This window comes from Papio anubis, chromosome 17, assembly GCF_008728515.1.
Source record: "Papio anubis isolate 15944 chromosome 17, Panubis1.0, whole genome shotgun sequence".
Lineage (NCBI taxonomy): Eukaryota > Metazoa > Chordata > Mammalia > Primates > Cercopithecidae > Papio > Papio anubis.
The window spans coordinates 14,703,225-14,775,313 of record NC_044992.1 but is presented as its reverse complement, the minus strand read 5'-3'; the positions used below and the strand labels follow the sequence as shown (position 1 = coordinate 14,775,313).

At 43.7% G+C, this 72,089-nt stretch overlaps 1 protein-coding gene and 1 pseudogene across 2 annotated transcripts; both read left to right on the top strand.

Moving 5' to 3' along the window:
• The first annotated feature begins 24,896 nt into the window (after positions 1-24,896).
• On the top strand, positions 24,897-60,415 carry PMP22 (peripheral myelin protein 22). 2 transcript variants are annotated; one of them, XM_021928746.2, is made up of 5 exons: positions 24,897-25,095; positions 29,505-29,616; positions 31,109-31,208; positions 50,233-50,373; positions 59,106-60,415. In XM_021928746.2, the coding sequence occupies exons 2-5, from the start codon at positions 29,539-29,541 to the stop codon at positions 59,267-59,269; spliced, it is 483 nt and encodes a 160-aa protein (XP_021784438.1). In that variant the 5' UTR covers positions 24,897-25,095; positions 29,505-29,538; the 3' UTR covers positions 59,270-60,415. The 2 variants fall into 2 exon arrangements, with proteins under 2 accessions (XP_021784438.1, XP_021784437.1); XM_021928745.2 differs by lacking the exon at positions 24,897-25,095 and adding an exon at positions 27,668-27,828.
• On the top strand, positions 51,954-52,051 carry LOC116271161 (annotated as a pseudogene).
• Positions 60,416-72,089: the final 11,674 nt, after the last annotated feature.

Genomic DNA, 72,089 nt, shown 5'->3' with positions numbered 1-72,089 from the left:
CAGTTTAAAACTGGAAAAGCAATATTTTGTGTTTGTTTTAGGATTTTAAAAACCTCAATGGGCATATTAAAAAAGGCCACTGTTGGAAAATGATGCAAAATCTTCATATCTCTGTTTAACGATGTTTCTAAACAGATAAATCGTTGCCGAGTGGAAGCAGATTCTTTAGTCTAGGGAAATCCAATTTAAAAATTTAACTCTGCAATTGAGGTTATTTGTAGGAAATACATTTGCCTGTCCTTGTTCTAGAATATGTAGCTTTATAGTCTATATTTGAACGAGACTGGAGTCATCTCTCTTATTTATATTTATGATGTTATTTTGAGCCACAATCTTCACAGTTTTATTCTTTAACAGACCAGTTTTGAGTCAGTGACTCTTTTTTGTAAACTGATAATTTAACTCAACAGAATAATTACAAACAAATAAAGAAACATTTTTTAAAAAAGAAATTATTTGCAAAGAAAATAAAACTGTGCTAAATGAATTAAGGTAGACTTTATTGTAGAGAATGGATATATTTGACAAAAGTTGATTTTAAAATACATCAATTGTTTTCTACAATGTTCCACAGAAAATGTTTTCCCATGGGGTGAGTGGGTCAGGAAGGCAATATACCAGGAAATTAAATTTAGAATATCCCTGAGTAAAGTATTTAGAGGGGAAGTAGCTTATGTGTCCCAGAGATCCTGTATTATGAAGAAATATAAGCAAAACTCCACATCCCTAGAGTTACATAATGCATAGGACCTTACCTCTTTGAATCTCAGAAAATGAGGTACAATCTGAAAAGGTGAAAACTTGGAATCTCCAGAGAACCAGATTTTTTTTTCTCTGTGCAATCAGACAATGTCGCTCTCAATACCCCTAGCTACATTTTTCCGCTTTGTGCAAGAGCTACCTCAATCATTTAATGGACCTTCCTTCCCTTTTAACTTTCAACCTATTTCCATGGAACCAATAGAGGTTTGGAGGTCATTCTCTCTTTCTCCTGCTGGAATACATACAAAACTCTCATTAAGCAACGGAGAAACACTTTCACTTTATCACTTAGGATTGCGATAACTGGCCTGCCGCAGGAAGCCACTGTAAACACCAGAAAAGGTCGGTGGCACATGAGCACTGGTTCTGACTCCATGGCCTTGTTTGCCTGTAGAACCAATGAATGTCAAGTTTTGATGAGTTGCATGGTGCCTTCTCCTGCTTGAGGAAGGATCCTGGAGGAAGAAAGAGAGAGAAAGGCTGCATACGTTCGCTTCACCATTCCTCTAGATGGGAGAGAGAGCAAAATCTACTCTTCTTTGGGCCAAAATATGAAAAGATACAGGAAAAGATTTCTTCTAGTAGACACTAGTGTTAGTGACTCAGAAGACAGTGGCAGCAATGAACAGCTTGGATGTAGTGCTGGGCTTACATCCAAGGGCAGCAACTCCACAGTCAACGAAAACTGGATAAGTTGGATGACATGGAAATTAGCAATTCTTGTGCATTAGGGGGCATAACAGACTGAAAAGCAAGCCATGGAATGGGAGAAAATATCTGCAAGTCATATATCTGATCACAGGTTAATATCAAGAATCTATAGAGAACCCCTACAACTCACCAACAACAAAAAAACCAGAAACAACCCAATTAAAAAGTGGTCAAGGGGCTGGGCACAGTGACGCATGCCTGTAATCCTAGCACTTTGGGAGGCCGAGGTGGGCGGATCACAAGGTCAGGAGATCGAGACCATCCTGGTTAACATGGTGAAACCACGTCTCTACTAAAAAAAAAAAGTACAAAAAATTAGCTGGGTGTGGTGGCAAGCACCTGTAGTCCCAGCTACTTGGGAGGCTGAGGCAGGAGAATGGTGTGAACCCAGGAGGCAGAGCTTGCAGTGAGCCGAAATTGCGTCACTGCACTCCATCCAGTCTGGGTGACAGAGCGACACTCTGTCTCAAAAAAAAAAACAAAAAAAAACAAAAAAAAAACCACACACAGAAAATAACAAGTGTTGGTGAGGATACGGAGAAACTGGAACCCTTGTGCACTGTTGGTGGGAAAGTAAAATGGGGAAGCTGCTATAAAAATCAGTACCACAATTCCCCCCCCAAAATTAAAAATAGAATTGTCTTAAGACCTAGTAATTTTACTTCTAGGTACGTGTCCAAAAGAACTGAAAGCAGGGACTTGAAGAGACATCTATATACCTATGTTCCTAGCAGCATTATTCAGGATAGCCAAAATGTGGAAGCAGTCCATATGTCCATTGATGCATGAATGGATAAGCCAAGTGTGATCTGTTCATACAATGGAGTATTATTCAGCCTTAAAAAGAAAGGCAATTTTGACACATGCTGCAACAGGGATGAACCCTGAGGACATTACGCTAAGTGAATAAAACTAGTCTCAAAAAGACAAATACAGTTCCACTTATATGAGGTACCTAGGGTAGTCAAATTTACAGAGACAGAAAGTAGAAAGGTGGTTGCCAATGGCTGGAGGGAAGGGGAATGAGGAGTTATGGCTCTATGGCTACAGAGTGTCAGTTGTGTAAGATGAAAACTGTTTTGCAGGTGGATGATGGTGGTGGTTGCACATAAATGTGAATGTACTCAATACCACTGAAATGCACACTTAGAAATGGCTAAGACGATAAACCTTATGTCATGTGTATCTTACCACAGTGAAAACATTGAAGTAAGTAAGTAAATAAATAAATCAAAAGAAGGGGGCCCCAGCTCCATCCAATTAAGCTTGGGTGCTGAAAGTCCAGGTAAGGTACTAGGCATTTTATAGTAACATGAAGAGGAAACAGGGCTGCCCTTGTGCTCCAGGGATCATGGAGGGATTTCATGAGAGACCACACAGGATAAGTGCCATTCAAGAAAGGTGAAGTAAATGATGTCAGGAGGAAGGGAGAGACAGAGAGAGAAATCGTGAACAAATGCATATGTGAGCCCAAGGGGGCAAGTGCATGCTCTTAGTTTTTGAAGGACAGGAAACTTAATTGGGAGGTGAAATTTAAAGGAGGCACAAATGCAGTATGTGAGTTGTGACAGACAGAAAGGGTAAAGGGAAAAGTCGGAATAAAGGTATAGAAAGGGAAGCTTTGGGGGTTGGGATTTTAAAATATAAATTTCGGAAGGACAGAGTTCAGCCCGTAATACCCCTCCCTGCCCCATGCAGAACAGTGTGGTGGGGCCTTGGTAATTAATTAAGCATCCCCAAGGGAAGGCAACTTTGGGAGAAGAAACTTGAGACTTCAAGTCTGGCTTTCCCTCCCCCAGGGGATTCTCCTTCCAGAGCAGCCTTGCAGTCTCTGGTGTGTTTCCCAGTTGCCTGGATCTAAAGGATCAGGGAGGAAAGTTGTGGAGGACATGGCTGGGAAAGAATTCTGGGGCATATGATGGAGTAATTCAAACTTCAATGACCAGTCCATGAGGAGGCATTAAAGGATGGAGCTGTGCTTTGGGAAGATATTTTGAGCTATTCTGTGTGGGGTCTATGGAAAAAGGGAGGGCTCAGGGGGGCAGGAGAGTTAGTGATGGGTGGGATATGGTTTGGCAGAAACTGAGTTTGGCTAAGAGACAGACTGCAGAGAAATAGAATTCTTATGAATAAAGAGGAAACCAGAAACTCCAAGCTGCCCTGGAAGGATGATCTGTTTTTTGGGGAGGGGAAGCCGGACTTGAAGCTACAATTTTCTTTGAAATTTTCCTTCCTTCGGAGCTCCCCTATTAATTGCTAAGGTCCCACCACACTTTCTGTGTAGCGGAGTGTTGAGTTGAATTGTGTCCCACAAAATTCGTATGTTGAAGTCTTAACCCTCGTTACCTCAGAATGTGACTGTATTTGGAGATAGGACTTTTAAAGAGGCAATTAAGGGAAAATGAGGTCACAGGGGTGGGACCTAATCCAGTATGATGATTGTGCTTATAAGACCAGGAGCCAGGGCAGACACATGCAGAGGGAAGGCCATGTGAAGACACAGGGAGTAGACGACCCTCTGCAGGCCAGGGAGAGAGGCCCAGAGGAAACCAGCCCTGCTGACACCTTGATCTTGAACTCCAGCCTCCGGAATTGTGAGATAACAAATTTCTGTTGTTTGTGCCACCCAACCTGTGGCACTTTGTTATGCTAGCCCTGGCAAACTCATACAGGGTGTATAAAAAATGACCCTTCTTTTGATGTCTTATAGTATGGTTGTGGGAAGACATTTAAAATAGGCTTTTGGGTCAGGCTCAGTGGCTCGTGCCTAATATCTCAGCACTTTGGGAGGCGAAGATGGCTTGAGCCTAGGAGTTTGGGACCAACTTGGGCAACATAGTAAGATTCTGTTTCTACCAAAAATTTAAAAATTAGCCTGAAGTGTTGGTACGCACCTGTAGTCCTGGCTATTTGGGAGACTGAGGCAGAAGGATCATTTGAGCCCAAGATTTTGAGGCTGCAGTGAGCTATGATCATGCCACTGCACTTCAGCCTGGGTGACAGAGACCCTGTCTTTAAAAAATAAAATAAAATAAAATAAATTAAAATAGGCGTTTGTAAAAGTTGAGAGACAGCAACAGGGAACCAAACTCACAAACTAAGATAATACTAACAACCCATCTCAGGCATAAAAGGGTCTGTCCAGGGATGGAAGGCTTTGGGTCCTCCTACTCCTCTATGCCTACAAGGGGGAAGCCCTACAGTATGGCCATGGGTATTTTGTCATGCAGTCTTATGCTCACGTGTGCTGAGACCAGAGCTGGCATGCAGAACCACAAGTGGCCTGTGCCTGGAATTTGTGACTGAGGAAGGAGCCATAAAACCCAGACGTTACAACCACAGAATTCTCCAGAAACCCATCTGGACATCCAGGGACTTCAAATAGCCACAGTGTCCCCATGTGCATGCTGGGAGGGCTACGCCATGCAGAAGTGTTTGTAAAGCATTTGGGTGAGAACTGTGTGTTTCTGTGCTCCAGCCCCTGTGCTCCGGCCCCTGAGTGCAGCCAAACAGGCAGGTGCCATTCCATCATCTGCACGCAGAGTGTAGTGATGGCGAGAAACATTATAGGAATGCTCTCTGGCAAAGACTAATCCTCCAAGATGCCCCAGGAAAATAGTGTTGGATGCAGGAATTGCCAGGTCTGGATAAATATAGTTCAGTCCCTCAGATGTTTTGAACATGACTAAATGTTCGGCTGCACGGCCCTTCATCCGAGGCCTTCAAGTAATTCACGCTAAATCCTGATCCTGTCCCAGGCAGCAGCCAGTGAAGAGTTATCAGATCCATTGCTCTAGTAACCAAACACCTTGGAGGGTTTATCCTTCAGAGATAAAAGCGAACCAGCGAGAAAGTTAAAGTTTCACACTGAGCTGCTGGAATCGCACTGTGCTTACACAGGAGGGTCCAATTCCAGTCTTCTTTGCTAATAAAGTTGCTTTATACTGGGATCCTCATTTCCCTGATGTTTAAAACAGAAAAAAAGTCATGCCTCAGCATCTGCAGGGATTGATTCTAGGACTCCCCGTGGATGCCAAAATCCAAAGATGCTCAAGTCCCTTATATAAAAGGGTACACTATTCACACACAACCTGTACACATCCTCCAGTACACTTTAAATCACCTTTAGATGACTTGTAATACCCAGTGAAATATAAATGCTATGTAAATAGTTGTTATACTGTATTTTTCTTTGTATTACTTATTGTTGTATTTATTTTTATTTTTTTCCTGAATATTTTAATCTCTAGTTGGTTGAATCTGTGGATGCGGAACCCATTGATATGGAGGACTAAGTGTGATAATAAAAATGTGCCTTGGTATGCATGGCCTCTAAGTATTTTATCAGTTTGAAAAGCAAAAAGGGATTGACTTTGCACAGTAAAGCTCTGGAAGTCCCTGCACACGGTAAGCATTCAGGAAGCCTCAGGGGTGATGGTGGTAAAATGATAATGTCCCGATAGCTCTTCCAAGAGGCGTTGATCCCTGTGCTAAGGATTCTTGAGACATTCTGTGATATCATCGGGCCACACTCTTTCTTTTTTTCTAGTCTTGAAGTCTAAGTGGCAGAATGACACTAGATGAGCCATTAGGTTAGAAATTTAAAACATTTGAAGCAACACGAACAAGCGAGTTGTCAAACAGCTGAAAGTGATGTTTTAACAGCCAAAATGTGACAAATATAAACACAGGGTCATCAAAGTGCAGGCATTCTGGTAATACACAGAGGTTTGGAGATTTGTACGTTTTTCTTCTTATGCTTTTATTCATTCATTCAGCAAATACTTATTTTATGCCAGAGACTGTATTTAGGCAGAGGAATAAAAAATGGTAAGACAAGTCCCAGCCTTCAACGGGCTCCATATATATAGCCTATAAGGAGGAGTCCAATAAAGAAACAAATGAAGAAATAAATTCAATAAAGCATAATTAGATCCATAACAACTAGATTTGGTACTCATGATGTCAGCAGTCCGTGAGCAGTCATGCAAGGATGTGACGTGCAGTAATGTTAATTCTGCTGAGGCACAGAATGAACTGAGGGGCTGAGAATAATAAGCAGAAACAACGCACCAAACGAAAAGAGACCAGCTCACTTCTCGTTGCCCATGTCTCAGAGATGCGTGGTTCTCCATGGTAGCCACCAGCACAGCTGCCTTCTTGTGATAAAATACTTTCTCAGTATTGTCTGGGAGAAGCAATCTTGATACAAAAGCCAGATGCTATTGATGATGGAAATGAGGAGAAATTAAATTCTTCTAAGGAAGCAATTGCTCTTATCCAGAAAACAGAAGCATTTTGAGAGAAAGGATAGTGCTGTATTGGACACCACCATGGAAACTCAGGAAGTGCTCAGAATATGGCCCTCATGAATAGCACAGGCTTTATTCCATGTGCCTTGTGCAATGGTAGGTGAAAGAAGTCAGGAGAAGATTCATAAAGGAGGCGGTCTTGGATCAGATTCTTGGAAGGTAAGTCAAGTGCTAACCCTCTGACTAAGGTCAAGGGTTAATAAAGCACCTGACCTGTTTGGAAAACACAGGTTGAAAAACCAAATGGACTTGTGTTTCTGGCCAAAATGGAATGATAAGGGACTGGACTGACTCTCTGACCAGAAACAGCAACAACAAAACAAACAAACAAACCAATATAAGACAAAATACACAGAACAACAGTTTTCAAGATACTGGACATTGGACAACAAAGAACAGTGATCTCTGAGAGACAAGAAATGAATGAGATGAATCCTATAATAGCCTCAGGTCACACCACTGAGTTTCCAGTTCATGACTCAAGGAGGAGGAATCAGGAAGATCCCAGTGAACTCCCTGAGTTGAGGTGAAAGAACTGAGTTTGGGCAGACTAAGGATGCTAGGGGTCATAGGACTAGAGTACCAAAGAGGAGAGAGAGAGCCCTTGAAAACTCAATAGAGTACTGATTGATCCATCTGTGCAAGAGAACAAAAACAACGTGAGACCCAGAGAAAGGACCAGTCAAAAGGATTAGAGGGAACAATACTTTGCGCTCACACAAGGGTGGTAGTAATGCTTGTTTCCACCATCCACACTGGAACAACTCCTAATTAAGTAGGCTAGTCAGAAAGGTCTTGATTCAGTAGTGGGCAATAATTAGCTCTAGACTTGCCTAACAAATCTCAAAAGCAAAATCAGAAAGGATCAAACTGTTTCCAAGTAATTTAACTGTGCCGTAAAACAAAGCTCGAAAATATTTTTAGGAAGACAAAAATATCCAGCACCCAACAAGGTGAAATTCACACTGTCTAGCATCTGATCAATATAACCAGGCGTGCAAAGAAATAGGAAAAATGACCCACAATGAGAAGAAAATCAATCAAGTGAAACAAACCCAGAGCTTACACAGATGTCAGAATTAGCAGACAAGCCCATTCAAATGGTTATTATAACTGAATTGAAGTTGAAAAAGTTTAGCAGAGACGTGGAATGTATGTAACCAGAAATCAAACCTCTAGCAATAAAAATGACAACATCTGAGATGAAAAATACATGGGATGAGATTAATGACAGATTAGACCTTGCAGAAGAAAAGATTAGTGAACTAGAAGACATAGCAATGAAAACTATCCCAAGTGAAACACACAGAAAATAAAATAATTTTTTAAAAATGAGGCCAGGTGCCATGGCTCCCAGCATTTTGGGAGGCCGAGGCAGGGGGATTACCTGAGAACAGGAGTTTGAGACCAGCCTGGTCAACATGGTGAAACCCTGTCTCCACTAAACATACAAAAATTAGCAGGGTGTGGTGGTGCATGCTTGTGATCCCAGCTACTCAGGAGGTTGAGAAGGGAGGATTGGTTGAGCCTGGGAGGCAGAGGTTACAGTGAGCTGAAATGATGCTACTGCACTCCAGCCTGGATGACAGAGTGAGAGTCCATCTCAAAAAAAAAAAAAAAAAAAGAAGAAAAAGAAAAGAGCATCAGTGCACCATGGAACAACCTTAAGTTGATTGTGTGTGTGTGTGTGTGTGTGTGTGTGTGTGTGTGTAAGTAGCCCTTAAAGGAGGAGAGAACAGAAAGGAATTGACAGAAAAAAACATTTGAAGAATGAATGCAGTGTTTTTCAAATTTGATGACAATGAACCACAGGTCCAAGAAACTCAATGAAACTGACGTACAAGAAATAGGAAAAAAATGACATCAGAGCACATCCTACTCAAATTGCTCAAAGTGATTAATAAAGAGAAAATCTTATAAACTGATTTTAAAAAACAAGTTCTTTAGAGGTAGAAAGAGATGATAACAGCAGGACCAGCTTCCTGTGCACACAACCTGTGCAGTTGCACAAGGTACACTTTGAACGGTCTCGAAGCTTGATTTAATGCCTTGCTGTTGCCATCTTGAAATTTTTAATAATTTTTGTACAAGGGGTCTGTATATTCACTTTACACTGGACCTCCCAAATAATGTAGCTGGTCTCAGAATAACACATGTTTGATCAGAAGCAATGTAAGCAAGAAGACAGTGAAGCAACATCTTTAAAAGCCGGAGAGAAAAATATATCTGTCAACCCATAATTGTATACAGAGGAAGAAATATTTTCAAAAACAAAGGCAAAATAAGGACTTATCAAATTGTTTTCTTTAAATTTGTGTGGTTTACTCCGTGTTAACTACACTTCAACAAAATTGTTTTGCAAAAAGGAAAAACAAACCAACAAAACCCATTTTAGTAATGGTTGATGCTCTCTGCCCCTCAGCCTTCCTCTGCATTTACCTGTCGGCTCAGGGGAGGGTTCCTATACCTGCTGACAGCTCTCCCACCTAAGCACATGCATCTCTGCTTTGGTGCGGGGGGTTGGGGGGGGCAGTGGGTTTCAAAGGAACCATGGGAGTTTTCTCAGCCTGTATGCAAGGATGCAAGTGACCGGGATTTAATGCTTCCAGGAGCAACTCTCAACCAATGACATATGGAAATCAGTGGATAATACCCAAAATGAAGCAAATGAGGCTCAGACAGTATAAAGGATCTTCCCTACGCCCATTAACGAGAAGACTGAAATTGGGTCCTCCTGCATCAAGACAATGCTATTCTTCTGGATCTACCCAACAAATGTTAAAAGCAAATCCAGAAAGAATCAAACTGTTTCCAAGGAATTTAACTGTACTGTAAAACTAAGATCAAGAATACTTACAGGAAGACGGAAATATTTAGCACCCAATAAGGTGAAATTCGTATTGTCTGGCATCCCATCAATATGATCAGAGAGATACTGGGAGGTGTGTTCTACCTGAGTCTTTAAAACGTTCCCAGCAATAGTAACCCTCTCATAAAAGAATCCCATGTTGGCTTCCGCCAACCCCCCTGCCATGTTATCTTACTTTCCTAATTCCCTACTTTTGATTACTGGAATCATCTCTCAGACAGAAAGCCTGCACCAAGTTCTTGCCTCCAGGTGAGTTTTTGGAGGAATCCAAAACCAATACACTTTCCTTCTTGACCAACTTCTCGCACAGTCTTGCACTCAGAATTCCTGTTGTCTCCTAATTTAGCAATTCCTTGGTTGCTAAGTTTACAGAAGATGCCTATCTTTAACAAATCCTATTGAATTGTATCTTTCTTTGGATTCTTGATTCCTCTTTAATAGTTAAGCAATTTACATTGTAGCTTAACTCCTCTAATTTGACATCTAGATCTGCAATGACCACTAAGTAGCCATCAGCCTCAAAGGGTTATGGTGCTTTTGAAATGTGGCTAGACCAAATTGAGATATGCTGTAGCATAAAAAATATATATTGGATTTTGAAGACTTAGTACAAAAAAGAACAAAATATTTCAATATTTTAATATTAATTATTTGTGGAAATTACTTTGGACATATTGGGTTAAATAAAATTTATTGTTTAAACTAATGTTTCTTGTCTTATTTTACTTTATATAATGTGACTTCTAGAAGTTTTTAAATTTACATACATAGTTCACATTATAGTTCTATTAGGCAGAGGATTTTTGCAATTGTCCAAGACTGTGAAGGACTCTCATCTTTTGATTGAAATTAATTGGTTACTGTAGGTGTCTTCTATCCTGAAGGTAAAAGGAATTTGAAATCTAATTTTTATACAAGAACCAGGGGAAAAAATTGACTTTTAGTGAGTCATTTTCAGATAGTTCCTTACAAGTAATTTCAAGTTTACAAAGCAGTAATTGTAAGAACTGTTTCATAAGTCAGTTATTTGCCCTTGAAATATCATTTCCCATAGAATTGGTTTTAAGTGACAGTTTTATTCCTAGCTAGCCACATAGGGAATTCAACCACATGGGGAATTTCAACCACATTCTTTGTTCAGTAGGTTTTGTGGCCTGGTTTGAAGACTCAGTCACCATTTTAGACATGGTGTTTTGGAGAAGATGTCGGATGAAAAGCAGATAGAAAACATCATATTTATTCAAAAGGTTCTTTTTCCCAGCTGCCAGTGTCTGTTGAGACAGAAATAGGTGCTGGTGACAGGTCTGGCCTCTGGAAAAAACTGGATGTCACCTCTGTCTAGGAAAAGGGCACCTTTTAGTCATTGGATGAAGGGCTTGTTTAAGGTCTTGGAGGGCTTTTTCGTCCCAGGAGAGGCCTGTCTAAAGCTCCTGGCTACTTCAGATCATATCAGTCCTGAAGAGGGAAGTGAGGTATTCTTATGAATCCAGAGACTCTTCAATTTCATACAGGTTCTTTTAACCCAGAGTAATGTAATGAGTGAAGAGGATTGTGTAAGATGATAAATGGAAAATAAATGCCAGTTTCGGAGAGGCAGTAGGGTCTGTGGGTAGCTGGTAGAATAGAACACATATCTTGCTATGGTAGAGACAATGCTCACCAGATTCTGTGTGCTCAGCCACATTTCCCTGTCTCCTTTGCAGTTGGCTTGGGTCCATTGGATTAGTTTTGGTCAACAGGTTCTGAAGAAAAATGACACTTCAGGGAATTAAGAGCACGTGTTCCTCCCTCTACCTTCTCTTTCTTCCCGCAGTGACCTTGGAGGCTACTTGTTGATAAGGTGAGTCACAAGAAGGAGGAATCCTGGATCCCTGAGTCACTGCTTGGATTATAGTGCTTACCAACCCTCACTGGACTTTGAGTGACTAAGAAATCATCTTTCCTTGGATTAAACCACTAAGATTTGGATTTTATTTGCTATTTTAGCAGAGTCCATTCTATCTTGACTAATATACTACCTAATAGTGAGCCATTACTCAGCTCCAAATGACTCCTGCCATACAGTCATGTACACATGGCATTGCCAAATAGCCCAGTTTTTCAAGAGAAGCCAGAAGCAGGGATTTTCATGTGACTCTAGGTTTAAAATGCTGAAAATGAATTCAGTTTTAAAACACTGTGACCCAATACTGTGTAGACCAAACATATCAGTGAGCTGAGTTCAGCCTATCAGCTGCCAGTTTCTAATCTGAGTTCCCTCTAGCCTACTTAAGTATTTTGCAAACTGTTAATGTTACAGTCTCTTTGTAATTTTAGACATATAAGCACCAATTATGTGAAACAGTGGTGTAGAAAGAAATGTCTCAGAAACTTCAGTGTAATGTGTTATGAGGCCATGACTGACAAGGGACAGTCCATAATCCAAAGTGAAACCACTTCTTCATCTTTTCTGTCTTCTCTCCCTGCTCTCCTATTTGTTTCTTTCCTTTTCCACCACCGTCAAGAAAATATGTGAGGTGGTGCCTTATGTCAGGTTTCCCAGAAGCAGACTCTGCAACAAGGATTGACAAGCAAGTGACTTATCATGCCAGGGCTCCCAGGGCAGACTGGCGAAGTGGGAGGGGAAACAGAGCAGGCAAGGAGAAGAAGCCATGCAAGGGTATCATCTCAGATAAAAACCACAGAGGGTAGCTTCAGCCTGAACCCATGAGGAGCATTGGAAGGTAGGTTCCAGCCCATAATTATCCCATCCCAAAGCTAGCAACCTGAGTTCATTTTCCTCAATCTGACAGTCCGGTTAATGGCTGAGGTGGGGTGGGGGGCAGGCAGGTGGGTTCCCATGCATTCCCAGCTCTCTCTGCCTGCAGGTTAAGTGGCTCAGAAGCCCAAAGAGGCTCCAGAGAAGAGCTGCAGGACTGGCTATTGGAAGCCGAGTGATGAGAGCAGCCCAGGGAGCAGATACACAGAAAAGATCAAATGGGATTTGACAGACTTTGGGTGGAGCTTCAACGCTGTCACTTTAGGTATAAAAAAAATTAAGGCAAAGGGAAAAAATAAGCCATGTCTGAAATTGCATCATTAGTGAGTACAGTTCTTTATATACACATGGTAACTGTGTGATTTTGTACATCTCACTGAATTTCTCTGAGCCTAAGATAATTTGAGATTACAGTGATCCTTCAATATCTGCAGGGCATTGGTTCCAGGAACCCCTGAGGATACCAAAACCTGAGGATGCTCAAGTCCTTGATATAAAAAGGTGTAGTATTTGCATATATCCCGTGCACATCCTTGTGTGTACTTTAAATCATCTCTAGATTACTTGTGATTGCCTAATGCGATGCAAATGTTACGTAAATAGTTGTTATACTGCATTTTAAACATTTGTCTTTTTAAATTTTGTTGCACTGTTAATTTTTATGTATTTATTTTAAAATATTTTCAATTTGCAGTCAGTTGAATCTGAAGAACCCTCAGATGTGGAGGGCTGACTGTATATGGCTACTCTGAAGGATGTAAGAAACAGTAAGATACACTTAGGGCTTGGCACATTTTGGTACTTACTGAATTTTCTCAGCATCTTCCTTCTACATGCTCCTGGTACCCCTTATCCAAGCACCAGCTGCCTTCTGCTCTCCCCAACCTCCTAGAACACACCTGGGTAGGAACCTGCACTGCCCCAAGCAATGCTTCCTTCCAGCTTTCCAGCTTTCTCCCTCCACATCTCATCTTTATCCCAAAACTTTGGATAAACTGAATCATGCCCGTTTAGCATTCCCAATCTAAAAATGACTCTCCAGTAATGACATTGAGAAGTGTTAAAAATCTAAGTATTTCAGGGCTGGGTGCAGTTCACGCCGGTAATTCCACCTCGGGTGGATCACCTGAGGTCAGGAGTTCGAGACCAGCCTAACCAACATGGTGAAACCCCATCTCCACTAAAAATACAAAAATTAGCAAGGAATGGTGGCACTTGCCTGTAATCCCAGCTACTTGGGAGGCTGAGGCAGAAGAATCACTTGAACCTGGAAGGTGGAGGTTGCAGTGAGTCGAGATCACGCTACTGAACTCCAGCTTGGTCAACAGAGTGAGACTCGGTCTAAAACAACAACAAAAAACAAACAAACAAACAAACAAGCAAAAAAACAAAAAAAAAACCCTTCAACTTGAACTGGAATTGTAAAATTGACCTAGCGACCTGAGGTTCTCTCCATCTCACTCACTTCCGGTCCTCTAGGTCCAGCTATGACAGAGGTCAGCAGTCAGCCTGGGGTCCGCCACCCCATCTCAGTCAAGGGCTCCCTCTGTGTGAAGAACAGGTTGGCACAGGCTCCCAGGCACACAATCTCTTTCATGTCAGGTGACAGGATTGTGATGTTTGCAGTTTTGTGGGACAAGAACACACACAACAAAACTTTGGCCAAGGGTTTATGTCTGTGACATGCTGAGCCACTTACCTTCTGCCCAGAACTATAAGGTTAAAATTTACTTTTATGATTTTGCAGCCACATATGGAGCATGTGGTATGAGTCAGAAATGGTGTTTTTGCCCAATTTAGAGACTAGTGCGGAGGACAGGCAAAGAAAAAGACAACTCAGGTCTAATATGTTGTGCTTTTTGTGGGGAAGTGTGGGGTGCTGTAGGAATACAAGAGACAGGTTAGCAACAGTCCTCTCAGGGAGTTTAAGGACTTTACAAAAAATAACAACCTGAGACCTGGAGGACAAATGAGAGTCAGGGAGATAAAGAGCAGATGGAGGTCACAAGAGAATTTCCAGGGTTAGAATGCCAGTGCCAGGATCTGAAGGTAGAGAAACCATGAGTATAGTAACCCACCCATCACGTAGAAGAGAAAATGTACTAGGACATAGTTCAATGCACCATCATGCTACCTTTTGGGTTACAGGAATAAAGGATCTTAATTGGTTAAGAAACAGGCCATAAACAGGTTTTTATTTTGTTCTACTTTGTTGTTTTTATTGCATGACTTCTCAGACCCTTTAAAGTCCTTTTATATGTTTATCAACAAATCCTCCAATGGGCCTTTTTCCTCCCTGACAAGTACTTAGTGTGCCCCATGGAGCCTAGAGAGGGCAGAGCCATACTGGTAAAAGGGCTCAGCTAGAGTAGAGGGAACAAAGTGGATGAGAACTCCAGCCAGCACTGGGAGGTCGTTCCTGTGGCTCCTTGAGCAGCCCTCACCAGCACTCCTTGCACCAGCTTCCAGGGACGAACTGGCACTTAATCAACCTTGCCATCAAGACTGTGGCTCATGGATGGCTGTAGAACAATGCTTCCTACCTCAACTACTTTTTCTAGTCAATGAGGTGCTGAATGATGAGAGTTATTATTATTACTTAGTGCCCTAAGTGTTCTGTTCTTTATAAAAATTTTCCTGTTGATATGGTTTGGCTCTGTGTCCCCACCCAAATCTCATTTTGTAGCTCCCATAATTCCCATGTGTTATGGAAGGAACCCAGTGGGAGATGACTGAATCATGGGAGTGGGTCTTTCCCATGCTGTTCTCATGATAGTGAATGGATCCTCATGAGATCTGATGGTTTTAAAGATGAGAGTTTCCCTGCACAAGCTCTCTCTCTTTGTCTGCTGCCATCCATGTAAGATGTGACTTGCTCCTCCTTGCCTTCTGCCATGATTGTGAGGCCTCCCCAGACATGTGGAACTGTAAGTCCAATAAACCTCTTATTTTTGCAAATTTTCCAGTCTCAGTATGTCTTTAACAGCAGCATGAAAACAGGCAAATACACCTGTTATCTGATTTTCCATAGGTCTTGCATTGGGCACTAAAGAAATGCCATATTGTTTCAGTGTTCAAAGAAAAATGTTAATGGTCAAGCTCATTTCACTTTTGGGAATTTGTGGTTCTAGGCCTGGGGTTGTATACTTAGAGGGCCCACCTCAGCAATTTCTACAGCAAAGCTACTGAAAGTGTTGTCCCCACATGGGACCAGTGCCAATTCACAAACTTTTAAAGGGCTGTGGTGAAGTGAGTACAGACAGTGAGAATGAAACTTTAGAACATTTGATAGAAATTTGATGTTGTCATGGCATCCAAGTGCATGATAGTGGGCATGTTCCATCTCCCATGGCCCACCTGTAGGTCATGTCACTGACTGTGATGAATTAGAAATAAAGAACAAACAAACATGGTGCTTCACCCTAGTTGGTTTGAGAAGTCCTGCTTGACACTATACCTCAGAGCACTCCACAAATCCATGGGACTCTCTACAGATCTGTAGCATTCTCCAGAGAACCACAGGACTCTCAGAAAATGCCTGAGAGTCTCCATAGAGTCAAGCGACTCCCATAGAACTCCAGGAATCTTCTCAACCTCCCTGGACTTAACCACTCTCTTCCTTTAGAGATGCAACTGAGCCAACTGTTAGAGTCCACTTTCAGGTTCCAGACAACCAGTGGAACAAGTGGAAGTCAATTTGCTACTGCGAGGGATAATCACCTCTGCCCCTGCTGGCATAGAGACCTATTTGTAAATATAATGCATTTGGTGTCTAACCCCAAGTCCAGGATTGTTAATGTATTGGTTAGCGTTTGCTGTGTAACAAGCCACCCAAAACTTAATGTGTCTTAATACAACAAATTACTCCTTTTCACAATATTGAGGGGTAGTTAGGCTTTATTTGGCATCCATTCTGGTCTAGGTCAGGCAGAGCTATTCTCTGCTGTGGTGGCTCATGTGTCTAGGAGCTTAGCTGGGATGGCACAGGTAGTTCAGATCTCTCTGTGTTGCCTCTCAATATCCAGTGGTTTGTCCGGGCTTGCTCAGATGATGGTGGAAGGGTCCCCAGCAGCAACAGAGCAAATCCCAATAAGAATGTTCTGTTAAAGCCTCTGCTTCACACTGTTAGTGTCCCATTTGCTAAAGAAGATCACATGGCCAGGTCCAGACTCAAAGAGTGGAGGAATCAGGCTTCACCTCTTGATGGAGGGAGCAGAAATGCCACACCACAAGGGGGCATGCATACAGGGATGGGGAGCATTTGGGGCTACTTCTGCATGCTAATGAAGACAGAAGAGGCTGAATGATGTTTGCTTTTAACCTGTAGCTGTTGCTCAATAAATATCTACTGAATGAATATTATTTTAAGAGGACTTCAGTTTTCCTTTCCTTCACATAGTTGAGGTCATGATGTCCAAAATACACTTCTCCCAGACTCTGATTCTGGCTGTGGGTGACTTCGGATGTCAAAAACACTTAGTCATCTTCTGTTTACTCTCTCATCATGGAAGAAACTGCAAAGGCCAGTGACCTTAGTAAAAGGGATTATATGACCTTTGTTTCCTTTGTACAAGAAACCGCTGACGTAGATGATGAACAGACACTTCAATGTGCGATTATTAAGAAGAGACCTGCCAGATTGGGTTCTATTGAGGTATTCGCACATAACATCGTGTGGAAAAGGTAAGGATTGCTGACACTGAAACTGTTGGGTGAAAAGGGGTCTCTCAGTCCTCTGAGTGGGAGCATACCACGTGGGCTGCCACTAGGCTTATGCACGGGCTGAGGCACCAGGTTATTTGATATAGCTCCAAAGCCGAGCAGTCCGTGCATTGAGCCTCCTAACAGGTCTTCGCTCTCAGCTTGCTGGGGTGAAGGTTTTTTCACAAGGCCTTCCAGTTGGGAGTGTATCCCTGGCAATCTACATGAACCACTTTCCCCTGGGTTCTTTGGAAGAAACTCTTCAATGGGTGATGTGAGGAAGCTGGGAAGGCCTTTGTAATGAGGCCACCAGAATGCTTCTATTTCTCTGGAGGATTTCCTGCCCCTCCCTTATGCACAGATCCTAGTGGCACTGCAGGGTTTCTGTGCCTAGCTGCAGGTTCCTCTGCATCCAACCTTTCCCGGTCCATATGTGGAGATTTGTTCCAGGGACTCTGGGGTCTGATCAGGAAAAAAGACAACAAGAGGCAATAAAATACAACAAACTTTATTGGTGTGCCTTGGACAGGGTCTCAGGATGGAGAAAATCCTTCACAGCTGCAGACCTTCCAGGGGCCACTATCCAGAAAGCTAAAGAGAAAAGGGAACTCCTGGGGCAGGGGGACATGGAGACAAGGCTTACTAGTCAAGGTGATATCAACGTCACTCAGCAGTGTGGTGAGGAGTATCTGGGTCAGAGACCTCTGAAGGGCCATAGCAGCTTGGGGTCTTAGAGCCACAAGGCTCTATGGTATCCATGGCAGCTGATGCGAGTGAGGTTTCATGGGGCATGCAAAGCAGGCAGGTTCCAAATGGCTAAAAAGGCTGCTTGTTTGAGCTAATTTAAAAATAACTAGATGTGTAAAAATTTGAATTTGAAGTCAGTGGGCTTTTGAGCTGATGGTTCTCAGCCGGCTGTGAAGAAATAAACCACCTAGGGGTCAATACCCAGAGACCATCGTGGGCTCATTTATAGAACACCTTACCTGGGTTCTGGGCAGTTCTTCCAAAGACTGTGACAAGGTCACTCCCTGAATTGAATCACTGTGTTCTTCCCCAAATGGGAAATAAACATATGACGAGGGAGAGCCTGAGCCCCACTGGGAACGATGTCTGTCCTGTGGAGAACCGCATGACCTCAGACCACATCCACCCAGTTCCTTACTCGGAATCACAGCAACACATTCCTTTAGGATTTCTTTTCAATGTTGGCTTCTGTGGATGTTTTCTGTTCCCTCTTCGCTGGCCTGGAGTCCTTAAGCCTTTACCTCCTGCCTTCAAATCTGCCTTTTCATATTCTGAAGTGACTGTCGTCAGCTCGCCTCCATGGTTGGAGACTAGAATCGTGGAGCCCAATGTTTCCAACAGTGAGGTCCGTGGAACCTAAATCTTGCAGGTAATCTGGGAATAAAAATTCCATGGTCCCATACATTTAGAAAATGCTTTGTAATCGAGTTCCCTCCTAGCGATTCACAAGACGCAGTTGCTGGTTAAATGATCCAAGATTAGACAGGAGTGAAGCAAGAGACTCCCCAGGGACTGTCCCCTGGGGAGGACAGGTAGAAACACTTTGTTGGGATGAGGAATTGAAAAATGACCTTGGGTCTCCCAATAATCAAGGAGCTCACAAAATCACAGAATTCAGATAGCCAAGTGATTGCAGTTTCATTACGGTTTCACATTGTGAGGCTGGAACATGAGAGAGAGAGAGAGAGAGAGAGAGAGAGAGGGAAAAAAAATGGAAGGTGATAGAGAGAGGTAAAGGGAGGGAGGGGTAGGGAAAGCCAGAGAGAGAGGGATTCTGAGAAAGAAGGCAATGCGGTAGGTGATAGACCATTGGCAACCATGAGAGTTTTCTCCCTCAGTCAAATTGACCATAAATGTCAGTGCAGTTTTACTCATCTGAACCACATGTCTGACCATGCTCTTGCTGTGGGTTGGAGGGATTCTCATATTTAAAGTCACATACCTAAACCAATCAACTGTTGGCTCATTCAGGCTCCCTCAAGATCAAGAAAGTTCAAAGCCACTTCTCTTTTTTCCTTTTATTTTTCTTAATCTCCCAATGCATTTAAATAGGTATAAGGTATAGTTATTAAACTCATGGTCTATATAAATGCCTACGTTTTACCATCAACATTGTAAGATGCACAGCTCATTCCAATACTGCTATACCACCTCTGTGCCTGGAGTGACCCCACTTGGGGTCAATGCAAAAGATGAAGCAAGACCTGGCTCATGGCCCTCCCAGTGCCTCCCAGTGCCTCCCTGGGGTTGACCCAGTGTGTGTTTCCTACACTGAAGTCACAGAGTCAGACTCCTTATGATGGAGGCACGAGGCTGAGATGTGCGATCGCTCGCCACAATGAATCCTGTTATGTGTTCAGTTCCATGCGATTATTTCTCCCATTTAATGTTAGAACTTGGAAACACAGTGTTGAACAAATTCGGTCGTATTGCATTCTTCTGTCTTTGTATTCTTTCAGTTTTACTTTCATTTTTGTCACAGTGGTACTCAAAGGCTGTACATTTGATGGAATTTAGTGGTCAAGAACCTACGGTCTTGGCTTCAAGTGGTCAAAGTTTATATATCGGCTCCACCATTTTCTCGCTGTGTGGGTGTCTTGGGGGTCATGGCAGTTCTCCCCTCATGGGATTGTTGTAGGTATTTAATGAGACGGTTAGCACAGTGCCTGGCACATAGCCAGTGCGCAACAAATTATAGGTGTGTTATTTTGTATCCATCACGAATGGCTCTTCATTTCATTAAACCTTCTTCTTGGACGTTATTTTTAATACTTACATAATATGTCATCTCATGACTGTACCAAAAGTTACTCAATCATTTCTCTAGTATTTGAGATTTAGGATGTTCACACTTTTCTTTGTTATAAAACATGCCACCTTTATTTGGCTATAAATACCATTGTAGCCACATTTTGGCACATCCATGACTTTTAAAAGAGACATTTCTATAATTTTAATTTCTCAGCCCAAAATTTAAAGTAAAACAATTACATGAGGCCCAGGCTTACCAGTGAAGTCTTCTGGATTAGATATTTCCTAGTCTAACAATGAAGAGTAAACATTCTTGAAGCTTTGCCCAGCTTTCCCTTGAACATCTCAAAAGGATTTGACCTTTGTCTGTGAACTTCCCTGGTTTAGCTGAGGTTTCACACTTGATAAGTGGTTCAGGAACTCGGAGATGAAGAAAACATCTGCCCTCCCGTTCATTTTAAGCACAACTGGTGTTCCCTAGGCTCAGAAGTGCACACAGAATGGTGCATTGTGGGGACTATGATGCATCATGGGGCTTGACCTCCCAGGGTCCCATCCAGGACTGTTTGCGGTCACCTTGTCCTTGCTGGAGATTAATGCCCCATTTCTTGGTGTGGTTTCAACTGCCTGAAGCAGGCGTTTCCTTGGGTTACAGTGGTCTTCCTGTGCACCTCTCTCAATAAGGACAATCTCTCACATCAAGCCAAGGCTTCTCTTCTAGACATTGCTATGCCTGGTCTGCAGTGACCTAGAAAATCCCTGCATTCCTCCCCATTCCGTCCATTCCCATGTGGCAAGATTGCTCAGCTTCCCCATCTGATTTGAACCTATGCCCTACTGGAGCAGAAGCATTTTCACTCAGGAGTAAGCAGTCTTAGAAGAGTTTTAGAGTTTGCAATCCCAAGTACACGTCCATTTCTGACTCTCGCTTACATTGCTCCCGAATCCTCTAGCTGCTAGCTCGTGAGATGTCAGAGAAAAGACTGCTTTCTCCCCGCTACTTGCATCTGTGGAATCTGGCTTTCCTAAGCAACAATGCATTTGTGAACAGAGAGTCCTTTGTACTTGATCTGGTCCCACTGCCACAACATAATAATTCTGTGACTTTTCTCTCCCACAGGTGAAGAAGCTAAAGATACAATTTACTCCAAGATACCTTTCTGCATTTTTAAAGATGTCATTTAGGGAACAGTCCTGTGCCAATGTGAGTTTTTTGTGTGTCTTTATGTTGCTTTCTGACTGTGTCTGTCTTGTTCATAAAGAATATCTTCTAGGGATTGAGACCTGACATAATTTCAAACTTGTTTACTTGTAGAAAATTCCGTCATGGAAGTCAAACTGGCTCCTTCAGTTCCTTTTATTCTCCCTTCTCCTTCTCTTCCTTCCCCTCTTCCTATCTATAGCTCCCTCCCTCCATCTCTCCTTCCTTCCTTCCTTCCTTCCTTTCCTTCCTTCCTTCCTTCATCCCTCCCTCCCTTCCTTCTTTCCCTCCTTCATTCCCCTCTGCCTTCTTTCCCTGCCTTGCTTGTTCTTTCAACAAGCTGCTCTCACTCAACATCAAAACAATCTAGCTGAGTCTAGATGAGGCAGGATTGACTTTTGAGGACCCTTCCAGGCCAGCTGTGTCCAGGGCTGGCCAAGAACTCCCACACAGGCTGCTGGCTATGAGGACACAGGAAAGACTTCATTCTTAGTGTAAACACTCTTCAGATATTGATTGAGCACCTGGTGGGATAGATGCTCCAACAACAACTTCATCACCGGGACAAACACCAAATTCAGACTTGCCTCTGGTTTTCTCTCTGGGGAGCCTGCATAGTGAAAAAATTACAGATTTGGGAGTCAGAGGAATTGACATTTTTAAGCCCGAGCACTGGCATTCACTAGCTAGTCCCTGGAGGAAACATTGTAAATTTTCCAAGTCTCAGTTTCTTCACATAGAAAATGACTATAATGGTTCCTCTTAAATAAGATACTGCTATATGTCAACAGCATTTTTTTAGCTAGAAAGTGCAGAAGGGCTTCCTCCCTCTTCAAGAGTCTGCTGGGATTCCACTGTCATGGACATTTCATTCTTATGAAATTAAATTGTCACCTACAAGCAGGATTCTGCCAGTGCTGGTGCTGTACAGATGTATGGAATGCAAATGTCCCCAGAGGAGCACACAGTCTTATTGACAGGATGAGACAGGATTCTTGAAAGCTGTACTAATGTGACTGGTGCTGAAAAAATGGATGTCTTAGGATATGTCCTTGCCTTTTTAATGGAAAAAAAAACCATGAATGCATAAATGTGTATAAGTGAGAATATCTTTCATACAAATAGGACATTAAATGATAGCGTCTATGGAAGCATGATGAGAAGATATGCTAGGAACGTGCTGGGCACAATTAGGGGCATCGTAGAATGTGAGATAGCCCAGGCTGTGAGTACGGGATCTGTAGCCAGAATGCCTGGTTAGAATCCAGCCTACCATTTCTTTGCAGTGTGTCTGGAGAAAGTGACTGAACATCTCACTGTGCCTCAGTTTCTCCCTCTTCTAAAAGAGGATGATGGGGTGCCTATTTCATACAGTTGTGAGGATTAAGTGATTTGACACATATAAAATGTTGAAGATGGCGCCTGGCCTATGCTAAACACGATGTAAATATAACCTATTATCATCATTATCAAGGACTTGCGGACGATTGATGCCACTGAGCCGATGAAGCGTGGTGTAGCAGAACAGCTCAGGTGCTGGAAATAGCCAGTCTCATTGACTCAACTGTGTTTCCTCAGATAATCTCGATTCTCATTTTTCCTCTTCATAACTGGAAGGGAGGACAGGAAATAATAATAAATGTTATGTGGCGACTATTCTATGTGTTTATTTTGCAAGAGGCTCAGTGGGGTATTGCCTACAGCTTTGCAGAGACATTGTCCCATTTGGCTGAGAACAGGGTTATTGGAAATGGGAGACAGGGGACCAGGAAGGAATTTTCCTCACTTGGCTCTGGGAAGGGAAGCGAGTCTGGCCCAGATGGGTAAAGACAAGTGTGTTGGCATTTGGTAGACGGGGCCGGTGGAACACAACAGTAACCAGCTCTGGTGCTGACAGCCAACAGGGACTCCAGAATTTGGCTGCCGGAGATGGAGGACCTGGACAAAAGAGACAGGAGGCCAAGGGAGCAGGTCTCAGAAAGTGGAGCTCATGGAAGCAGAGAGGTAGGGCTGATCAGATTGGTCCTATTTAGCCGGAAACCATGCCCCACACTCATTAGGCCCTGCCCCTTTTCCTTGGAATCTTTAGCTCTTAGATCAGAAATAATCTTAGATGTCTTCAGGCTTGATCCTGGCCTGAGGGAGAGCAGCCTCTGTCATGTAGTCTTTGGACCTGATCATGGCAGTACCCAGGAAAAGGCTGTCTGGAGAGGCTGCAAAAACCCATGCTCACTGTTCCCAGTCCCTGTACAGACCATGTCAGAGGAGGATTGAGCGAGGCTCCTCTCTCTCTCTCTCTCTCTCTCTGTCTCTCTCTCTGTCTCTCTGTCTGTCTGTCTCTCTCTCTATCTCTCTCTCTCTCTCTCTCTCTCACACACACACACACACACACACACACACACACACACACACACACATACACACCTGTTTTGCCTGGCAGAACTGACCTATAACTTGCATAATCCTGCAGCAGCCCACACTGCACCTCATCTCCATTTGGGTTCCACAACAGAAGGGAGCTGGAAGGAAATCAGGGACAATCTAACCCCACATGGCAACCTGGCTGGATAACCAAACATCCAGCGGGGAGAGAGACACTGGGAATTACCCATACCTGAGCCCCATCTCACACCACCTGAGTCAGCTTCTCTGAGCATGGCCCAGGCTAGGTCATTCACAAAACTCTTGAGTGATTCTAAAGAACCACTGCTGGGAAAAATAAAAATGATTTCAGCAAAGAGAGAAAGGTGAAACTGTTTCATCGGCACTGGCTGTGATGTTGACTGTGAGCAGATGCTGGCTGTGGGCAGAACAGGAGAGAGGGCCATTGAGAGGCCCTTGTGACCGGAGAGTCCAACCACACGTAAAGTGTGTGACAGGGAGGGACTTCTCCAAACTCTGCAGGTCTCTCCAGACTGGGGATCCCTGACACAAGAGGAAGTCTTATGCCGCAAGTACCAGAATTGCAGGAAACTCATGCAATGAAACCAGTCCCCTTGTGTTGGAGCTTGCAGCTAGAAGCGGTTCAAGGGATGGAGGACTCTCTGGGAGCTGGAGTGGGTACGCTTCAAAGAACCTAAAAATGCCATAACTTCCTTTACCTCCCGCTCCAAGAATTTCCAATTGCTCTTCCAGCCTATCCTGCCTGACAGGTTAGAAAGCTTTCAGTAGAGGTTCGTTTACTTACACTGAATTATCTCATGAAGGTCAGCTTGATGAGGGCACATTAAAGACAGAGTCGGAAGAACCCATTTCCCTAAGTTTTATTCTAATGTACAACACATGTGATCGCTTGCGATGGGGTCTAGGCAGACAGAGCAGGCAACAGAGAGTCTTTCCAACCAGGGATTGGAGCAAAGCAGGCTTGATTTGGTGACTCTTGAGATATTTGGCTCACTGCTGTGATGCTGTGAGAGATTAGCTGTGCAATGTTTGGGCCCCTTAAAATGATGTTCATTTAAAATAAAACTTACCTGCACATACGTAACACTGTAGACACGGATCCTTCACACAGTATATTTAATCTCTGCAAAATTCACTGGGAGGGGAGGGGAGCCAGTGGGGCCTCTTGGGTATTACACAGGTTGGCACTTCCAGAGGGAACAGCCTTGGCATCACAGACTTCAGGCATACTCAAAGCTCTTCTCCCTTCTGATTCCAGTTTCTCCATGCCCTGCAGGGCCTCTTGAGATTACTGTATTCTGGAAAGCACACAAAGTTGGACACTGTCTCTTTAAATAATAGAGGCTGAGAACCTCTCAGGCCACCATGACATATCCCAGCATTGGACCAGCCCCTGAATAAACTGGAAAGACGCCTGGTCTGGCTTCAGTTACAGGGAGTACCACCAGGGAACATCTCAGGGAGCCTGGTTGGAAGCTGCAGGCTTAGTCTGTCGGCTGCGGGTCTCTGGCTGTCCTGTGGGGAGGGCCTTGCCTTAGCATCCCTTGCATTTGACTGCAAAGAAATCCGCTTGGAAGAAGGGGTTACGCTGTTTGGCTGGGTGAGTTTTATTGGCAACCTGTGCCTCTGGGTGATGCATGCCTATGCTTTACAAGAATTGCCTAATTCCCCACCCCCTGCAAGCTGCAAATGAAAAGGATTGCAGGAGAGATGGTGCATTTGTGTTGGAATTGACTGGACATTCAGGGGGTTTTTTATATCCTTGGTTAAGAGGTGGATATACACTCTGGCTGGGGAGGTGGGGGGCCATCTGAGAGCATCTAGAAACCCTAATGCATCCAGATTGAAAGGAAGAAAGGAATCTAGATGCTTCTTCCCCCATGGAAAATAGCTGTTCACACACACCCGGCAGGTGGCCTTGGTAAGCAGGTTAGGGAGAAGCTGCCACCTGTGGCAGAGCCTTGACCAGCCGGGCTCTGGGTGTGGCAAGCCTGGTCAGCAGGCACTGAGTAGCATTTCCTCTCCCACCATTGAGAGCCAGGCAGGAGACCAGAGGCAGTGAGGGACAGATGGGTTGGGTTTACCTGTCTGGCAGCGTATGGTGTCGCTGTGACCTGGGTGGTTATTGATTAAACTATTGGGTTCAAAAGAAAGGAAGAAGCGACCTGTAACACCCAATATGTACACTTTTTTTGTATGTGTATTAGACTTTATTAAAAGGTTTATTTGAAAATCACAAAGGAAGGGAAAGAAAATCCTGAGTTAGATATGCTAATATTTGTAAAGTGCTTACTTAGAACTGTCCTGAGTATGTAGTAATCACAAAAATGTTGGTTAAATAAATAAATGTCCAAACAGCATAAAACAAAGTAATAATTTCTAGAGCAAATCTAACCTATAAAATGACCCTTGGAGGAAAGAAAACACTTCCAGGTCTTTAGACTTTTTTTTTCTACTTGCCTATGCACTTTCATTTATAAATATCTATCAATCTATCGATCTACCTGTCTATCGATCGATCGATCGACCTACCTATCAGAGTTACAAGCTACTTTCATGCAGAGGTGGTCAGGTCTTCCCTGAAGAGTTGATGTGAGAGTTAAATGTGATATAACAATAGTGGTGGCAATTTGGGCACTGGGCCCTTATTATGTTGCAGACACGATGTTAACTGCTTTGTACATATTGTCTCCTTCAATCATCACCATAAACCTTTAAAGCAGGCATTACTAGTTCCTTTTGCATCTGAGAAAACTGAAGCTCACTGAACTTCAGAAATTGTCCAAACTCACAACAAAAGTAAGCAAGGTGATTAGGTTTGTTGGAGCCCAGAGACAATGCCTAACCACTGCCTCTTACAGACCATGCATACAAAGTCCAGGCAAAGTGCCTGGCGTGTAATGGGAACTGTAAATATAATTTACAAGTACACTTCATTTTAATCTGATAACATGAGAGTTTTAAAAAGATCACCGTTTGAAGACTTTTTCAAATTTATTTTTACTTACAGTAAGAATACACAATTAGCTAAAGTAACAGCTCCTTTCAAATTGTAAATTAATATAGAATTATTTGAATCATTGAGAGGGATGAGCTTCTATGACACAGTACACTAGAGGTAGGGAAGTGTGTGTGTGTGTGTGTGTGTGTGTGTGTGTTCGCGCGCGCGCGCGCGTGTGTGAACTGCTGCATTTTCAGGCAAAGACCTTTAACATCCACATTCCTGCTCCCCGTCCCGTCCCGTGCATCAAGGCTGGCCTGCGCACGGGAGTCTCAGTTGGGCGCGCCTCTGCCAAGCGGAGACTGAAGGGCTAGCCTCTCTCCCTGTAACGCTGGGCGGGTCACGTTAGGAGGCTATGAATCAGCTGATTTCCTTGGCTGCTCCAACCCCACCTCAAATGGCCACCTCGCACCCGCCCCCTAAACCCCATGGCCAGGACGCCAGCCAAGGCTGACAGCCAAGCCCGACTGCTGCAGAAACACTTTGCCTGAGCTTATTCGGTGGTAGTCTGGTTTTGCCCAGGCTAGGAGGAGCCCAATCCCAGACCACGCTATCCGGTAGTCGCCCGACTTTTCTTTCTCTAATTCGCACTCAAGCAGAGCCCGCTAGATCAATCCCTGCCAATCCTAGGAAGCCGGCATGCTTGGTAGGTGCAGACAGTAATAGCGGGGACCGGCGAGGGGCAGGTGTGCCCGGCTAAGACGCCAGGACAGGGCAGGGGCTCCAGGACCCGAGAGGCGAGGGACTTCCTCCAGCCCTCAAGCGCCCGCTGCCCTCTGTTAGTAGGAGTGGAATCCAACCTCAGCCCCGCGCGGGCGCTGTCGGCGTCGGCGCGCCCCGAAGCCCATCCTTGGGCATCCGCTGAGCTACATTTGGCTGGGTCTTCCCAGGGTGGGCTGAGGAGCCAGTTTCTCGGTCAACACTAGGTTTCCATGATCTCCACGGGGCCGGGGGAGGAGGGAGGTGGGAGGTGAGAAAGCTCGGCGGCCTCTGGTTTCGAGTAAAAGTCGCCGCGATTTTGCAGAGACCAGCTTTTCCCTGAGGCGCATTTAAGGCCAAGTTAACTGTCTCCTGCCCTCCCTCTCTCCTGCCCCCTCTCCTCGCTGAGTCCCGCCCTCCCGCACACGCTGACCCAGGGACACACCCTACTGCAGCGACGCAAACAGGGCGTTGTTCCCGTTAAAGGGGAACGCCGGGAGCCTCCCACTGCCCCCTTGCTTCGCGCGCGCGCAGCCCCGCAGCGCAGCTTTGGCGGCGCCAGCAGCGGAGCCAACGCACCCGAGTTTGTACTTGAGGCCACCCTGAGGATCGGGACAGCTGTTCCTTTGGGCTGTAAGTGATTTGGTGGGGAGAGTGAAGGAGATGGAGGAGAAATGTGGGCATCTTCCAGTGAGGGTGTCAGAAGGCGCAGAGCAGGCGCGGGGCTTTGGCCAGCTCCCTGGAGCTTCTGTTTAGGGGCACAGGGTCCCTTGTGTGTCCTGTTCCCTTCCAATGGGGCTTGGAGTAATACAACGAGGGGTGCCTTTATGGTCTGTAAGACCTTACAGGGCAAGGGTGATGGTGCTGGTGTCTGGATAGCGGATAAGGGCGTCTCAGTTTTCGCCTTGCTGAAGAGGCGTTGACTCCGGGACACAGTGGCAAAACAGCCCCTGTGGCGGACATCCCGAGAGTGCTGGACTCTTGTGGCTCCCCAGTTCCCAGCCTCATGCCCTCTGTTTAATTCAAACCCTCTGGGAGTCATCAGAAATCCTTGTTTATTTCTTCCAGCGCATTCCAGTGTCTTTGAATGTGATGCTTGTGGAGAGAAACGGAGGGGCCTGGGATTGGGTACTTTCCAAACTGGGTTATTGAAACGTTGTTTCCCTGGCCCAAGACTCTGCCTGAAATGGTCCCCAGAGTCTCAGTCAGATCTTCCACAGCCATGCATGTCCTCTAACAAGTCATCCCAGCCTTCAGTGCCCCCAAAGTCTAAAATGAGGGGCGAGGACCGCATTACTTGAGATAGACGGCCTGCCAGCTCTGACCGGCTGAAATTATTGGACTCGGCCTTTTACTCTCTGTCTCTCTCTCCCGTCCGCTGGACATCTACTCCCTTCCGTCCAGGCTCCTGGGCTCCTGTCCCACCGCGCCCAGACCGGAGCTCAGTCTTGATGGGGTCCGTGTCCTGGCTTTGAGTGCCTGGGGTGCAGACTGGACCCCTAGGCGAGCATGCGGGTCTAGCGCAGGAGCAGAATGCCCCCTGCCCCCAGAAGTCTCAGTTGGGCGCGCCTGGGGAAGCGCGCGGTGGACGGGAAGCGCAGGGTCCGGGCAACCCTCCCGAGCCATTTTACCTTTCCACACTCCTCTGGCTCTGCACCGCCTCTCCGGAGCCGCCAGAGTCTGCGCGAGACTGAGCTGGGGCCAGGACGGTTCCTCTACGCTGGCAGAATTGGGTGGAAACTTGGAGACGAACGGAATGCGGAGAGCACTGGGGTCTGGGAAACCAGCCTCCTCGCTCCTGTCTCTCCCAGCGCATGTCACGGGTATCTCCAGGTCTATCACGGAAATCTGGGCGCCTACTCCCCTCACCCCTACCTCCACCCCGTAGGCGAATTCACAATCTGAACTGGGGTCTCGGAGAACAGGACCTCTCCCCTTACAGGGCGGTCTCCGGGAGGCGCTCGGGGTGGGTGGAAGCGTGCAGTGGCCTCTGCTCATATTTTCTGGAAACCCCTCTATTCCCTGGGTGTTTTTAGACGTGCGAACCGCTTGTTTTGTTTCCAAAAGCAAAAGATGTTCCGTTGCAGGCGGGTCCGGCTGGGCGCTGGACGCTGGGCGCTGGTCCTGCAGGAGGCTGCTGCCCCCTCTCGGCTGCAGGCGGCGCGAAGGCTCCTGACCCGCGCGGGCGGGCGGGCTGCGGGCGCTGGGCCAGGCCGGGCCTTACGCTAGTGCGCGCGACCCTCCCTCTGCGCGCGCCTCCCTCGCTCGGCCCAGTGCGTTCGGCCTCACGCCCAGCGTTCTCCCCACAGGCAGAAACTCCGCTGAGCAGAACTTGCCGCCAGAATGCTCCTCCTGTTGCTGGGTATCATCGTCCTCCACGTCGCAGTGCTGGTGCTGCTGTTCGTCTCCACGATCGTCAGCGTGAGTGCCTGGCTGGGAGGCTCCCTGCGCGGCCCGCTCTTCCCTATCTGGGTTCCCAGCCCTTGCTCCTTCTGATTCAGGACTGTGTTATTTGCAGACAGTTGGAAGTCTCAGACGTCCCAGGGAAGTTTCTGGCAATCTGCCCCCTTCCAGTTGCTTTGAGAAAACGAGAGCAGATTCAGTGATAGGAACGAAGCGAGCGCTGGGCTGGGTTAGGTGCGCAGGTCTCTATTTAAGCCAAAAAACTTCAGAGCAGATCTAGGGGCCCCGACCTTCATTTGATAAGATTGTTTAACTTTTTTTTTTTTTTTTCTTGATGCAGCCTCATTGAAGAAGAGGGGTATTTATGAATTTTTTTTTATCCAAACCGTAGTCAGATGGGTGAATTAATTTATAAAACACCCTTTTAGGACTTGAAATTGGAAAGTTAAAATGGGCTTTTCTGGAAAAGAGTTCACTGGTCCCATGTCGCCTTTACGGCATGAACACAACGCCTTGTTAGTAAAGCCTCCACTGATAGAAACAGGCCATCAGAGTAACTTATGTTACAAAACTGTCCAGCCCATGAGATCTTAAAGTTATTTTCTTGGCGATGAAGATGAGCAGACATTCAGGCAGTTTTCCTATGGTGGCTTTCACTTCTTAATTTAAGGCACATTGTAAGCCTGATTTTCTTTTTCTTTTCTTTTTTCTTTTTCTTTTCTTTTCTTTTCTTTTTTTTTTTTTTTTTTTGAGACGGAGTCTTGCACTGTCGCCCAGGCTGGAGTGCAATGGCGTGATCTCAGCTCAGTGCAACCTCTGCCTTCTGGGTTCAAGCGATTCTCCTGCCTCAGCCTCCCGAGTAGCTGGGATTACAGGTGCCTGCCACCACACCTGGCTCATTTTTATTTTTATTTTTTTATTTTTAGTAGAGACGGGGTTTCACTATGTTGGCCAGGCTGGTCTCGAACTCCTGACCTCATGATCCGCCCGCCTCCGCCTCCCAAAGTGCTGGGATTACAGGCGTGAGCCACTGTGCCCGGCCTGTCAGCATGATTTTGTAGTCTCTGTGAGAGATAATTATGTTGGGGATTTGTGACTTGGTTTAACATTTACAAGCATCTTCACAGTATCTCCATGGTGCCTGGTGATGATAACATCAGATTGATAGGAGCTATATACAAGGAACTAGACTCAGAGAGAGGGGCTTGGGGAATGATCCCCAGAGATGCTGGGAGGAGAGAAGGCTTGAATGCAGGTGTCTCAGGTTGAGTTCATGGCTCCTTCTACTATGGTAAACATCTCTGCACATAATCGTTTCCGTGTGCATGGAGAACTTTTCCATTTACAACGTGCTTTTAAGTCATAAAACGTTGGCTGTTACCATGCAGGGGCAGGCGGGGTAGCTAGGTGCATCAGGGTGCTTTTCGCCATCCCTGGGCCTTTCTCCTTCCCCTTTTCCTTCACTCCTCACTCCCTCCCTGACTCAGGATATCTATCTGATTCTCTCTAGCAATGGATCGTGGGGAATGGACATGCAACTGATCTCTGGCAGAACTGTAGCACCTCTTCCTCAGGAAATGTCCACCACTGTTTCTCATCATCACCGAACGGTGAGGCTGGTTTTGTGCTCCACGAGCTTGTCCTCAGATGCCTGTAACATGTTTCTCAGTCCAGAGCTGGAAACGCTTATTGGAAGACACAAGCCAGAATGCTGTTGCTGGAGTGGGTTGGGATGTGACGGGAAGCCATGAGTCCAAGGCAAATGGGAGGGGTGGTGATCTCACTGGGGAAGCTGAGAGCCTGGGCATGATTATGGTTCACTCTATCTAGAGACATGCCCCTAGCGCCCTCCTGATCACTTAGGATAATGCTTTTTGTGATTTAAAAAGAAAATGTCGACATGGGAGCTGTAAAGGTGATATGATAGCTAAGCCTTAGGCAGACTCCCTTGGGACATTGGATCAAACGTGTATCTTTGGTTTGGTGGCTGTGCCTATTCAGAATTGTCCTGCCCCTTTCTGCTGCAGTGACAGTGGGACTGCCTCACTGCACCATCAGTCATATGGACACAAGACTGACTGCCTTTCCAGGTCTTGGACCTCACTGATGCCACCTAGCATCAAAACCTTTGAATATTTCCTTGTTGCAAGATGGGGACTTGAAGCTGTTTGCAAAACCCTAAGCTAAGCCTTGGGGTCCTTAATCCAGAAGATTGTATTTCTCCTCTGTCCTCAGCATCTTTGCTTGTGAGATGTGGAAGCCAGGCTTCATGAGGGTCAAATTAAGGGATAGTTGGCAGCAGAAGCACCAACTAGATACCCTAAGCACCCAGAGGGAAAGGAATGCCCAGCCAGGAGCCCTGCGTGTTTGGATGCAGACAGGCGGAGGTAAACAGGATGAGCTGTTTTGGTGGCTGGGTAGGCCACAGCGATTGGTGTTAAGAGCCCGTGGACCTGGATCCACATGATCTTTTGTTCCAAAAGATGTGTCCTCAGGCTGGAAGGACCTATAGATATAGCAGAGCTTTCCTAACATCCTGGGTTTAAAAGGCCACAGAAATACAACTTTAAATGTTGCTGCAGCTACTCATAGATCCAGTATATATGTTCAAGATGCTACACCAGATGAGAGAAACCAATTTAGATCCAGTTCAATAAAACAGGCAGTGAAGTGGCCTTTGGTCCTGGCTTTGCATAATCCAATTTCTTTGCTAGACTTTCCCTCTTACGGCTCTGTACCTAGTAATACCCGAGCATGTCCCAAGCTGAAGCATTATTAACCAAATTCCTTGAACCACAGTACAAATAGAAACTGCTAAAATACTCATTTGGTAATTTATACGGAGAAGATAAGCAAGGAGTGGAAAACCCTGCTTTATGTTTTTACCTTCTGGATTGGGGAGGGAACGGAGAAAAGATCCCAGTCCTATTGAAGTGAGAACAGTGCTTAATCTTGTCTCTGAGTATGTGAAAGACGTTGAATTAAAGCCATCCCAGAAATTACATGGTGGGTTTGCATGGTGAGTTGGCAACTGAGTAAATGAAATACTCACGAGTGCCTGAGAATGTGACCATAGCACTGCTTGTCCCCAAAGCCACAGCATCCGGTTTCTCCCCCTTCAGGGTCTGGCTAAACTTCCCTGAGCACTGTGGAGGGGAGTCTCCGTCCTCGCTACTGACACCTGGTGGTTACAAGTAGTGACTCAGCCCGAAAAGGGCAGGCTTTGGTGCTCACAGGCGCCATCCCCAAGTGGCATCTGGCCACGCGACTTGGCACGGAATCCTGGACTCTTGGGCCCGGAAGGGGGCAGTTTTGGCAGGTGTGTTAAAACCCGGCTGAGCTTCAGCAGAAACGAGGTGGCAGAGGAGTTGCTAAGTTGTGTTTAAACCATCTGCAGGAAAGAAAGTGATATTGACCTGTATGCAGCCTGTTACTGACTTGCATTTGGTGTCTTCTGCGGTTGGAAATAGCTGTCAGTTGGTGCTAGAAGCAGATCTCAAAGAGGCACTAGGGTTATTTTAATCAGGAAACTTCTTATCTCTCAACTTGTTCCTTCTGTGCCAAGCTCATGTTCTTGGGTTCATTTACAATGCCTCCTCAGGGTGGGTTTCAAATCTGTCTCATTGCTTTCTGAGAGCACCCCACAGTGTCTGTTCTCCACATCTCCCTTCTCAGCTCCCACAATCAGGGCATTTTGAAAACATCTGGACGCTGTCCCTGAACACGCTGGGTTTGTTTCCACTCCACTCAGGCTTAATCTAAATTTGAAATTTCCGTTTACACTTCCCCAGTGGTGGTTATCTCTGCTGCTCTCTTCCCCAACGTGGCAGCACTTGCTACGACTTCAGTCTTAAGTGTCGAATCCTCGGGGGCCTCTTCGATTGAGTTTAACAATTGTGGCAGCAAACAATAAGCTGAAAAAGGTGTGTAATTTTTAAAACATTATACTGCCTTTACAAATGAACTATGCTCGTTGCAAACCATTTACCGTGTCTGTATTTGCTCTTAGAAAGTATGTTTGAAAAAAAATACTTGTTAAGTAATCAAAAGTAACTCATTATTGACATCGATTTGTGAAGAATATGTTGCAAATGTGAAAAAATATGTAGTGGTATGATCTCGGCTCACTACAACCTCCGCCTCCTGGGTTCAAGCGATTTTCCTGCCTCAGCCTCCTGAGTAGCTGGGATTATAGGCGCCCACCAACATGCCTGGCTAATTTTTGTATTTTTAGTAGAGAGGGGTTTCACTATGTTGGGCAGGCTGGTCTCGAACTCCTGACCTCAGGTGATCCGCCCACCTTGCCTCTCAAAGTGCTGGGATTACAGGCGTGAGCCACTGTGCCATGTGGCTTGGTATTTTTTTCTGAAAGGACTCCTTTTTCTGGTGCACGACCACGACACTGCACCTCTCTCTGGCGGTTGCCATTTATGTTGTTTTCTATATGAATGAGGCCTCCTGGCATCGTGCCATGAGGCAGTCTAACATCTAGGTTGTATAGTTTGAAAGAGATATACCAGATCTTGCCCCCAAACGACATCTTGATATTAGAAATAGTTTTAGAGTTTTAACTGACTTTGACTCTGCCTGCCTTCTCGTTTTTCTAAATGTGTTTATATACTTTCTGGCATCCCCTCCTTATCTGCCTCGTGTAGGCAGAGGTGAGAGAGGCTTAGTGTGGGGATATTCATTATGATCTTGTATCCAGTTCCTTTCCAGCCCAGGGAATACGAGGATCTGGAAAGCATGGGCCTTGCCTTGATGGTCCCGAGCCTGGTCAAGGAGTCAGGAGATAACTATGGAAGGGTGAATCACTCTCCTGGAAGGCAGAGCAGGCCAGATGCCCAAAGGGAGGCAGGCAGACAGTGCCCGAATTCAGGGAGGAAGTAGAAGGGAAATCTCTGGTGGGAGGTAGAATTTGATCCATCCTCCAAAGGATGGGCAGGATTTAAGTCAGTACAGGCAAGGGGGAAGAGAATATTCCCTGTTAGAGCAATGACATGACCTAAGGTAAGGGTAGAGCAAGGCAGGGGATGGGGTAGACCAGTTGGCTAGTGTTCTGGTTAGGATTAGGGTTGACTGTGTATAAGAGAACATCTTCAAATGATAGGGGCTTAAATATGATCATTTATTTTTCTCTCTTTTCAAAGAAGTATGGAAGTAGGTAGCCTGAGAGAGGTATGGAGGTTCCATGAAATTGTCAGAGATGCAGATACTTGCTAGCTCATTTCATAACCATCTCTTGGGTTTGGTTGTCATCTTGAGGAAACAAAAGGCTGCTAGAGCTCCAGCCGTCACATCCATGATTCAAGCAGTAGGGTGGAGAAAGGAGGTGGGGAAGAATGAATCCCCTTTTCTTTTAATGAAATGTAACACGGTCACACCTACACCTATTTCTAAGAGAAGGCGAGAAATATAGTCATTCGGCCTTGGGGGAAACATGGCTTCTCAAATCACAGAAACTTGACAGCAAGTACTTCTCTGTAAGCCTGGTGTGGAATACTTCCCTTGAGGGTTTGACCATCCCCTCCCATACCCAATCATACTCTTTTGCAATAGCTCAGTTGCGCCCTCTACAGTTCCGTAAGTCCCGGTTATTTCAGCATTCTTCAAAGAGTCCATCTCTGCTTCATCCTGGGTTCTGTCAGCACCCCACCATTCTCATATGGACTCTTCTCAGAAACTTTAGGATCTGTCGAGGCTTCTCTCTATTTCTACCACCTCTCCAGGTACAAATGAAGTTTTACTATTATTACTGAGACAGAGTTTCGCTTTTGTTGTCCAGGCTGGAGTTCAGTGGCACAATCTTGGCTCACTGCAACCTCCGCCTCCCGGGTTCAAGCAATTCTCCTGTCTCATCCTCCCGAGTAGCTGGGATTACAGGCATGCATCACCACACTTGGCTAATTTTTTGTGTTTTTAGTAGAGACGAGCTTTCTCCATGTTGATCAGGCTGGTCATGAACTCCCGACCTCAGGTGATCCGCCAGCCTCAGCCTCCCAAAGTGCTGGGATTACAGGCGTGAGCCACCACGCCCAGCCATCTTATTATTATTTAATGACGTCTCTTGAATCTCTATTTTCCTCCAGTCCAGACCTCTCTTCTGAATCCCAGACCTGTTTATCCAGCTATCTCCTGGCCACTTCCCTTGGGATATCGAAGAGAGACCCCCAAGCCACTAGGCCAGAGAGAGAGTCCTTATCTCCTCTGCCAAATCCACCCCTTTGTCACTTTCTAGTATTTTAGTGAATGCTGCTTCACCAACTGGCAAGCCAAATATCTAGGGTCTGCCTTGACGTGTTTCCTTCTTTCTCTTCTCAGCATTGTCACGGGTCCCTCAGGCCACCCCGTGGTTCCAACGCCTGTTGCCCACCTGTGGTCACGCTGCTTTGTCGTTTGTCAGAGGCGCCAGGGCAGCCTCCTAACTAGTTTGCCTGCACCCTTTCTTGCTCCTCTGTGACTCATTTTTCATACGGAATCCAGGCTGATATTTTAAAAACCACAAACCTAATTATATCACTCCTCATTTGGAAACCTTTCGGAGGCCCTTCGTTGGTCTTAAGCTTCAGAGGAAAATCTTTAATGAGGCCCATCGAAATCTACCTGAACGATCCACTCCTGCTCCTGTTAAGTCTCACCTCCCATCTCTCTTCCCCTCATCTTGGAATTTCAGCATTTTCTCACTTCCTGAAACATGACCTTCCCACTTCGGGAGCCTCTTCATTTCTCTTCTGATCTTTCATGCAAGACTATTTCTTGAACAACTATCGTGTACCAGAGACTACCGTAGGTACTAAGGTTACAAGAGTGAACAATAGCTTATGTTTTACTGGACAAACCAGTCAATAAACATGGAGAATTTGGGAGGGGCAATGGTAAGAACTATATAAGACAGGTTAATGGGATAAAGAGGGATTGCAGTAGGTGAAGGGAGGTCTCCTTGAGGAGTGACCACTTGAGGGTGGCCAGGAGCCAGCCATATGAACATCTGGGGAAGGTTCTGTACAGAAGGACCATCAAGTGCAAGATCGCTGGGCAGGGAAGGAGGTTGTTAGTTGAGGGACAGAGGGCAGGGCAGAATAGTGGGAACAGAGAGTGAGGGGTAAGTAGAATCACAGACCATCTCAAAGTGTGTGTGCCCCCCACCCACACTAGGAAGGAGCTGGGTGCATATGCATGCATTTCTAATCTTTGTGGTTTCCTTAGACCTGCTGTCTCCATGGGTTTCTCAGTGGTCTGTTGGATTCCAAGTTGGAGTGATAGTCTCGAAGCCTCCATAAGGCAGAATATATCAGAAATTGTACAAGGTAGAAATGCATCGGTTATATTTTCAGTGATTATTTTGGGTGACAGGATTCTTATCACTTTGACGGTTTTCTTTTCTTTTGCTGCCTTACCTGTTTTCCTTATTGAGATCTTTTATTTTCACAATCAGAAAATAACTGTGAACATTTTATGCTAGAAAACTGGTTTTGAGTAACAAGTAGGTTGGCTTTGCCTTAATTAAGAGAGTGGAGCCCCAGGGCATGGCAGGCAGGGTCCATGGGTTAGCTTTGAATGAGGCCAGTTCCTGGAGCTTTAGTTTGCAGACTCATACAGTCTGGAAGGCTCTGGTGAGGGGGAGGGGTGTGTCAAGCCTCCTCCCCAAGACCCTATGGGCGAGTTGAAAATCTACTGACCCAGAGGATTCAGGCAAAATATTTGCCCTGCTGTTGAATGAGCCAGTGCTTTTCGTTTTTAAGTCTCCAAGATCCAAATATCAAGTCCAAGTTCTCACAAGCGTTCCCCTGCTCTTTATTGAATTCGTGTGGACCTGATATGCAGCAGGATGGGTCAGAATCCTGGAATTAAGCCACAGGCGATGTGGGAGCCCAGGAGCTGGAAGGGCACAGTTCTGGCTTGCCCTGGCCCCTGGCTGGTCTTCGTCAGCTTCAGTGATGAGGCAGGACCCAGGCAGAGTTTGTCTTCAGTAAAATCTGTCTCTCAGGCCCTGTCCCTGCTCACAAAGTCCTCTCTTGTCTCAGAAGAAAAGGTAGTTGAGAAACTTTTTCATGCTGAGGTGTTAGGCACAAAAAGTGTGTCCCTTTTTGAATCACTTTTGTTTTTAAAGAGGAGGCCAGTGCTCAACACCAAAGCATAAGGGAATTATTGAGCTGTCCTCTAATCTGTCCCCAAACATCCTTGGCCACCTCCATTGTCTAAGGGCAGTACTTGCAGCCCCTCGTTTCCCAGTGACAACAGGTGGGTCTCCTCTACCACAGTATGTGGGCTGGACCAGCACCAGGCACTGAAAAGATGACCACTTACTACTCTTCTTTTCTGTTAAACAGCAGCAACAGCAGAAACAGCAAACTCGTGACTATTAATAGGTTGTGTGCGGCATTAGATCAGTGCCTTAGGTTGAAAATTAGAGAAACTAAATCTTGCCAGTCTCAGCAACCCCCAACATGAGTCCTTGGTGGGCTCCTATCATCCCTGTCTTCAGAATGATCCCAGACTTGTTTATCAATTTGGTGACACTGTCATTTTGGCAAGGACACCAGACAATTTCCTTGTCTGTGGCCCAGCTGTTGGCCAGATTTTAGAAAACACAGGAGACCTTCTTCATTTATGGGCCCATGTTTTACATTTTAAAACCTTTGTGGCTCCCTGAGTCAACCCGTAATCTCTACCCAAGTAATGGCTCTGGATTGTACATGCTCTTATGAGATGCTGAGACCCTAGTGGTGCAAAGGAGGTACAGAGGATGGAATGTGCTGTCAACAGGCCAAGATTTCAACCCTTAGAGTTTCTCTAATGCCAATACCCAGGAATTAGTATGAAATGTTTGTTTGAACCTGTGTCTGAACCATATGACCTGGAAACTCTAGTCTTTGCTTTAAAAAAAACTTCAGTTGTATCCCCAAGATTTCACCAGCACCAAGAAAACATCCCTTGCATTTCAGGAGCAGGGATTGGCCATGGTGCAGCCTGAGGTTGTGGATGTTGATCTTTGGTGCCCGAGAGAAGGCTGTCTGGGATGAAGCCTTCTGACTGTGCAGTCATCCACACACGTGTGGCCCCCAACACTGGCAGGGACCTGGAGTCATCTGGCCCATCCCTCCTCCCTGTCCCATCGAGCTGCAGACCTGTCTGCAATATGCCCTCCACATGTTCATCCTACCACTGATAGGGAACTCACTACCTTCAAGAGAGCCTCTTTTATTTTTGACGAGCTAATAGTGAGATCCATTCATTTGTTATTCAACTCTACTGAGCCTGTCCTACATACTGGCCACTATTCTAGAAATGGGGTGCACAGAGATGAACAAGAAAGAGCAGGTCCCTGCCATTGTGCAGCTCACAAGGAGCTGGAGGAAACAGGCAATACACAATAAATGCATCACTATGGGTAGTGGAACGTGCTCTGCAGGAAACAAATAGGGTGATCCAATGGAAAGTCATCACTGGAGGAATGAGCTGCTCAGGGAAGCCCTCTTCCTTCCATAGTGATGTGGTCTGAGATTTAAAAGACAGGGAGGGACCAGTTATAGGAAGAACCATGGGAAGAAATTTCCAGGAGGTAAAGGGAAGAGCCAAGGCCCTGAGTTAGCTGAAGAAAAGAGGGTGGGGAATGCGGGAGAGAGGGATGAGAGCAGGATCGCTGGGGCCTCACAGGCTGTGGTACTGAGAAGGACAGTTGGGACATCATTGAAGGGTTTTAAGCAGAAGAGTGTCATGATTTGATTTGTGTTTTGTAAGCTCATTCTGGCTGTTGAGAATGAATTCTGGGGAGACAAGAGTAGAAACTGGGGACCAGTGAGGAGTTTGTGGTCATAGTCCAGACTGGACATGATGATGACACTGAGATGACAATGACGATGATGTTAAGAATACAAACAGCTCACGTAAGTGCCAGGCATTCTTTGAAGAGCAATGCATTTAATCCTTACAAGAACTCTAGGAGGTAGCTGGTGGCTTAGCTAGGGAGGGGAAGTAGAGAAGAAAACAGGTCTCATGAAAGGGTTTGCTGATGGGTTAGATGTAGGAAGTTAGGGAAGAATGATTCTAGATGACTCTAGGTTTTGGGCTTGAGCAACCGGTGTGTAACTGGATCTTGGACTGAGATGAGGAGACTGGAGGAGGAACAGAAGATTTGGGGCAAGGGGTAGAAATCAGGATTTACATTTTGATCATCAGAGAGATCAGCAAAGCACTTCAATTTAGAAGTCTTTAGCTCAGGGAAGAGGTCTGGGCTGGAAATTCAAAGTCGGGAGTCATTCCTCTATACCGAAGGGTATTCAATGTCATGGTGCCGAATATAGTTATTTGGGGAGGAGTTGAGGAGCAGAAGACAGAAAAAGAGAACAGTGTTCAGAGCTAAGTCTTGAGCATGCCAGGGGTTAATGAGGGTACAGGAAGGAGAGTAGGGATGAGCAGCCAGTGATGAGGGAGGAATGCCAGGAGATATTGTCACTTAAGAAATTACTTCGTTAAACCCAACACTGCCCCTCTTTTGTCCAGTCACTTCTGGTTGCCTTCATTCATGCCTGATGTGCTGGACTTGGGTTTTATCAAGTTGCTTGGCTCATCCTTAAAGAGTTTAAATCCCCATAATGCCTCCTGGACAATGACCGCAGGGTGACCCCAGTCTCTCCTCTATATGATGACTCTTCAAACAGTTGACGATTGCAGTTTTTCTTTCTCTTCTCCGGTGGTGATACCTCCTTCCTTCTTTCAGTGGCTTCTCTGGTGCTGGGGATTCCACTGGAGTCCCCGCTGCAGAAGCAAGGCCTCTTCTTGCCCGTCTGTAGTTTGGTCAGTGGTTTGGCTTGGCAGGCTGATGAGCGGAGAATAAGGGGAGCCCCTCTCTCTTTGCCACACCATTCTCCTTCCTCCCTCTCTAGTTTGTGTGGATTCTAAGTCTGAAGAACGGTGGTAGAATCATTTAATTCATTAGATTTCAAACATATCATTGACTTCTCTGCACCCCAGTGTGTTGTAGTGGAAAAACTAGTAGTGTGGGCATCAGGGATTCCTTGTTTTTCTGCACCGGGTCTGCCTCTAACGAATTAGGTAATCTGGGGCAGGTACCCTGGTTTCCTAAAAGCAGAGTGGGCATTGAGGTAGGACCTGAAGTTGAGGTACGACCTGCACATTGCATGGGTCCCGGAGCCTCTGTTCATGTTCAGGATGTAATTGTTGCATCGAGGGATCCTAAAAGGAGGTGGCCTCTGAGCTGGGCCTTGGCAATGGGGTAGAATTTCAGTAGGCAGAGGGAGCAGGGATGGGTTTTGTGCTTGCAGATGGGCACTGGTTTACTGTTGCTGGGGGAGGGGAGCAGTTCTGTTGTTCTAGCTCTTAATTTCCATCATGCATGGTCTTTTTTCATACTTTGGGGAAAAGAAGGAGGAGAACTCTATTATTTCTATAGGGAGAATTCCTCCTAAACCTAAAGATCTTAAAACTACACCAATTATTCCCTGTTCATTCTCCACTGATGCAGTTCATGACTGCAATTGCAACCGCCTTTCCCGTCATATTCTGTGGCCAAACTCGGTGTTTTAAAGTGAGCTGTTCTTTTAAAAAACAGGGAAAAAAAAGTTTCCTGATAAATCAGTTTGAAGGACGCTGAGTTTTGAAAGTTAAGCAGGCTTTGATCATTCATGGTACATTGTGAATTATCAAGGAGGGAGATTGATATCCTTGATCATGCAACCCACGTCCCTCCTTTTTCTTTTGTATCTGGTGGAGTAAGTCTTCCAAGAGCAATTCTTAGAGAAACAAAGCCTACTCTGTTTCCCTTTTCTAGAGTTTTCCAACAAGGGTATAAAAAAGCCTCAAACAGCTTACTATTATCCAACAACCTCAGGTACCTCAGTGGCTGCATGTTATTCCCTTTAGAAGTCTAAGAACTCACTAGCAGAACAAGAATATGGATGCCAAAGTGCAAAACTAGAGCCGGACAAACTAGCTCTGTGCCTGCCACAAAGCCTCTTAATTAGGAATGCAGGTCATTGAACAACTGTATCAGCTTTAGCCGGAATACCTTGACATGAAGATTCCTTCCACTTACTGAGCAGTTTGTGCCCACTAGTGGCCAGACACAGGCTTTGCTCTAGCTAAAACGCCCCCAGAATTACCTGTTGAAAGAGCCATCCACGTGGCCTTCATCGCCTTTGTGAGCTCCATGCTGGCACGCAGTTGTCTCCATCTGTTTTGCTTTCTGCATGAATCATGGGCAAAGTTAGCCTGACCGGCGAGCCCCATTTCAAAGCCACCAGCTGGGGGTGAAGTTGAAGCCCAGGGGGCAAGACCCACGCTGGGCTCTGGGCATGCTTGAGCTGGTGGGTGAAGCATATGGGCAAAGGCCACATTGTTTAGGATGGGGGCCTTTCAGAGACTCAGCTATTTCTGGAATGACATTCATACTGAGAAATAAGGAAAATGGCGATCTGTGTGATGGTTGTGGGCTGGGAGGTTTGGGCGTGGGAGCCCTGGACTTGGGGTCATGTGTTTTGAAAACAGTCTAGCGCTATGCAAATGGGAAGTATTAATAACTCTGCCTCTGTGATTCACCCTCGCATGGCTTTTTCTCTCTTGGGCTCTCTAAGGTCTCTTCTGACTCTTTTGCAACTGTCCTTCCTTTCACTTTCAAAAAACCTATTATCTTGACTCAGAACGGTTTTATGAATTGCCCAGAGTGGGACTTGATATGGGGCAGGGTTGGTGCCATGCTGGTAATGAAAGATGCACATGACCTGTTACATTGAAAAGTGCTTCATACTTTCTGAGTCCTTAACTCACTGGGTTGTAGGCCCTGGGCTAAGAATACAGCTGAGGGGGCTGATGTATTTCCTTCATTGCTCAGCTGCTCCTACAGCAGGAATCTGACCTTGAAATGAGCCTTGATTGTTGTGCAACTCGAGCTTCCCACTATCTGGGGGGAGCTGGGTCTGGGTGCTGCCACGGCCCATGTCAGAAAGCTGTCAGCAGCTCTTGTACCGGACACTCTCAGAACAGGAGGCCTGCAAAGAACATTTTTTTTGAGACAGAGTCTTGCTCTGTTTCCAGGTTGGAGTGCAGTGGCATGATCTCGGCTCACTGCAATCTCCGCCTCCAAGGTTCAAGTGATTCTCCTGCCTCAGCCTCCCAAATAGCTGGGATTACAGGCACGTGCCACCACACCCAACTGATTTTTGTATTTTTGGTAGAGACGGGGTTTCATCACATTGGCCAGGATGGTCTCAATCTCCTGACCTCGTGATCTGCCCGCCTCGGCCTCCCAAAGTGCTGGGATTACAGGTGTGAGCCACCGCGCCTGGCCAGAGCTTTAGTTTTTAATTCAGTGTTCAGCACCAAGGCTGGATATTAGCTTAAAACTGCCAGTGGGAACTCCACGAATATTTACCAGGCCTCCACTTTGCACCAGGAACTGAGTGTGGCCTGGAGGACAGCAGGTACACAACATAACCTCTACTATTTATTGCATACAAATTGCAAGTATGGGTGGGGGGCGGGGAAGAGTATCGCCACACTGGGGCTTGTGTTAATCTGTAGTTTAGCCACTTGGGATGTTGGTGTCACACTAGGTTTTATTTAAATAAAACAGATTGGTAAATGACAGCATTTTTCCTTGCATTATATTTCTCTGAACTAGAATAATTATTTTCTGTACATCTGACTTGTTTTGCTGTAGCAGAGTTTGGCAAGTAATAGCTTGCATGTCGAATCCAATCTGCTTCTGTAAATAAGATTTTATTGGATATATGGCTATTGGAGGAATGGGCCACACCCACTCATTTACATCTTGTCTGTGGCTATGGCTGATTTTGTGCTACGAAGGCAGAGTTGAGTAGTTGCTAAGACCGTATGACTTGCAAAGCCTAAAGTATTTGCTCTCTGATTCTTTATAGACAGTTTGCTGTCTGTGCAGATATTTGCTCTCTGACTCTGTAGCACCTTTATGCTGGAGAGTAGATATGAATTGATGCCAAAGTTGTATCAAAACACTTTTTGGAGTTCTGGCCGATGTGCTAATAAGCTGGCTTGTGTGAACATCGTAGCTCCCATTTTCATACGGCTTGGTGTGACCCAGATAGAAATGCTCCAGAACCTGGCCGCTCAATAACAGCCTGTAAGTGCTTGTTTACCCTGTTTCTCACATCAGCCTTTTAGGTGGAGTTATTTGCACTATCCTTGAACAGAGCTTCAATGACAACTCTTTTGTTTGATGATTATGACAACCCAGTAAACTATATTAGTGCCTCAAGTTAGTGAAGCAGAATTCAAGGCCAAAAAAAATGCATGCGGCAAGTTAGACGGGTGGTCAGAAGAAATTGGCAACAGAGCCCAGCCCTGCCTGGACTGTCCTAATCGGAGCACGCAAATGCTGGAGAGAGTCAGGCTTTGCACTTGCTCACACGGGACCCTATCCTTGGACAGGATCAAAGCCCTGTCATTTTCGGAGTGTGTGGTATCTGCTGTCTCTTACTGCGCTGGTTATCTGTCTATTCCAGTTCTGATGAATGGTTCTGACTGGGGAGCAGCATCATCTGAGCTTAGAAATGTCCTCAGGGTCCTGTGGGCTTCCCTTTGAATAACAACGAGAGCTCTTGAATCTTGCTCCAGCCTTTTGGAGCTGGATGGAGGTTGCTTTCTCTGGGCTGGGCTCTGTTTTTTTTTTCTCTCGCTGTCACTGTGTAGCTTTTGATCAATGCTATTGGAGGATAGGAAAAGCCCCTGTTCTTTTCCTGGGCGTGTGGAAGCCCAGTCCTGCCCAGAATTCCAGTAGCCCTTTGAGTTTTGGAATCCTAACTCTTAATAAGTCAATAGACTGCTGCATCTTTTTTACCTAGGTAATCTTTTAAATTGGTTTTCATTATTTAAGTAGTACAAGTATTATAATACATGAAAATATTCTCAACTGAAAGGCCTTCTTGACTAAACTCTTCTTCATGCAACAGTAGTTCCTGGGGGAACCCGCTGACATCAATTTGACACAACTTTGGCTCTTTCTCTACGAATACTTGCATGCCTGTGGATGTCTACATGCAATTTTATAGTTTTTTGGTGTTTGTTTTCATAACGATGACATGTTGTGTATGCACCTTACTCTTTTCATTGTCTTGAAGATCTTTCAAAGATTCTTCATTTTCTAACTCATGATTTTTTTAACTACTGCAAAATATTTCATTGTAAGGATATACCATAATTTATTTTCCCTCATAGAAATGCTACAATGAATGTCCTTATTTATTTTTCTCTGAGTATATGTTCAATGTTTTTCCAGGATATAGTAGATAAGCACTTGAATATATATATTGTTGTGCCATTATGCTAGAGGTGTTACAAGTTTTAAATTACTTTTAATTGCAAAAACTACAATTACTTTTTTTATCAACCTAATATATTCTGCCACAAAATGGCTGATCACAAAAGGATTACAATAATAATAATAATATTATTCCTATGAATGGTGTATGCAGGTAGCTATCACTTATTTGTTCTGCTGATATTATCCATTTATTTTGAATTTTGCCTATTTGCTGGATGAAAATTGGCATCATCTTCCTCATAGGTTTCACTTGCATTTCCCTGGTTGCTAGTGAGGTTGACCACCTTTTACAATGTTTATTGGCTGTTCATATTTCTCCTTTGCTAATCATATGGCTCTTAAATTTTATACTTAGCTGTTTTCTCTTTGTTCTCTCTGTAGTTTAATTTTGTTAATGATGTGAACTAGAGATTTAATTTTATGTTTTACCAAATGAATAGCCAACACTATGTATTGTCTGTTGTATTTTGCTTATTATAGTATATGGTATAAATTAAATATACAAGCTGGGCACTGTGGCTCACGCCTGTAATCCCAGCACTTTGGGAGGCCAAGGCGGGCAGATCACCTGAGGTCAGGAGTTTGAGACCAGCCTGGCCAACATGGTGAAACCCTGTCTCTACTAAAAATACAAAAATTAGCAGGGCATGGTGGTGCGCGCCTGTGCTCCCAGCTACTCAGGAGGCTGAGGTAGGAGAATTGCTTGAACCCAGGAGGCAGAGGTTGCAGTGAGCTGAGATCGTGCCATTGCACTCCAGCCTGGGTGACAAAATCGAGATTCCATTAAAAAAAAAAAAATTAGCCGGACAGTGGTGGTGGGTGCCTGTAGTCCCCGCTACTCTGGAGGCTGAGGTAGGAGAATCGCTTGAATCCAGGGGGTGGAGGCTGCAGTGAGCCGAGAACGCGCCACTGCACCCCAGCCTGGGAGACAGAGCGAGGCAACGTCTCAGAAAAAATAAAAATAAAAATAAAAATAAATTAATTAAATATACAATTAATAGTTACATACTTCATAATATATAATTATGGAACATATCATAGAACTATGATAGATAATTATATATTTTATTTATAGACTATATATTTTATATGATATTTATATATATTTTTAAACATACGAAGCTTATATTTGTATTATAAAGTTTTAGCAATTCAAAAATATGGTATTAATCATGAAAGAAAAATAAAAGAATGGGACAGAATTAAGACTTTGGAAGCATACATGTAAATTTAGTATATAATACACAACATCACATGTGTGTCTATAAATAAAATACATTTTATTAATGATAATTATGTATTATATAATTATAAGCACTTGAACATATATGATCTATAATTATATATTATATAATTATATATCATAGTTTTATGATATGTTCTATAATTATATATCATATAATTATATATCATAGTTCTATGGTATGTTCTATGATTATATAATTATAGATCATAGTTCTATAATATGTTCTATAATTATATATTATAAGATATATAATTATTAACTGTATATTTAATTTACACCATATACTATAATAAGCAAAATATACGTATATGTTTTAAATCTGGTAGGTGATATCTTGACTCACTGGTTTTATTTGTTTTTCTGACTTTCTTTTTGTTTGTTTTGGTTTTTAGTTGCTGTTGTGTTTACTTCAAAATTTTTCTTATCTGTCATTGCTCATTGAACCAGACATTTTTATTAAAAGTATTTTAATATTTTTTCTGTCTCATTACTCTGTGCTTTTATCCGTATTAAGTCAATTAATTTTGGACTTATTTCGTTGTTTTTTTTCCTAGCTTCTTGAGTTGAAAATTTAGTTCACTCTTTTTAAAGACTTTTCTAGCAAATGCTTAGAAGTGTATATAGTGTCCTCTGAGAACTGCTTTGGCTACAACCCACAGGTGTGCCATGTGGCTCTCAATTATAATTCCTTGCTGAAGAAATTTTTACTTTTCATCTTGATTTTTTTAATCCGAGGAATTATCTGGAGCGCTGTTTTTAAATTTCCAAATTTATTTTGGCTAGTTTGTTTTTAATGTCTAATTTCGGTTTGCCTTTAGTTATGTGTTGAGCCTATAACATTTCTGCTTTGGTATTTATTGCGGTATTCTTTGTTGCCTTAAAATCAGTTTGAAAAGCTGTCCCATGTGTGTTTGAAAATAACTTATGGTTTTGCTGTATAGAAAATGTGTGTCTTTTGCTATATAGACACAAGTTTTCGATACATCTATTAGACCAAATTTGTTAACCCTCTTATATAATCTACATTCTTTCTTATTTTTGGTCTACCTGACATCTATTTTGAGGAAGGAAGCTAAAGTCTTCTACTGTCATTTTGGTTTTAACAATTTCTTCTCATATTTTGATTATTTTTTGGTTTTTACTTTTCCAGGCCATGTTATTATATGCATAAACATTTATTTTCTTCAGTCATAGATCATGTAAACAGGAAGTAAATATCAAATAAACCAAATCTTTCCTCTATGAAACCGAACAACTCTCTGGTCACTTTCATCCTTTCAACATAAATTCTATTTTTTATTATTAATTTATCTTCTTTCTTTTTTGTTAATATTTGCCTGAAGCTTCTTTTCAAAATCTTTTTTGTTTTTGACCGTTGCTTGTGTTAGGTGTATCTATTGTATTAGAATATAGCTACAAGGTCTTTTTTTTCTTTTTTAGACAGAGTCTCTCTCTGTGCCCAGGCTGGAGTGCAGTGGTGTGATCTTGGCTCACTACAACCTCCACCTCCTGAGCTCAGGCGATTCCCTGTCTCAGCCTCCCAAGTAGCTGGGACTACAGGTGCCCACCACCACACCTGGCCAGTTTTTTTGTATTTTTTGTAGAGATGGGGTTTTGGCATGTTGGCCAGGCTGGTCTTGAACTCCTGGCCTCAAGTGTTCCACCCGCCTCAGCCTCCCAAAATGTCTTAAAGATAAAATTCCATATCTTATGAGTGCCTTGAACCCATTCACATGTAATGTGGTTGATGATATACTTACTATCTTAACGCATGTGTTTTATTTATTGTGCTTACTGTTGAAAACCATCTTCTTCATCTCTGGATCATCAGAGTCAACCAGAGGGCTTGGCTCCAGACAGTAGGTATTTGCCAAATGCTCATTGAATAAAAATGTCCTTGATCCTCTAACTCTGATTTCATTTGAGAAACAACTTATGGCAAACAGCTCAGTTGTAATGGGGTTGGGACTAAAATTCAAGTTACTGTTGAAAGACGTTTCAAGAAGTGTTTAGGTTATATTATTAAATATTAGACACCTTCTGTTTATATAGATTTAACATAGAAAGATTTTAAGTTTTCTGTATATGTGAGGTCTCGTAGTAGTTCCTGCTGAAAGTGACAGGGGCGCGGGGGTAAGGGTGAAGACAGTCTCTCAGGACTGGAGAAGGAAAGCTAAGATATTGTCTCTACCAGCCATACTCCTCGTGAGCATGCGCATGGAAGGACATTTCCCAGCCAAAGTGAGTCCCTTTATTTGTTTTAGTTTCAGATTTGAGTCTCAGATTTCTTTGTAATTCCAGCTGCATCTACCAAAGTGCTAGATAATTTTTTTATTTTAAGCAAATAATATTATGGGAACACTATCTTTATTGCAAAGTGCTCCTCCAGAAGAGCCGCTATGCTGGATAAAGACCAACATTTAATTAAGGTTATGTAAGAGTGACATCAGGATGGCTCACAACCCCATTAGCCATTATTTTCTTACTTTAATTGACAAAGAAATTGAAAAAATAAAAGAAGCATATGTTGTGCTTGAATGTGAAGAGTACTAGACTAGAATCAAAGGCCTCTCAGATTTTTGGCTGTGTCATTTGGGCTCAGGAAAACACCTCTGGAATTCTCTTTCAGTGCAAAGGAGCTGGACTAGTTGATCTCTCAGGTTTCTTCCAACTCTAAAATATTTCCAGTCTGTGCCTTGGAAACATCTTATGTGAAACTCTAGTAACAGTTAACCTAATTGGCACCCTTAAAATTCTGCCTTGAGCTGCTTACAACTCAAAACAAGTTTATCTTACTCAGTTTTTAATTATAAACCATCCAGATTTCAGAACCGTGAGTACTGGTTGAAGCATTGAGGTATGCTTTTGAAGCCATTACATATGGCAGTTACTGAGTTGAAAGGCTTAAATGCTGCAGCTTCCCCAGTTGCTCCTCCTCCATGAGAGCGGTGCCTGCCCCCAGCATTCTGTGGCACTTGGAAGACAAGACAGAGGCCAAATGCAGCTTTTTACCCTGGGCTTCCCTCTACAGTGTGGAACTCAGGTTGCTTCTTCTTTCCTCCCTGAAATGACATGAATTTGCAGCAGATGGTGAACTGAAGAAATCATAGGAGGCACTGGCTTCTTGCCTGAATTTCAGTTGGAAGCTTGGAGATTTGGGGTTCAACAGAGATAAGGAAGTGTAAGCCTTCATCCCGTCTGGCGGTTTGTGATCACACACCGCTCTGCGCTGAGGCTAATGGCCATGATCAGAGTTTCCAAAAAAAAAAAAAAAAAAAAAAAATACAGGTTGCCCAGGCAAATGGATTTCCATACCTATGGAGAGCATACCTTTCTCCATCAGTGTTTTCTTCCATTCTTCTAAAAAATTAGTTTGCGCTCTAACAGCCATTCCCATGATCTTTACCTCTCCTTGGGGAATGCAGATAATTTGAACAGTGGTTTTAAACTATTTTTCTTGGAATGCAGAAGTTCCGATAAGCTCTTCAAAGACCCCTGAGGGCAAGAAGAGGGAAGGCAGTAGGCAGGGCTCAGGCCCTCTTTAACACAGACAGATGTACACAGGTAACACATTTGCACAAACACTGGAAGGAAATTCAATATATTTTAAAATGACTTTAACTCCTAGTGGTGGAACTATAGACATTTTTTTACAGCCCTTCCCTAAATGTTCATATATGTTTTATATATATGTGTGTGTCATGTATTTGTATACGTGTATGTACACACATATATATAGAAACACATACATATATGTGCATATTTGTACATATAAGTATGTAAATATGTAACGTGTACATATCGGTACATATGTGTGTATATATGTATATATCGGTACATATATGTGTATGTATATATGTATATATTTTTTCCTCCAATAGAAACTGAAATAAAGAAATACTTTTTAGATTGTGAAAGTAAATTGAGTTCTGCTAAGGAAAAAGGGCTTCTGCTTCTGCTGCCTGTGAGGACTGTGCTGTCAGCAGTCACGGCCCCTCAGGCCCTGCACCTCGAGGCAGAGCCCTCCCCCAGCCGGGGCCAGCTCTCCTAACCAAGTGTCTCTTTTCCCCAGAATGGCTGCAGTCTGTCCAGGCCACGATGATCCTGTCGATCATCTTCAGCGTTCTGTCTCTGTTCCTGTTCTTCTGCCAACTCTTCACCCTCACCAAGGGGGGCAGGTTTTACATCACTGGAATCTTCCAAATCCTTGCTGGTAAGTTGTGGATGGTAAAGTCCGTGTGGAAGCGGGGCCTATCCAAGTCTGCAGAATGATTAGTTTAGCAGAAGGATGTGGCCTCAGAATGGCTGATGTTCATGAGTCTCCCCATTGGATGCTTTCCATAAAGCAAGTGTGGGTGCTTGTATGTGTGGGTGTGTACGTATATGTGTCTTAGAACTTGGGACTTAGAACTCTGTTCTTCTCCCTGGAATGAGATGCATATGAAAGACAACTTAGAGCATCTGAAAGGAAGGTCCCCACCCAAGCCAGGCGTATCACCAAGAATGAAACGGCAATCTGGACACATAATCAGAGGTGAATACTGAGGCTATCCATAGTGCAGAGGTCAGGCTCGAGAGCTGTTTCCTGTAGATTACATTATGCCTCCGGAAAATGGCCCTGATGTGCTAAGAACAGGCAAAGTTGTTATCAGGTATGTGTCTTCTACCAGCAGGTAGTGATGAAATCACACTGACATTCTCACCTTCCTTGTTTCCAGTTCCTAGATTCCACTGGGCTTTGATTGACTGTTGTCATCCTCTGATATCTTCATTTTGGTGTTCTTGTGTTACATATTGTCATTTCCAAACATGGGGCCATGACAACACATGAAAACACATGAGAAGTCTCCTTAATCTCCTCCCCAAACTGTCTTCAATTTCCCTCATTAAATACGTTTTAAATATGCACGGTGTGCAGAACCTAGAAACTTCTATTACACAGGGTGACATCTTCCAACTTTTTTCTGGATTCTGCCTAGCATCTTGCTTCATTAGCTCTTATATGTCTGTCTGTTGACTTACTGTTGACGGAGCCAGCAGGGCATTGGACAGAAATAAGAGCCAGATGTAGTGGTGGATTTCGTGGTCCAAATTCATAGATCACAAACTTCATATGTACCAGAGTATGTCTAGGTACTGTGAGATGTTCTCAGTTCTGACCCTCTGAGAGGGCAAAGGATGTAACATCTCTTCTCTGAGTTGGTTGTCAGAATGGCTGTGGTACCATTTCCCCACCCTGTGCTCAGGAGCAGTCATTGGAAGGTTGAAAGCAGCCCATGTGTTTTTGATGGATATAGTGTCTTAAATAGGGTTGTATGGGAAGACACAGCCCGAGGTTAGAGTTGGTGACCTTGTCTAGAAGCCAGAGAGTTCCCCTTTCCTGAAAAAAGGAAGTAAATGATTAACCACTTCTCATTAAATACTTAAATACAACATTTCAATACTCACAGTTTTGAGATTTCAAAACCAGACAGTGCTTTGCTACTTACCCATGTCTTATGACACCAAGCCAAGCTCCTGGATGGTTGCCGGCTCTGTTAAATGACTAATTATGCAAGGAGATATCATTTCTAGGTACATTAAAGTGAAGAGTTATCCTTACTCACTCAATTTTCAGTTGTAATAAAGACAACTGTAACATATTCTGGGGTTTCTTTCTTTTTTTTTTTTTTTTGCTTACTTGTTTTAGTTTCATATCAAATCAAATAATGATCATATCCATTGCATCAGTGGATATGCCCTCAAGATAATATGGATTTAGAACCAGAAGTTTCATAATGTATTTATATTGAAATGTTAGTTTCATAAGCGATGATTGGGTTTTCATGCTCATGTGTGAGATGTGCCTCCCTCAAACCTTGTTATGATGTTGGCACATTACCCATCTGATGTGAAAAAAATCACATTTTATTTGTACAGGCTCATTATTCTACTGATGAATAATTTGAGCCCACCAGAGGGTAAATGAATGCCCAAGGTCACCCAGTTCATGACAGGGATGAGTGAGTGTTACGCTGAATATAGTGAGGTACTTCTCCTTATATTTTAAAGACAGAATCCACCAAAAAATTTAAAGAACACAAAATCCAAGGCAGAAGTTCTGGCTTTTATATTACATTTTATTGGAACTGATTTACAGTGCAAGGTAAATGCAAATTTGCATCATGTATTATTCTGAAGTTCCAAACATCTGTGATGAATACAAGCCTGTGGCATAAGACCCAGTCACACTGAAAATATGGAGCCAAGAAGCAGCAAGCTGCTGTTGAACGGGCTCCTTGGGTTAGCTAGTACCTTCATGTTCATTCATCCTGCTGGGCTGTTTCGGCTTTAAGTCCTTTAGCAATGTCTTTTTAGCAACATCAGTACATCATTTTAGGCCAAAACTCAAAGTCCAGAGATAAGAACACTTAGGTCACTCAAGTAACTGCACTATGTGTTAAAAGTATTTCAGTTCAGCCAAACACTCTTCTAGGTATTGCAATTTAACTATGTTTACTAATCCACTCTTGCTTCACTATCTTCATTCTCCTCCCAAGTCAATACAAGATGTTTAGAACTGTGCTGGAAGTGCAGAATTCCGAATATAAGAGCACATGACTTTGTCCTCTTTATCCCCTTTACATTTAGCTGCTTACCTCTCATGAGACTGAATTTTCAGTTATCTGTTGGTCCACATTTGAATAGGAAGTTATCTTGAATTTGAAATGCTGAGCTGTAATAGCAGTTGTATTTTGTAAGTCCGGAGAGTGTCCTGTCCTCCGTTGTTAATCCCAGTCAATGTCATCTGAGAGTTGGTCTCCAGGGAACCTCAGATCTCTAAGATGTTGCACTGGAAATGGTTGCAGGGTCTTTTCACTAATGCTGAGAACTGAAAGAGTTCGGAACTCTACTTGGAGATTTCCTGGTTCTCTTATCGTGTGACAGTTCTAAGTCAATTTTATCGTGTGGTTTTCTGACTCACAGACTAGTAAGAAGTTAGTAATTAAAGAGCTAATTAGAGTAGGGTTGTTGGAGATAAGAAACCCAGGTTTTGGGAAAACCTGGGAAGTGACAACTTAACGTCAATGAAATAGTTGGAAAAGCTAAAACTGACAAACAGAAGGAAAGAAAAGAAAGAAGGGAAAGAAAGAAAGAAAGAAAGAGAGGGAGGACAGAAGGAAGAAGAAAGTAGCTCCACACTCATGGGATGTAAAATCTACGAGCGTGCATGCCCGGCAAATGCCTGTCCAATGCACTGGAGCATTTTAAGTGAAAACCACTGGAATCTCTGTGTAGTCTCCGGAAGTGGCTATTATGGGCTGCATTATCTCTGCACAGCTTCCTCTTGGTGGACCCAGCTGTGGTCTTTATGGATGGCACACATGAGCTTTCAGGAAAAGCACATGACAGACGTTAGGGCTCTTGGAGCTGACTGTAGGTTTGGGAGTTGTCTCTGTCTCCTTGCTCTAGATTACAACTCTGTGTGTCGTGTGGGGTCTCCATGGTTTGCCAAATCATCTCTTCCTTGCTTAGCCACCAGGCTCACAGTTAGGGACTATCTCTTCTTGATTGCATTAGGTTGGCTGCTTCTTAAATGCATATCAAAAGCCTCCTTCCTTTAGTTCAGTACTTTCAACCTGAGCAGTGCATCAGAATCACCTGAGGTCCTTTTTTAATTAAAAAAGTGACAGTGGGCTGGGCGCAGTGGCTCATGCCTGTAATCCCAGCACTTTGGGAGGCTGAGGTGGGCAGATTGCTTGAGGTCAGGCGTTCAAGACCAGCCTGGCCAACATGGTGAAATCCTGTCTCTACTAAAAATAAAAAAAATAACCAGGTATAGTGGTGCGCACCTGTATTCCCAGCTACTTGGGAAACTGAGGCAGAGAAGAATCACTTGAACCCAGGAGATGGAGGTTGCAGTGAGCCAAGATTGTGCCACTGCACTCCAGCCTGGGTGACAGAATGAGACTGTCTCAAAAAAAAAAAAAAAGACAGTATTCAGGCCTCATCCCTGGAGACTCATTTAATAGTTCTGGGATGGATCCACTGCCTAGGTGACTGTGACATGCATTTAGGGTTGGGAACCACTGACATAGCCATTAAACTGTCTGTAATCCCACTATAAGGTTTTCTAGGCTATTTCCCCAGAAATAGCTAAACCAACTTCTTAGAGAAGGAACATCCTGATCCTGTGTCTGGACTTTGGAGTCATTCTTATTTTCAGAACCTATAGCCATCTATTCCTAGACAGTAGCTATCCGTGTCTTAGCTCTGTTGGGTTGGGTCACACTAGACTGGAAAACATCTAGAAATTAACCTAGACACAGACCTAAAAGGAAGATTTGCACGTTTTGATTTATTTCGCTGCTTATACCCAGCATCAAGCTCCATGTGGGGCACATAGAGGAGCCTGAATAAAACTATTGGTTGGATGATTAGATAATTGTGTTTTCTTGGCAGAATCAAACTCAAGTCAAATGTGTAGTTAGTGGGATTAAGAACAGAAAGAGTAGAGGGGACTCCTGAGTGAGTTTCACTTTCTCTTTTTGTTATTGTTGTTCATTTGTTTTGTTAATAGAAAGATCAATATAGCTATAGAGCATTTAGAATAAAAGGATTTGGGCCAGATGTGGTGGCTAATGCCTGTAATCCCAACACTGTGGAAGACTGAGGCGAAAGGATTGCTTGAAGCCAGGAGTTCGAGACCAGCCTGGGCAACAAAGCGTGATGCCTTCTCTACAAAAAATGATTTAAAAATTAGCCGGGTGCCTTGGAGCACGCCTGTGGTCCCAGCTATTCAGGAGGCTGAGGGAGGAGGATTGCTTGAATCTGGGAGGTCAAGACTACAGTAAACTGTGATCAGGCCTCTGTGCTTGCTCCAGCCTAGGTGACAGAGTGAGACCCTGCCTCTCTAAGAAAAAAAAAAGAATTTGGTGGGGGGAATTAATAAAAGTTCAGTGCCATCCTGTTCACAGTGATTCAAAGATGGCTTATGTAGAATACCACATATAGACATTTTTGTTAGGGGTAAATGATTATGGATGTCTCATTGGCCATGCCCAGATCAGAGTCAATGCTATGGGTGGCTTTGTAGGCAGCAATGGTCACTTGATACCGAAAATGAAAAAGGAGTGGGCTTCAATCACAGAAACACAGAGAAGCTTCTTGCTTTCAGAGGAACAGGCCTCATAGCCCCTTCCTGCCCTAGCTTACTGCCCTGAGGATGAAGGGGGAGGGAGACAGAGGCACCCACTCATCAACCCAACATCATAGCTGCACCTTCCAGTGACCACCCCGGTGGTCTCACTGACATCCCTTTACAACCAACTTCTCTCTGGCTTCTGCCCCAGGCTCTCAAATGAAAGTGCTTTTGCTGAGGTTACCAAAGTACACTTTGAAGTCTTTAATTTGTTGGATCACTCTGCTCCTTTCAATACTGTTAGCTACTCACTCTTTGAAGCTTTATTCCCCTGGCTTCTGAGACATCGCCGTGTTCCCACTTGCCTGAGTGAACACATCAGGCAGTCGTGCTGGTCTCTCTTCTATCCCTCGCCCCACAGTCAGCCTTCTACTGAGTCCTGTGTTTGGTCAGCGTCCTCCGTAGGCATTACACCCATTTCTTTTGTCTTGACTCACTAACCCCAGTGCAGCTATGCAAAGGCCTCCTCATGCGCCTTCCAGCTGCCTGCCTTGTCCCTGCCTGTGAATCCATTTTCTGTACTGTGGCCAGAGTGATCATTCTAAAACATGCATCTGATCATGTTTCTCCTCTGCTGAAGCTTCCTCAGAGGCTTCTCATCACAACTTCCTTAACATGTCATGTAAGGTCCTCTCTTTCCTGACCCCTAGTGAGCTATCAGCCTATTATATGAGAGTCCGTGTGGCTTCTCCAGTTCCCCACTATGGACTCAGTGCCCATCTATGCTCTTGGGGCATCTGGTGCATTTCCTTCCCTCCCTTGAAATTCCATCGGATGATCTCGAAATTATATGCAAATGTCTGTCTTCTAAACACACAGTCCTTAAGGTAGGAGCCACGTCTCACTTACCTTGGTGCATCTAGAACAGCAGCTAGAAGAGTGCCTGCATGCAGTAGGCACTCATTAAGTGTTCACTGAACCAAAGGGAGTGGAGATGATAAAGATGTACTGGGAATTCCCTCAGCTGCTTCCTTTGACCTTGGCTCCTTGGGTGCTCCCTTCCAAAAGCTCTGGGCTCTAATCACTCACGTGGAGTTGCAGTCACTGTTAAAGGAGCTTAAGACTTTCTCTTCAAAGGGGCTTTAGGGAGAACTTGCAGGAAGTTGTTGCAGACCTAGCCATCCTGAGACAGGGAGAAACTCTTGTAAGTTGAATGCCCAGCGCACATTTGTGTTGTCTGGACAGGGTCAGTGTCCTTCTGCTTAAAGCCGACCTATGCTCCCAGACTCAGGCCCCTCCCAGGGAGTCCCGGTCATTGCCAAAGAGCAGAACATCTGCCTGTGCCTCAGGGCCTCACTTACCCTTGCCACGGGGACCTGGTGATGCATCTCCACCTACTGGTTGCTGAGAAAGTGAGTGACAATCCGCTTATTAGGAGGACTATTTGGCTTTTGGAGATGACCACTGGATGACATTAACTGCATTGGGTTGCAGACAGCAGGAACCCAGCCAAAGAATCATTCTTCTCTCTTTCAGTGTGCATCTGTTGCTTTACATGCAGACAATCTCGTAATAATATATTCCCTAAAACATCAGTCTCCTGACAACAATCATATAAAGTGTGTATCCTCTCTTTGGCTTTGTAGGTATCTGAGTTTACTGCTTATCACAGTTCAGCTTAGAGTCATTCACTGCTGAGATTCTACTAAGATGAGAGTCATACACATTAAGCTGTGTAGTCACTGCACTTCTGTATATTGCCTCTTTCTGTCCCTCTTGTTCAAGGATGGAATCTGATATTTCCTCTTAGCCAGTGAAATCGGGGAGTAGCTGGTCCACTCAGCTCCCGAGGCATTTCTCATGCCAGATCTGGTTAGACAGCCCATTTGGGAGCCCTGCCTGCATGATAGTAAGTGTTGTCCTGCCCTGCTAGCACTCTGTTAACACCTTGCTCTCTGCCAAGATCATACTTCCTTTTTTATAGCCCTGCCCTCAGTAGATAAATCAGACAGAGCCCAAGAGACAACTTCAGTATTTCTTTCTTTTTTTTTTTTTTGAGACGGAGTCTTGCTCTGTCGCCCAGGCTGGAGTGCAGTGGTGTGATCTCGGCTCACTGCAACCTCCGCCTCCCGGGTTCACGCCATTCTCCTGCCTCATCCTCTCGAGTAGCTGGGACTACAGGCGCCCGCCACTATGCCCGGCTAATTTTTGTAGTTTTAGTAGAGACGAGGTTTCACCGTGTTGGCCAGGATGGTCTCGATCTCCTGACCTCGTGATCCACCCGCCTCGGCCTTCCAAAGTGCTGGGGTTACAGGCGTGAGCCACCGTGCCTGGCCAACTTCAATATTTCTTAAAGACAAGAGTTAGCACTTTGGAGAGGCAAACTATGGAACAGTGGGACAAGATAATTAAGGATCCTGGACCTCAAGGCAAATAAAGTGTGTCCCCAGCAGATCAAAACTGCTGTTTTCCTCAATCAACAATTAACCAGCGATGATTTCGCTCCTGACATGGCCATCTTTGCCGTTTTCTGAACTTCCTGTAGGTGGCAGGTCCTGGATGCTGTCCCATCTTGGTTCCAAGACTATTGTATGGCTCTCTTGACGGGGTCCAATCAAGCGGGAGTTTTCTCCTCTGAGTTGCAGGAGGACAGGCTTAACAGGGTGGTTCCTGTGGCGTATTCCCACTTCTGTACTGTCCTCAAACAAAGTTGCAGTGTCCAGTAAAACAGCAGCCCAAATAGCAGTGAGGTTAGATGTAGGTGGCCGGGGGGGCGGGTGCATTGGGAGCTCTGGAACTGCATGAATCCCACACGGCATACTGGATTTATAATAGAGTCACTCAGAGCTTCTCAAAGACCCTGTTTTCAGGGAGGAAACAGACCAGGCTTTGTGCAGCTCCAGGCTGGGGTGCCGACATCACTGGACCCCTCCTTGTGGGGGAGCGCTGAGTGTCACGTGGGCTGGGGCCATCAGTTTGAGCATGACTGCTCCACAGGGTCCAAGGTGGAGGTCTTTCTTCTCTTTCCCACACCGAAGGGCTGCACTGGTGGGCCAGGGAGGGTCGCTTGACCCGCTTGTGTATCCAATGCCCTTTAGCCTTCTTTGGGCTTCAGATGCAACCTTGGGGCACCCAGGGAAATGGAGCTTGCCTTTGATCATTTTCACCCTCCACAGCGTGGTTTCCCACTCGTACTGTCTGCTGCGTCCTCATTTCTTCCTCACTTTCTTTTTTCCCCTCCACACATTTCTTTGTCTATTTGGCAGTGTCCATAGTCATTGCTTGCTTCACCTGGTACATGGCAACTCTGCTAGGGGGACCATAGGCCCCTGTGGTCTGCATGGAGCTTAATCCTTTTACCGTGGCGTGACTCCAATAATGGTAAAATGTCATTTCACTTCCATTGGCTTCAGATAATGCCACTACTCATTTGTAGAGTGGCGCATAGATTTCCAGGGGCTTCCATACCCAACCACCCTTGCAAAGAGACAGGTAGGTTTTTCTTGCAGCCTGAATGCCTGCTGGCCATACAGTGTGGCCTGGGAACTGGTGATAGTTAAAGAAAGAGAAATAGGGCAGAAAAGGTAAATAAAACCCTCAGAGATTAAGGCCTGGATGGCCGAGATTGGAAGTAGAGAGCAAGTCATTGTCCTTGTTTCCATATTTTCGAGCTACCTCCTTTCAATTCTGGACCTGGAAGTAGATTTCTTTCCAGAGGTGGAAATGTTCTTCCTATCCAGCGTTTGTCAGCATCTGGGGTGGCGGAGACGGGGCCACTCTACCATGGACTCTCCCTCACCCAGCTTGTCCCTCTCCTCCCCCAGGTCTGTGTGTGATGAGTGCTGCGGCCATCTACACGGTGAGGCACCCGGAATGGCATCTCAACTCGGATTACTCCTACGGCTTTGCCTACATCCTGGCCTGGGTGGCCTTCCCCCTGGCCCTTCTCAGCGGTGTCATCTATGTGATCTTGCGGAAACGCGAATGAGGCGCCCAGACAGTCTGTCTGAGGCTCTGAGCGTACACAGGGAAGGGAGGAAGGGAAACTAGAAAACAGGAAAAAAAAAAAAAAAAAAAAGAGCTAGCGGAAAATCCCAAACTCAAACCAAACCAAACAGAAAGCAGTGGAGGTGGGGGTTGCTGTTGATTGAGATGTATATAATATCTCCGGTTTATAAAACCTATTTATAACACTTTTTACATATATGTACATAGTATTGTTTGCTTTTTATGTTGACCATCAGCCTCGTGTTGAACCTTAAAGAAGTAGCTAAGGAACTTTACATCCTAACAGTATAATCCAGCTCAGTATTTTTGTTTTGTTTTTTGTTTGTTTGTTTTGTTTTACCCAGAAATAAAATAACTCCATCTTGCCCCTTCCCTTTCATCTGAAAGAAGATACCTCCCTCCCAGTCCACCTCATTTAGAAAACCAAAGTGTGGGTAGAAACCCCAAATGTCCAAAAGCCCTTTTCTGGTGGGTGACCCAGTGCATCCAACAGAAACAGCCGCTGCCTGAACCTCTGTGTGAAGCTTTACGCGCACACGGACAAAATGCCCAAACTGGAGCCCTCGCAAAAACACGGCTTGTGGCTTTGGCATACTTGCCCTTACAGGTGGAGTATCTCGGTCACACATCTAAATGAGACATCAGTGACAACAAATCTTTGAAATGGTGCTATGGATTTACCATTCCTTATTATCACTAATCATCTAAACGACTCACTGGAAATCCAATTAACAATTTTACAACATAAGATAGAATGGAGACCTGAATAATTATGTGTAATATAAATGGTTTATAACTGCTTTTGTACCTAGCTAGGCTGCTATTATTACTATAATGAGTAAATCATAAAGCCTTCATCACTCCCACATTTTTCTTACGGTCAGAGCATCAGAACAAGTGTCTAGACTCCTTGGGACCGTGAGTTCCCAGAGCTTGGCTGGGTCTAGGCTGTTCTGTGCCTCCAAGGACTGTCTGGCGATGACTTGTATTGGCCACCAACTGTAGATGTATATACGGTGCCCTTCTGATGCTAAGACTCCAGACCTTTTGATTTTGCTTTGCATTTTCTGATTTTATACCAACTGTGTGGACTAAGATGCATTAAAATAAACATCAGAGTAACTCACTGGTCTCTCTTGAGTTTTTGTGGGGACTTGGGTGTGGGTACAAGGTGCCTGTTGGAGCAGGATGAAGAGCTTCAGTGGAAAGCAAAGTTGCGCTGGAGATTTGGGTTATAGGATGGTGCTAAGGCACCAAAATCATAGCTGTTTTACAAGCTACTATGAGCACATGGTGCCTTCATGATATCTGTGCAAACATCTGCTAATTGGAGACAGTTGGGAATTGTAGCTGAAATGGAAGCTGTAAATGGACTGGAAAGAACTTGAGTATTCATTTAGTTCAACCCTCTCTGGTGCTCTGTTGTCTGATGACCCACATGGAAAACATGGAGGCATGTCATGAGCTGCCGTGATATACCGGGAACGTTGGCATAAGCATCTCAGATCCCTAACCTTGAGGTATGATATGGTGAAAGGTCTGAATGATGGTGACTTGAGGCCACTCTTGCAGATAAAACATTGGTTGGCACCAACTGAGCTCCTAGTGCCATCCTGAAGGAGAGAAAAAGCCACCATTGTCACCCAGCTCAGGGTTTCTGAGTTGTATCTCTTGCGTCCATATTTTTACCCATTGACCTTTTATTGTGTGTCTGCAAAATAACAAGCAAATGATGCACTTGATAGTCCTTCATATGTTTTGTGCAGCTATTTTGAATTGGGTGCCAAAGATAAAGAAGGAATGACATATATCTTAACATCGAAAGGTCACATTTTAGTGAGAGGTACAAGTCAACAAGTGACTATATTATAATAGGGTTAAGAGCATAGAAATGAAAGCCTGGGTTTGAGCCTGTCCTTTGCTGCTTACCAGCCGTAGGAGCCTGAAAAGGTTACTTAAACACTAAGATTCCATTTCCTCATCTGTAAAACAGGGATGCCAATACCAAGGGTATAGGGCTGTGGGGATTTAAAGGAAGTTATATGGATAAACTGTTCAGCATAGTGACTAGTACCTATACTCTTAAGGATTAGAGTGGTTATCACACATGTTATAACAGGTGTATTTTAAAGAGCATGAAGGAGAGACGTTGACTGTTATGCAGGATTCTCAGTATCAGTCTGCACATTGGAATCTCCCATACAGGAATTCCCATTAGAGATTGGATTCCCTGTTTCCATGATGGGACCTATCCCAGACTGTGAGGTTTAAAGAACACTTCTGGTGATTACAGCATGCAACTGGGGATGACACCTCTAAGCCAGTGCAGGAGGCCTCATACTTCAACATGCTAGTGAATCACCTGGGAAATCAGATAGCATGCAGATTCTGAAACTTCAGGCCCAGGTGGGGCTTGAGATTCTGCATTTCCAATTAGTGCCCGGGTGAGGTGGATGCTGCTTGTCCACTGACCACACTTTGAGTAGCAGCGGCCTAGCATAAAGCCACCTTCAGGTACCTTGTGCTCTTCTGTCTTCAGGTGACGGCAGGACTTCTCTCTTCTGAGGTTTTCAGTAGCGACCTACTACTCTGCTTTTGACTCAGATAGTTTTAAGGTGACACAGGTGGCCATGAGATGCATGTGAGATTAAGAAAACTAGGAATTTTATTTCACAAGCTGATACTTTGAAAACATACACTTTTATTTCATAAACTTTTCTAACATTTCATTAAAAATTAATATGGATAAGAACAAAGAAGAAAACAAAAAATGGCCCTTAATCTCCCTACCCAGGTAAAACTCTTGGCATTAAAAAAAGCAAACAAACAAAAACCATGTATCTAGGATTATAACATCTTATCTTGTATCTAGAGGGAAAAATACAATTTGAAAGCCTCTTTCCCACCTACCCACAGTCTTTTGCCAAAGGTAACCATAAGACAGAGTTTCTTATGATTTTTTCCAGGAAAAAAAGTTGCCCACATATGTACATCCATCTGTGTATTTTTAAAATGTACACAAAAGTGATCATACTACTCACACTGTTTTGCACTTTTCATTTAATGATAAAAATTTCAGATCATTCTATACCATTCTATACCAGCATATACCTCATGCTTTTTAGTGAACACTATTTTATATTTTCAAAATTAGTATTTAATTGTATTGTTGTACAAACCTTTATTTAATATGTTAAATAAAGCCCTCCATTGACAGACATTTTGGTTGTGTCTAGCTTTTATTATTAATCAAAATATTTCTGTGGACATCCTTGTACGTGAATATTGGTGAGTTTTTTTTTTTTTTTTTTTGAGATGGAGTCTCGCTCTGTCGCCCAGGCTGGAGTGCAGTGGCCAGATCTCAGCTCACTGCAAGCTCTGCCTCCCGGGTTCAAGCCATTCTCCTGCCTCAGCCTCCCGAGTAGCTGGGACTACAGGCATCCGCCACATCGCCCGGCTAGTTTTTTGTATTTTTTTAGTAGAGACGGGGTTTCACCGTGTTAGGTAGGATGGTCTCGATCTCCTGACCTCGTGATCCACCCGTCTCGGCCTCCCAAAGTGCTGGGATTACAGGCTTGAGCCACCGCGCCCGGCCGGTGAGTTTTTAAAAGTATGTCCAAATCTTAAATTCCTGGTAAGGATGTTGCCAAAACAAAGGGCATGTATATTTTGAAGAATCTAATAGGTATTTTCAGCTTAGTCTCCAGGAAAATTACATCAAGTCAGATGACAGTCTAGCCTTATATTCTACATGTAACTCATGGAGTCCCCCCAAACAGAGAAGGGTTAGAATAAAACACCTGAGTAGAAACAGCTTATCTGCTATCAGTTCCTTTGGTCATGATTGCTATTGATCTCTTATCTATGGGACAGCTTTGCTTCCTTGGGAACCTGTCTGCCTTGAGGACCTGCAATGATAGAAGGGACATTATACTGATCCTCCACAAACAACAACAAAAAATTATAAAGAAATGTTATGAATAATTGTATGCAACAAATTAGACACCTTTGATGAAATGGACAAATTCCTTAGACACAATTACTGAAACTGACTCAATATGAAATAGATAATATGAATAGGCCTAGAATGAGTGAAGAGATTGATATATTAATATTACTACTAATACATTATTCACAAATAAAAAAACCCAGGCCCAAATGGCTTCACTACTACTGAGTTCTACCAAATATTTAAAGAAGAATTATTACCAATTCTTAACAAACTCCTCTAAAAATAGAAAAGTAAGGTAGGTAACACTGGCCTCTTCTTATGAAGCCAGTGTTTCCTTGGTACCAAAACCATCGATATCACAAGAAATAAAAACTACAGACCAATATTTCTTATGAATATGAATTCAAAAATTCTTCACAAAATGATAGCAAACTATTTCAGCTATATGTAAAAGGATTATACACCACAGACAAGCGGGATTTATCTGAGGAAGGCAAATTTCGCTCAATATCTGAAAATGAATTCATGTAAAACATAAACAGAATAAAAAGCAAAAATCACATGACCATTTCAATAGGCTCAAAAACCCATTTGACAAAATCCAATATCCTTTCATGATAAAAACACTCAACAGACTAGCAACGAAGGGGAACTCCCTCAACCTGATAAAGGACAATTATGAAAAATCCATACCTAACATCATGTGTACTGGTGAAATATTAGATGCTTCCTCTCTAAGATCAGGAACAAGACAAGGATGTCTGCTGTCAACACCTCTATTTAACATTATACAGGGAGTTCCACCCAGTACAATTAGACAAGAAAAAGAAATACAAGGCATTCGGATTTGAAAAGAACATTAAAACTATCTCTATTCATAGATTATATCGCCTTGTATATACAAAATCCTAAGGAATCCACTAAAAACCTTTTAGAACTAGTGAAGAAATTCAGCAAGAATTAATACACAAAAATCAATTATATTTGGTGAGCTGATTCTAAAATTCAAGTACTTGCAATTAAACATTTAAAAATTAAATTAAAAAAACAATTCTACTTATAACAGCATCAAAAAGGATAAAATAAATAGAAATAAATTTAAAGAACAGCAAAACTTATACTGTGAAAATTATAAAATATTATTGAAAGACATTTAAAAAGATCTAAATACTAGGAAAGCCATCCCAGGTTCACGGACTGGAAAGCTTAACATTGTTAAGATGGTAATGCTCCCACACTGTGTTCAGATTCAATGCAATCCCCAATAGAATCTCAGCATATTTCTTTATAGAAATTGGCAAGCCAATTCTAAAATTCAAATGGAATTGCAAGAGAGCAAGAATAACCAAAACAATCTTGAAAAGAAGAACAATGGAACAATGTAGCAGGATTCAAACATCTTGATTTCAAAACTTACTATACAACAATGGTAATTAAGACAGTGTGGTATTGGCACAAAAATATATGCATAAATCAGAGGAACAGGATTGAGAGTCTAGACGTAAACTCACATATCTACAGTCAGCTGATTTTTGACAAGGGTGTCAAGACCATTCAATGAGAAAAGAATAGGCTTTTCAACAAATGGTGCTGGGACAAGTGAAAATCCATAAGCAAAAGAATGATGTTAGACCTTTATCTAATACCATATACAAAAATTAACTCAAAATGGACCAAAGACCTAAATGTAAGAGCTAAAATTAGAAAACTCTTGGAAGAAAGCTCATGGGCAAACTTTCATGACCTTTGACATGAAAGTTTTTGACAAAGGGTTCTTAGATATAGCACCAAAAGCATAGGCAACCAAAAAGTTGATAAGTTGGATTTCACCAAAATTCAAAATTGTTGTGCTTCAAAGAACACCATCAATAAAGTGAAAAGACAACACACTACATAGGAGAAAACATCTGCAAAGCATATGGCTGATAAGAGCCTTGCGTCCAGAATAAGTAATAAACTCTTACATCTCAGTGAAAAGACAAATATTCCAATAAAAGGTGGGCAAAAGCCTTGAAAAGGCATTTGTCCAAGGAAGATACACAAATGGCCAATAAGCACAGGAAAAGATACTCTGTGTCATCAGTCACCAGAGAAATGCAAATCAAAACCACGAGATATCACTTTACACTTAACGTTAGCCAGAATAAAAAAGACTGATAATAACACATCGGATATAGAGAAATTGGAACTCTCATACATTGCTGTTGGGAATGTGAATGGTGCTACTGCTTTGGAAAACATTCTGACAGTTCCTCAAAAGATTAAACATAGAGTTACCATGTGACCCAGCAATTCCTCTCCTAGATAAGTACCAAAGGGAAATGAACACGTATGTCCACACAGAAATTCATACACAGATAATCAGCATTATTATATTAATGAAAGGTGAATTATCTAATACTATATAGTATTACAGAAATTCATGGATATGCAGCATTATAACAGCATTTATTCATAATGCAACCCAAATGTCCATTAACTGTTGAATGGATAAACAAAATTTGGTATATCTATATGCTAGAACATTATTTGATGCTAGGAATGACACTAAAACATTATTTGTCCACAAAAAACAATGAGGTACTGATACGTGCTACAACATGGATACACCTCGAAAACTTTAAGCTAAATGAGAGAAGCCAATTGCAAAAGACCACATATTATGTAATTTCATTTATACAAAATGCCCAGAACAGAGATATCCATGGAGAAAAAAAAGTAGACTAGTGGTTGTTTAGGCCTGGGGAGTTGGAAAGGGAATGTCGGATTGTACTAGCTAAATGGTACGACATGTCCTTTTACGAAGACGAAAATGTTTTCATAGTCACTGTGGTGATGGTTGCAAATCCTTTAAGAAATGTGAATATACAGTGGCTGGCAAGATGGCCGAATAGGAACAGCTCTGGTCTGCAGCTCCCAGCAAGATCAATGCAGAGGGTGGGTGATGTCTGCATTTCCAACTGAGGTACCTGGCTCATCTCACTGGGACTGGTTAGACAGTGGGTGCAGCCCATAGAGGGCAAGCAGAAGCAGGATGGGGCATTGCCTCACCAGGAAATGCAAGGGGCTAGATAAGTCCCTCCCCTAGCCATGAGAGGCCATAAGGAACTGTGCCATGAGGAACAGTGCATGCTGGCCCAGATACTATGCTTTTCCCGTGGTCTTCACAACCCGCAGACCAAAAGACTCCCTCCAGTGCCTATGCCACCAGGACCATGGGCTTCAAGCACAAAACTGTGCAGCTGTTTGGGCAGACACAGAGCTAGCTGCAGGAGTTTCTTTTCATACCCCAGTGATGCCTGGAACACCAGCGAGATAGAACCATTCACTCCCCTGAAAAGGGGGCTGAAGCCAGGAAGCCAAGTAGTGGTCTAGCTCAGTGGATCCCACCCCCATGCAGCCCAGCAAGCTGAGATCCACTGGCTTGAAATTCTCACTGCCAGCACAGCAGTCTGAAGTCGACCTGGGATGCTCGAGCTTGGTTAGGGGAGGGGCGTCAGCCATTACTGAGACTTGAGTAGGCAGTCTTCCTCTTACAGTGTGAACAAAGCTGCCAGGAAGTTTGAACTTGGCACAGCCCACTGCTGCTCAGCAAAGCCACTATAGTCAGACTGCCTCTCTAAATTCCTCCTCTCTGGGCAGGGCATCTCTGAAAGAAAGGCAGCAGTCCCAGTCAGGGGCTTATAGATAAAACTCCCGTCACCCTGGGACAGAGCACTTGGGGGAAAGGGCGGCTGAGGGCACAACTTTGGCAGACCTAAACGTTCCTGCCCTCCAGCTCTGAAGACAGCAGCAGATCTTCAGCACAGTGCTCGAGCTCTGCTAAGGGACAGACTGCCTCCTCAAGTGGGTCCCAGATCCCCATGCCTCCTGTCTGGGAGATGCCTCCCAATGGGGTCAATGGACACCTCATACAGGAGAGCTCTGGCTGGCATCTGGTGGGTGCCCCTCTGGGATGAAACTTCCAGAGGAAGGAATAGGCATCAATCTTTGCTGTTATGCAGCCTCTGCTGGTGAGACCCAGGCAAACAGGGTCTGGAGTGGACCTCTGGCGAATTCCAGCAGACCTGCAGCAGAGGAGCCTGACTGTTAGAAGGAAAACTAACAAACAGAAATGAATAGTATCAGCATCAACAAAAAGGACGCCCACACCAAAACAACATCCAAAAGTCACTAACATCAAAGACAAAAGGTAGATGAATCCATGAAGATGGGGAGAAACCAGGACAAAAATGCTGAAAATTCCAGAAGCCAGAACGCCTCTTCTCCTCCAAAGGATCACGACTCCTTGCCAGCAAGGGAACAAGACTGGATGGAGAATGAGTTTGACAAATTGACAGAAGTAGGCTTCAGAAGGTGGATAATAACAAACTCCTCTGAGCTAAAGGAGCATGTTCTAACCCAATGCAAGGAAGCTAAGAATGTTGAAAAAAAGTTAGATGAATTGTTAACTAGAATAATCAGTTTAGAAAAGAATATAAATGACCTGAAGGAGCTGAAAAACACAGCATGAGAACTTCGTGCAGCATACACAAGTATCAATAGCCTAATTGATCAAGCAGAAGAAAGGACATCAGAGATTAAAGATCAACTTAATGAAATAAAGCATGAAGACAAGATTAGAGAAAAAAGAATGAAAAGCAATGAACAAAGCCTCCAAGAAATATGAGACAATGTGAAAAGAACAAATCTATGTTTGACTGTGTACCTGAAAGTGACAGGGAGAATGGAACCAAGTTGAAAAATCCTCTTCAGGGTATGATCCAGGAGAACTTCCCCAACCTAGCAAGACAGGCCCACATTCAGATTCAGGAAATACAGAGAACACCACTAAGATACTCCTCGAGAAGAGCAACTCTAAGACACGTAATTGCCAGATTCACCAAGGTTGGAATGAAGGAAAAAATGTTAAGGGCAGTCAGAGAGAAAGGTCGGGTTACCCACAAAGGGAAGCCCATCAGACTAACAGTGGGTCTCTCTGCAGAAACCCTACAAGCCAAAAGACAGTGGGGGCTAATATTCGACATTCTTAAAGAGAAGAATTTTCAACCCAGAATTTCATATCCAGCCAAAATAAGCTTCATAAGTGAAGGAGAAATAAAATCCTTTATAGACAAGCAAATGCTGAGAGATGTGGTCACCGCCAGGCCTGCCCTAGAAGAGCTCCTGAAGGAAGCACTAAACATGGAAAAGAACAACCGGTACCAGCAACTGCGAAAACATACCAAATAGTAAAGACCATCAATACTATGAAGAAATTGCATCAACTAACAGGCAAAATAACCAGCTAGCATCATAATGACAGGATCAAATTCACACATAATGATATTAACCTTAAAAGTAAATGGGATAAATGCCCCAATTAGAAGACACAGACTGGCAAATTGGATAAAGAGTCAAGACCCATTGGTGTGCTGTATTCAGGAGACCCATCTCACGTGCGAAGACAGACATAGGCTTGAAATAAAGAGATGGAGGAATATTTACCAAGCAAATGGAAAGCAAAAAAAAAAAAAAAAAAGCAGGAGTTGCAATCCTAGCCTCTGATAAAACAAGGCCATTACATAATGGTAAAGAGATCAATGCAACAAGAGCTAACTATCCTAAGTATATATGTGCCCAATACAGGAGCACCCAGATTCACAAAGCAAGTTCTTCAGAGACCTACAAAGAGACAGACTCCCACACAATAATAATGGGAGACTTCAACACCCCACTGTCAGTATTAGACAGATAAATGAGACAGAAAATTAACAAGGATATTCAGGACTTGAACTCAGCTCTGGACCAAGCAGACTTAATAGACATCTACAGAACTCTCCACTCCAAATCAACAGAATATACATTCTTCTTAGTACCACATGGCACTTATTCTAAAATTGACCACATAATTGGAAGTAAAACACTCCTCAGTAAATGCAAAAGAGCAGAAATCATAACAAATAGTCTCTTAGATCACAGTGGAATCAAATTAGAATTTAGGATTAAGAAACTCACTCAAGAGATCAAGACCATCCTGGCTAACACAGTGAAACCCCATCTCTACTAAAAAATGTACAAAAAAAATTAGCCAGGCGTGGTGGCAAGCACTGGTAGTCTCAGCTACTTGGAAGGCTGAGGCAGGAGAATGGAGTGAACCTGAGAGGCAGAGCTTGCAGTGAGCTGAGATTGCGCCACTGTACTCCAGCCTGGGCGACAGAGTGAGACTCTGTCTCAAAAAAAAAAAAGGAAAAAAAAAAAGAAAATCACTCAAAACCACATAACTACATGGAAACTGAATAACCTGCTCCTGAATGACTACTGGGTAAATAACAAAATGAAGGCAGAAATAAATAAGTTCTTTGAAACCAATGAGAACAAATACACAACATTCCAGAATCTCTGGGACACAGCTGAAGTGTTTAGAGGGAAATTTATAGCACTAACTGCCCACAAGAGAAAGCAGGAAAGATCTAAAATTGACACCCTAACATCACAATTAGAAGAACTAGAGAAGCAAGAGCAAACAAATTCAGAGGCTACAGAAGACAAGAAATAACTAAGATCAGAGTAGAACTGAAGGAGATAGAAACACGAAAAACCATTCAAAAAATCAATGAATCCAGGAGTGTTATTTTATTTATTTATTTTTTTATTTTTTTGTGAAACAGAGTCTCGCTCTGTTACCCAGGCTGGAGTGCAGTGGCGTGATTTTGGCTCACTGCAAGCTCCGCCTCTCAGGTTCATGCCATTCTCCTGCCTCAGCCTCCCGAGCAGCTGGGACTACAGGCACCCATCACCATGCCCAGCTAATTTTTGTATTTTTAGTAGAGATGAGGTTTCACCATGTTGGCCAGGATGGTCTTGATCTCCTGACCTTGTGATCTGACCACCTTGGCCTCCCAAAGTGCTGGGATTACAGGTGTGAGCCACTGCGCCCAGCCCAGGAGCTGGTTTTTTGAAAAGATCAACGAAATAGATAGAATGCTAGCCAGACCAATAAGGAAGAAAAGAGAGAAGAATCAAATATATGCAATAAAAAATGATAAAGGGAATATCACCACTGATTCCACAGAAATACAAACTACCATCAGAGAATACTATAAACACCTTGATGCAAATAAACTAGAAAATCTAGAAGAAAGGGATCAATTCCTGGACACATACACTCTTCCAAGTCTAAACCAGGAAGAAGCTGAATCCCTGAACAGACCAATAACAAGTTCTGAAATTGAGGTGGTAATTAACAGCCTACCAACCAAAAAAAAAGCCCAGGACCAGTCAGATTCACAGCCAAATTCTATCAGAGATACAAAGAGGAGCTGGTACCATTCCTTCTGAAACTATTCGAAATGGTAGAAGAAGAGGGAATCCTCCGTAAGTTATTTTATGAGGCCAGCATCATCCTGATACCAAAACCTGGCAGAGACACAACAAGAAAGAAAATTTCAGGCCAATATCCCTGATGAACAGTGATGCGAAAATCTTCAATAAAATACTGGCAAACTGAATCCAGCAGCAAATCAAAAAGCTTATCCAACATGATCAGGTTGGCTTCATTCCTGGGATGCAAGGCTGGTTCAACATACGCAAATCAATAAATGTAATCCATCACATAAACAGAACCAATGACAAAAACCGCATGATTATCTCAATAGATGCAGAAAAGGCCTTTGACAAAATTCAACAACCCTTCATGCTGAAAACTCTCAATAAGCTAGGTATTGATGGATCATATCTCAAAATAATAAGAGCTATTTATGACAAACTCACAGCCAATATCATACTGAATGGGCAAAAACTGGAAGCATTCCCTTTGAAAACTGGCACAAGACAAGGATGCCCTCTCTCACCACTCCTATTCAATATAGTGTTGGAAGTTCTGGCCAGGGCAATCAGGCAAAAGAAAGAACAAAGTGAATTCAGATAGGAAGAGAGGAAGTCAAATTGTTACTGTTTGCAGACGACATGATTGTATATTTAGAAAACCCCATCATCTCAGCCCCAAATCTCCTTAAGCTGATAAGCAACTTGAGCAAAGTCTCAGGATACAAAATCAATGTGCAAAAATCACAAGCATTCCTGTACACCAATAATAGACAAGCAGAGAGCCAAATCATGAGTTAACTCCCATTCACAATTGCTACAAAGAGAATTAAATACCCAGGAATAAAACTTACAAGGGATATGAAGGACCTCTTCAAGGAGAACTACAAACTGCTGCTCAAGGAAATAAGAGAGGACACAAACAAATGGAAAAACATTCCATGCTCATGGATAGGAAGAATCAATATCGTGAAAATGGTCATACTGCCCAAGGTAATTTATAGATTCAGTGTTATTCCCATCAAGCTACCATTGACTTTCTTCACAGAATTAGAAAAAACTATTTTAAATTTCATGCGGAACCAAAAAAGAGCATGAATAGCCAAGAGAATCCTAAGCAAAAAGAACAAAGCTGGAGGCATCACGCTACCTGACTTCAAACTATACTACAAGGCTACAGTAACAAACAGCATAGTATTGGTACCAAAACAGATATATAGACCAATGGAACAGAACAGAGGCCTCAGAAATAATGCCACACATCTACAACCATCTGATCTTTGACAAACCTGACAAAAACAAGCAATGGGGAAAGGATTCCCTATTTAATAAATGGTGTTGGGAAAACTGGTTAGCCATATGCAGAAAACTGAAACTGGACCCCTTCCTTACACCTTATATAAAAATTAACTCAAGCTGGATTAAAGACTTAAACGTAAGACCTAAAACCCTAAAAACCCTAGAGGAAAACCTAGACACTACCATTCAGAGCATAGTCATGGGCAAAGACTTCATGACTAAAACACAAAAGCAATGGCAACAA

Coding starts and splice junctions, on each gene's coding strand:
- PMP22 (XM_021928746.2), top strand. CDS start 29,539: ATGCTCCTCCTGTTGCTGGGTATCATCGTCCTCCACGTCGCAGTGCTG. Junction 29,617..31,108: donor TCGTCTCCACGATCGTCAGC/GTGAGTGCCTGG, acceptor GATTCTCTCTAG/CAATGGATCGTGGGGAATGG. Junction 50,374..59,105: donor AATCTTCCAAATCCTTGCTG/GTAAGTTGTGGA, acceptor CTCCTCCCCCAG/GTCTGTGTGTGATGAGTGCT.